Source organism: Saccopteryx leptura, chromosome 6 (assembly GCF_036850995.1).
Source record: "Saccopteryx leptura isolate mSacLep1 chromosome 6, mSacLep1_pri_phased_curated, whole genome shotgun sequence".
Taxonomy (NCBI): Eukaryota; Metazoa; Chordata; class Mammalia; order Chiroptera; family Emballonuridae; genus Saccopteryx; species Saccopteryx leptura.
This window is the reverse complement of record NC_089508.1, coordinates 150,848,054-150,909,001: the sequence shown is the minus strand read 5'-3', so window position 1 is coordinate 150,909,001 and position 60,948 is coordinate 150,848,054. Positions and strand designations below refer to the sequence as shown.

General features: G+C 41.6%; 1 pseudogene; it reads right to left on the bottom strand.

The window, feature by feature from the left end:
• Positions 1–722: 722 nt before the first annotated feature.
• LOC136377193 (importin subunit alpha-8-like) lies at positions 723–32,747 on the bottom strand (annotated as a pseudogene).
• Between the last annotated feature and the right edge of the window lie 28,201 nt (positions 32,748–60,948).

Here is a 60,948-nt window from a genome sequence, read left to right as displayed (position 1 = left end):
ACCTTGGGCTTCAAACCAGCTACTGTGGGGTCATGTCTATGATCCCACACTCAAGCCAGTGACCCCGTGCTCAAGTTGGTGAGCCCGCGCTCAAGCCAAATGAGCCCACACTCAAGCCAGATGAGTCCAGTCCATGCTCAAGCAGGTGACCTTGGGGTTTTGAACTTGGGTCCTCTGTGTCCCAGTCCAATGCTCTATCCACTGCACCACCCCCTGGTCAGGCTCCTTTTTGCCTCCTTTTGATGGCCCACTCTGCTTTCCCTGAAATGTTCTGTATTAGAAGTATAAGCTACGTTGTATATATATATACACACTTTTTTCCATATCTCTGCCATCCCTGACTTTGATAACTGCCAGACCTCTTTTCAGGCCGACTCCTGGGATGATCTGTAGAACCCCATCTAAATTATAATCTGGCTCAAACTGCCCAGGACTGATAGTTCCATTTAGTTGTGCACTCATTGATTGCTTCTTGTATGTGCCCTGATGGGGGATCAAACCCTTGACTTCTGGTGTGCCAGGTTGATGCTTTATTCACTGAGCCACCTGGCTAGGGCAAACCACAGTCTTAAGAGATTAATTCCACATGGCTTTCAGACAAAAGTCGTTTAACTTTGTTTCTGATAGAGGTGAAAGTGTCAAAAATTTTATTAACATTCAGTTTTAAAAGATATAAAAGTGCTGCTTCTTAAAAAAGTTACCCTTTGAGATTGGTCCTTGGTTTAGAAGTTGTGGAGCTTCCTTGGTTTAGAAGTTGTGGAGCATTTTTATGTTAAGTGCTTTAAGAATACATGATCTTGGTCCTGGGATGGTAACATTGTGTCATTTTCTTCTTCCTTCAGGGAAGAGAGACACTATTATACCTCTAGGCTCTCAACACATTATCACTACATATTTGACTCCTTAAAGCCTTCTGTAGATGAGCACTTACTCTAAATTAGCCTCGAGGCTCCCTCAGAGGAGAACTAGAAGGAGGGAAGCATTGAAATATTAGCAAGATGAATCTTAAATGCAGGGTTTTTTTCTTGTGTGTAATAAAACATACACATTATAATATTTAACATCTTTTGTCATTTTTGAGTGGACAGCACCATGGCATTAAGTACATTCACACTGCTATGCAACCACCACCATCCATCTCAGAACTTTTTCATCTTTCCAAACCACAACTCTGTACCCATTAAGCACCCTCCGTTTCGCTCTCCCGCTCAGCCCCTGGAAACCAGCACTTCACTTTCTGTCTCCATGAGTTTGACTACTCTAGGTCTTTCATGTGAGTGGAATTATACAGTATTTGTCCTTTTGTGTCTGGCTTATTTTCAAATGCAGTTTTGATATAGAACAGTAGCCACACTGTGAATAAGGGTACAATGAGTGTAGCTGTTACTTCTAGATCAGAAGTCTTTAACCTTGAGCCCTTAGATGAGTTGTTTGGATCCAAACTCTCTTTAAGGGACAAGTCTTCTAAATTATAAGGTTTTCATAAGGGCTTTAAATTCAAAAGATGCTAATCACTGTTCTCTGCTTTCTCTTGGTCCCAAACCAAGATTTGCTGCCTCTGGTTAGCAACAACCACCATCCTGGTTGATATTTATTGTATGAATTAACTTTGCCACCTACTAGAGTATCACTCACTCTGTAAACCCCTAGTCCCATGTTTATCTGGCCACTTAAGTACTTTGAGCTCACCTTCCTCATATGAAAAACATCTAGCAAAAGTACAAATCAAAACTATGACCACTTCATATACATTAGGATGGCTATAATAAAAAAAAAAAAGCAAGTATTGGTTGAGAAATGGGAACACTTGCACACTGCTGGTGGGAATGTAAAATGATGTATCCACTATGGAGTATATGTATCTACTAATTTAGGTGGCTCATCAAAAATTAAAAATAGAATTACCATATGATCCAGCAATTCCACTTCTGAATTTATACCCAAAAGAATTGAAAGCAGGAACTTGAATAGACATTTGCACACCCATACACATAGCAACAGTATTCTATACAGCCAAAAAGTAAAACAACCCAAATATCCATTGATGGATATAAATTGATAAATGTGGTATATTCATACACTGACATATTCTGTAGCCTTAAAAAGGGAACTCATTCTGACATATACTACAATATGGATGAACCTTAAAGACATTATGCCAAATGAAATAAACAGTCACAAAAGGAAAAGTAATATATGATTTCACTTAAATGAAGTACAGTGTGTCCGTGAAGTCATGGTGCACTTTTGACCGGTCACAGGAAAGCAACAAAAGACTATAGAAATGTGAAATCTGCACCAAATATTGATAAAAGGAAAACCCTCGCAGTTTCTGTAGGATGATGTGGCAGCATGTGCGCATGCGCAGATGATGACGTAACACTGTGTATACAGCGGAGCAGCCCACGGCCATGCCAGTCGAGATGTGGACGGTACAGAGGAAAGTTCAGTGTGTTCTGTGGCTTGCTGAATTTGAATTTGTGACCAAAGTGCAATGTGAATATTGGCACGTTTATACCGAAGCGCCACCACATAGGAATAACATTACTCAGTGGGATAAGCAGTTGAAGGAAACCGGCAGTTTGGTGGAGAAACCCCGTTCTGGTAGGCCATCAGTCAGTGATGAGTCTGTAGAGGCTATACGGGATAGCTACCTAAGGAGCCCTAGAAAATCTGTGCGTGAGCCCACATCGAAATGCACTGAATAGTATGACGCTGGGAGAGTTTTCCTTTTATTTGGTGCAGATTTCACATTTCTATTGTCTTTTGTTGCTTTCCTGTGACCGGTCAAAAGTGCACCATGACTTTACAGACACACTGTACTTAGAGCAGTCAAATTTACAGGGAGAGAAAGTAGAATGGTGGTTACCAGGGCCTGGGGGAAGGGAATGGAGAGTTGGTGTTTAATGGATACAGAGATTTGATTTGGGAAGATGAGAAAGTTCTGAGATGAATGGTGGTGACAGTTGCGCAGCAAAATGAATGTACTTAATGCCACGAAACTGTCACTTAAAAGTTGGTTAGAATGGTCAATTTTGTGTTATGCATATTTTACCACAATAAAAAAACATTTTAAAAAATGTCTAATGTTATCTGATCATTACTACTGGCTCCTGCAGAGAAATTAGAAGCCTTTTGTAGAATTTATCCCCAAGCACCATATTCTAGAAAGAGACCAAGTGCAGTAAACAACAAAACGGTTTTTCAGGAGCTGGGCCTGCCTTAGTTGTCTGTGTTTTTTAATAAAGAGCCGCTGTAGCATCTCATCACCTTCTACACTACTGCCCTCCCCTCAAAAGAGTCAAGGAGGAAAAAAAGAGTAAAATTTGAAGCCAGAAGCAATAGGACAAGCCTCTAAGGCAGTGGTTCTCAAAGTGTGTGCCAGGGCACACTGGTGCACCCTAGAAGATTTCCAGGTGCACCCTATGGTATTCCAGAGAAATATGTGCTTGTTGGGGACCAAAATACCAACAGGGTTTTTGAAGTTTAGATTTTGGGGGACAGAGGTGTGGAGAATTGGCTGGAAACTGATAGTCTGCCCAACCCCCCACCTCACTTGCTGATTAGGTTGCAAAAGGCTGTTAAGCTGTGGTGCTGGATTGTCTACACCACCCCCCATGTTCCCAGAAAGACTGGAGGCAAGTTTCTTCTATCCTTTGTTTGGTGTCAAGTTAAGATGATATGTATGGTGGGGGTTTTCTGCACTCAACACAATTAAGAGTAAAAAGAGAGGAATTCTTCAATGTATTGAAAAGGAAATGAGAGTTTGCCTTTCAAATATATGCCCAAACACTGAAGAAATCGCTAGGACACATCAGGCTCATGTTTCTCATAAGCACAAGAATGAAAAAACTTAAAACATTGGTGTGAGACCTGCCGAATTTACTAAATCTTACTAAGAATGTATCTATATATATAAAAGGATAACTTTTTTGTAGTTTTTTAAATTTTTTAACCCCTCTTTTTTATGAATTCTAAAAAGCATAACAAAAAATGTAACAAAAATATTTTTTAATGTCAGAATAAATTTGATTTTGTCATATTTATTTCATTTAATTATCATAAAAGCATGCTTGACTTTATATTTTTTTCTTTAATATTTGACTTTATTATTATAACATATTTCTCAGAAATCTGTATATAGTGCACCTACAATTATTTGTAGGATTTTAAATGTGCCCTAACTTCGAAAAGTTTGAGAACCACTGCTCTATGGAATTAAAACAGTTTTCAGAAACCAGAAAGCCCTACACTATGGCGAAGAGAGAGACTTGGCGACCGAGAAGAGCCCACCTGGGTGATTACAGCCTCAAAGCAGCAGCAAGGGGCACCTGCCAGGTGGCCCCCTGCTGAGGTGGCCCCCCCAGGAGGTATGAACACTCCTTTATACTTGAAGTCACCTACCTCAGAAAAGTGGTTCTCGAGAATGCTCAGCGCAGTCATCGCAACCTGATGGTTCTCATGCAATTGCAAAGCCTTGATCCTATCCACCCCACCGAGTTCCTCTATCAGCAGACACAGACTCTCTTTCTCAGAAAGCTTCTCCGCTACCTGGGAGTAGTGGAGAGACAGACAGACCCTGGGTAGGAGCCGAGGACAGGAGCTTCGCCAGCGTACAATATCTCTTTTGCTGAATATACTGCCATCCATAAATATATCACAACCACTATTTAGTAGATATCACCCTCCTAATGAATGGAAATTATTTTAATAGCAGTTCACAGAATGTTCAAGTAATGCTACCTTAATGCAGATGTTCTGGCCCTGCGCTCCTGGCAGACCTTGAAAGGTAAGACAGGAGACCCTTCGTCACAAAAGCCACACCATAGCAAATAATGAAGTCTCAGGAAACAAGCAATGTGAGAGGGTCTAATCCGATGCTGACCACCAGATTTATGACCTGGGGCCATTCACTCACTCATACACGTGTACATATGTGCTTGGTGAGGCACACAAAACATACAGATGTGATTTAGAGAAAGAAGGCCTTTCATAACTCACACTGTCAGGGGGGACAAGTGAATAATTGTTACGATATAGAAAGTATTGATATAATATGGTAAATGATCAGAGGTTTAAATTATAGAAGGCTTGGAAAGTAACACCAGTTCTTAATGAACAGTACTGTGCCAAGTCAGTCATCGGGTCAAGACATCCCCAAAAGATAGAATGGCAAAGACAGTGTTCTAAAGGAAAAAGGGCCACGTGTTAGGAGAAAAGGACCTTGTTCAGCTAAACAGCAGATCTGAGGGAAGTGGAGGAAGATGAAATACTTTGCTGTCATATCCTGATGGGCTCTGCTCGCTATTTTGTGAGCAGTAATAAGACTTCCTATGGGTCAAATTAAACATTCTTTGGGCCACAGTATTTACCTGGTGACAGTTTGCCCTGTATGTCTGAACCTCAGTACCCTCTAGTCCAGTGGTCAGCAAACCGCAGCTTGCGAGCCACATGCAGCTCTCAGATTGAGGACATTTTAAGCAAAGGCCAGTTTAGGAGTATCCTAATTAAGTTAATAACCTAATGTACCTACCTATATAGTTTAAGTTTAAAAAATTTGACTCTCAAAGAGATTTCAATCATCGTACTATTGATATTTAGCTCTGTTGACTAATGAGTTTGCTGACCACTGCTCTAGTCCTATGAGTTACTGGATTTGAGTAAAGAAAGCAGGGTAGTAATCAACATGCTAGGTTGGTCTGAGAAGGGACACTGGGCTGTGGGCAGCAGGAGCCTGGGCAAAGGATTCTGAATCTTGACAGCAAATGATTCCCAAGTTACTTCAAAGAACCGCTGCTGCCCATCCGAAGTTTTTCCTGTCTCTTCAGGATCTTTCTAATTTACTATCCTAAGTGCCTCTGTCTGATACAGGGGCTTCACTGGTCCATCTGATGTGATTTACCCAGAGTCTTCCAAGAAAGAATTCCATGTATTAATTTAAATGAAGCAGATGAAGTTAAATTTCTATAGCCTAAATTTGCTTTCCCAAATTTGTTATCTCCAGCATAGTTTACTGGCCACCCAGTCTCTGCTCCCTGTGTGATCTGCTCCAAGTCCCAGTGTCCAGTGGGCTGTGTTTCAAATCTGTTCTTGACTCAGGTCAGTTCTTCCCAGGACACTTGCATGAAATGGTTACTTAAGTGAGTTTTCAGAAGGAGTGCCCTGGTGTTACTCTGAAACTTTTCAAATGGCTTAGTTGTAGATAAAAAGGACCTAAACCAAGATGGCCCCAGGCGATCCCTGCCTCATGGCATTCATGCCCCTGTGTTGGTGTGAGTGTTAAATAGGCTGATCTGTAAAACCAATAGGATGTGGGTGAAATGAACTGCTTCACAGGTCATGAAAGACATAGGGCTCCTACCTTGCTTCCTTAGATTACTTGCTCCAGAGGAAGCCAGCTGCTGTAATGTACACACATTCAAGTGGTCCTCTGGAGAGGTCCATGTGGTGAGAACAACTTGGCAGGCACCTGAGTGAGCCATCTTGGAAGCCGATCCTCCAGCCTCCATCAAACGTTCAGATGAGACTGAAACCCCCAATTGATATCTTGAATCTCATGAGAGATGCTGAGCCAGAACCATCCAGCTAAGCTGTCCCAGACTCCCAACCCCATAATAAACTATGTGAGATAATAGTCTGTTTTAAGTCACCAACGGGTAATTTGTTATGCAGCAATATAGAACTGAGACAAATAGTTTAAAATATTGCCTTAATGTACCTTTCTTTCAGAAATTTTCTAGAATTCTAATTCAAGGCTTTGTAGTCTATTTCCCAAGCCCTACCTTTGAATGAAAAAGGAATTCTAGTCTGGCCTCTTCACATAGATCCCTGCTAACATCTTGCTGCTCCTTCAAGTATATCCTATGTTTTAGCCTTCTAAAAGAGCCAGTGATGTAGCTTACTATTTTTTTTTGTCCATCTCACTCATTTCAAAGTCCTCACAGACTGATGTGACCTGGCCCCTGGGTGCCTATGTCCTATCTCCCACCACCTTGCATCCCTTCATTCTGCTGTGGTCACTCCCCTCCTTGTTCTTCCTAGATTGTTCTTCCCCAGATAGTCACAAGACACTCACTTCTCTGAGGTCTTTGCTCAAATTGTATTCCTCAGAGAAGTTTCTCCGGACTACTGCATGTGAGAGATCACCTTCTCCTCCCAACTTGGAGCCATCAGTGACTACCTCTTTGTCAGATATATTTGCCCATAACTCCCTAACTCCCTACCTGATGTGTCTGTTTCCTTCCCACTATGACTGAGATCTATGAGAGCCAGGACTTTGCTCTGCCATTGAGGAGCCACTGAGCCATTTCACTCACAAGTGTTGTAAAGTACCAAAGGCTACAGAATTAATATTAATATTTTGGGAGGCTTGAGAAACATTTTGTTGATTTGGGTTAAGATATGCAGAGAAATTGTGAGAATAGTCTCTGTACTGTGTGATTGGCATAGTCAGGATGGCCTTTGGCATTGTATTGTAAATGCAAAAGGGAGGAAAACATGGATCCCCAGACATTCCACTACACCTGTGGGGAAAAGGGTGAATGGCTAGCCAGGTGCAGGGAGAGAAAAGCCAAAATAAATCTTTTCTCATAGCAATGAGCCATTTGCGGGCATTTGTCCCCACCGAAACTACCTCTCCTATGTAAATGCATGTGGTTAACACGTGTGACTCAGGACAGAGAGAGATAGCAGATGAGCACTAGATAATATAGGAATGCCTTTTAATATGTAAAGAGACGTCTTTCTACCATTGTGTTGGCTTGTAAACTTTGTTTTCCCCAAAAGGATGTATGGCTTGCAAATTGAACGTGGCCCTATCATTTTAAAGGACATATGACTATAACCAATAGTGGTAAGGGGCTCCTAATTGCAATTTTTGCTTCTGTACTTCCCACTTACAAAACTAAAAAAACTAAGTAGAACAAAGGGCCGGTGCGCGCTTTCCTTCAGAATTCTGTCGGAGTAGCCACCGCTTGGCCAAGCTAGACAATAAAGATTTGATGTGTAACCGACGGACCTTGTTCCTGTCTTCAATGTTTTGGATCCCTCCAAATTAGGCTTAACACCATGTTCTGAGCATTTAAAACAGTGCTGGGCACAGGACACTCATCTGAGAAAATGAAGATGCTGTACCTTCTTTAAAAGGCCTCTTGTTATTGTTATCCAGAAGATGTGTGCACACAGGGAAGAGAGGGGAGTTAGGAAGAAAGAGAATCCTATTTGGGTTTTCAGAACCAAATTAAATGTCTTAAATTTGGAGACTGCTGTTTAGAAACCAATCTGTTAAGAACAGTTTACCTGGAGGAGGAAAGAGATGATGTCAAGGATGACAATGACACATTTGGTGTCTGGGACAGTGAGGATGTTCATCAGTGGCTCCAAGACTCCAGATTGAACAAGTTGCATCAACTGGTTCAAGCTGCTCCCACTTGTGAAGTTAGCCACCACCCAGATAGCCTCTTTCTGGACTTTAAAATCTCCCTGCAGAAAGAGAATGTTTATATTCTTTATAGATCCTGAAGAACTTAAATATAGTGATGTTAACCAGTTCCAAGGTATGCTGGGGAAGCCAGGACTATATGTGCAACTTACACAGGCTATCCTGTGGACTTGCCTCTAGATCTTGAGCAGAAGACATCTTTGAGAAGCCATGGAGGCAGGCAGACTCATGTGGGGTTTTAAAAGGAGGTTCTGGCCCTGGCCGGTTGGCTCAGTGGTAGAGCATCGGCCTGGCGTATAGGAGTCCAAGGTTTGATTCCCGGCTGGGGCACACAGGAGAGGTACCCATCTGCTTCTCCACCCCTCCCCCTCTCCTTCCTCTCTGTCTCTTTCTTCCCCTCCCACAGCCGGGGCTCCATTGGAGCAAGGTTGACCCAGGCGTTGAGGATGGCTCCATGGCCTCTGCCTCAGGCGCTAGAATGGCTCTGGTTGCAGCAGAGTGAAGCCCCAGATAGGCAGAGCATCGCCCCCTGGTGGGCGTGCCGGGTGGATCCTAGTCGGGCTCATGCAAGAGTCTGTCTGACTGCCTCCCCATTTCCAACTTCAGAAAAATTAAAAAAAAAAAAGAAAAAAGGAGGTTCTAAGTTCAAACAGATTCATGTCATTAACTTGGGGGGGGGGGGAGGAGATGAACTAACATAAACCAACCCAGGTAATCAATACAGATTAGGAATTATGCTTGGAAGTTTAGACTACGTTTCTAGTCTTGCTGCCCTATTAAAACTTTGGATAAGAGGCTTCACAGCTACAATGTTAAGCACAAAGATGTGATCTTGGTGGTGGAGACAGCCCAGAGGTTACAGTGGGAGGCGACTGAAATATCACTCGATACATCCCATGCATTTATAAAAAGTACTTGGCCCAGAGATATGGGAGTGATTTATCACGAGGCCTTCTATCCCTGGGCAGAAGGAGTTATTCCTGTTTTGTGGCCAGCAAAAACTGGGACCTCAGTTTAAAACAAAAATAAAAAACCAAATAGCTTATAGCTCCAATCAAGTTCTACTTCAAAAGTCACAGTTTGAAATAAGATTACTTCTCGAGTCCTGACTGGATGTTTCTGATTAGAATATGTTCAGTAGAATGTAGGACAGTACGCGTCTGACAGGCTGGAAGATGCTATGGTTTGGGTTGTACACCTGGCCTAGTTTTTCATACTTAATGAAAACCTGGGAACCCACCATCCAACCACAGAACAGAAACACCTAAGCAGAAAAGCACAGCTCATCCATCAAAGGGGGGTGGGGGTGGGGAATGAAATGCTGATGAAAGGAGCTGTCCTGGGAAGGGAAGTGGAGTCAGGAGACAGAGGAAGCTTTATTGTATTTCAACTTTTATATTTGGATTTTCTGTGTATGTTACTACTTTAATTAATGTGATTTTTATACATTCTTCAGTGTATAATATCAGCATAACCGGTTATGTTTTTCCTTCTAAAACAAAACAAAACCTCTTTCCTCTTTTGGCAAGTAGGGAGTAGAGGGCACATTCTTCTAACACTATCTAACAGCTCAGTATTATGCTGGAGAGTTGAGCTGTGGGGCTACCTTTTCATTAAATGATACTTGTTCAGTCTTCTAAATTTTCTATGAGCCATTCAAAGTGGGGCCCCGTTTATTTGTTTGGGAGAGCCGGGAAACTAATGTTTTACAGTTTTGATGGAGGTCTTAATAATTTGCTTATGAGCCTGCGCCCGGATTCCTGAAGGAGTTTAATAAAGGGCCAGTTAGAAAGTAGCCTTCTGTCATGGACACTGAATGTGCCACTTACATTTTTTAGCAGAGACACCAAGGGGGGCAGAATGTTGCTGGTGATCAGCTGCTGGATGTGTTGGTAGGGCCCAGCAGCCATATTGCTCAGGGCCCAGGCTGCTTCCTTCTGGATGCTGGACTTGTGGTACAGTAGGAGCCCGGGCAGCATGCTCAGGATGCCCGCATCAATGGCCACCTGGGTCTGGCAATCCGTTCCTTCGACGATGTTCCCCATGGTCTGAAGAGACGGGGTCTGGAAGAACAAGGCTAGAAGTGTAACCGAGTATTGCAAATTTATCACAGGGGAAGGTGACAATCACATCAAGATCTGTGCCCTTCCAAACATCAGTTGTGCTATGATGATGGCTCTCTGGAAGCCTGTGAGCAGTGATGATATCCATGCCCCTTATTTTAATTTTAAATTTTAATTTAATTAATTAATTTATTTATTTATTGTATTTTTCTTAAGTTGGAAACAGGGAGGCAGTCAGACTCCCGCATGCACCCGACTGGGATCCACCCAGCATGCCCACCAGGGGGCGATGCTCTGCCCATCTGGGGTGTCACTCTGCCGCAATCAGAGCCATTCTAGTGCCTGAGGCAGAGGCTACAGAGTCATCCTCAGCTCCCGGGCTAACTTTGCTCCAATGGAGCCTCGGCTGCGGGAGGGGAAGAGAGAGACAGAGAAGAAGGAGAGGGGGAGGGGTGGAGAAGCAGATGGGCGCTTCTCCTGTGTGCCCTGGCCGGGAATTGAACCCGGGACTCCCGCACGCCAGGCCAACGCTCTACCACTGAGCCAACCAGCCAGGGCCTATTTTTTTTTTTAATAAATAAATTTTTATTTTAATGGGGTGAAATCAATAAATCAGGGTACATGTATTCAAAGAAAACATGTCTAGGTTATCTTGTCATTCAATTCTGTTGTATACCCATCACCCAAAGTCAGATTGTCCTCCGTCACCTTCTATCTAGTTTTCTTTGTGCCCCTCCCCCACCCCCTCCCCCTCTCCCTCCTTCCCTCCCCCCACCCCCCATAACCACCACACTCTTGTCCATGTCTCTTAGTCTCGTTTTTATGTTCCACCAATGAATGGAATCCTGCAGTTCTTGTTTTTTTCTGATTTACTTATTTCACTCCGTATAATGTTATCAAGATCCCACCATTTTGTTGTAAGTGATCCGATGTCATCATTTCTTATGGCTGAATAGTTTAGCATGGTGTATATGTGCCACACCTTCTTTATCCAGTCTTCTATTTTTTTTTTTTTACAATGATTAAAACCTTTAAGCAAACTCTTGGCCAGTACAGCAAGAATCCATAAAAGAGTAGTCTCCTTAACATGTTCACCAAGTCCAAGTTGGCCCCAACACCATGCCAAATCCCTGAAAAATGCAACCCAACCCCAGTTCAGTCTGTTATGAGCCGTCACTAGGAGCAGGAGTCCAGGACAAGTCCACCTCCAGGAAAAGTCCGCATGGCACTGGAATTGTTGTCACAATTCTATACTTTGCAGCTCACATCCAAGTCCCAATGACTGCTACTTCTAGCTGGTAATGATTCAGGTAGAGTGGAAAAGCCATCTGCAGCATGTGTGGAGATGGAGCTTCTGTTCTCCTCTGCCTGGAGAGATGAGACCAGGTTGTTTTTCCCTGGAGTTCTGCGACTGTGGCTTGGTAAAGAGAACCTTGGGATACACTAAGCTGGGTGGCAAAGGTAGATTCATAATAGAAGCTGGCAAAAGGGGGAAAGAGAGCTCTAAATTAGGAGAAGGTCCCAGCCTGAAATATGAGTGGGACATTGAGGTAGGAGGAATAAAGGAAACATTATATATTAAACAAAGCAGCAGAAAATAGGACTATCAACACCCACAACAGAGATATTTGAGGGAAGAATAAAAAACCTGACTATTCAGGCAAGACATAGTTAAGTGGCCCTTGTGCAAATGAGATCAGTTTACCTGCTTCTTGGAAGAAATACCCTAGGCTCATCCACAGTGTCATAGATGGGGCCAACGGCCCTGGGCATCTTCAGCCTTCAGTGGCAAACCCCAGCATTCTGGGCAAGGTTATGTCATAGGTGGCTGGAGCAGGGCTGGAAGAGACTGAACCCTCCTTTAGAGGGTGTCCCTGTTTCCTTCCAGTGTCCCTGTTTCCTCACAGCAGAGGCATGTAAGTCTGGGAGGCTTTAGCTCAATGACCTCCCTTTCCACTATTGAAGCAGGACCCAGATGGCATCCTATGAAACCCCTTTGGGGCATTGGAGCCTTTAAGGGCGTATCCTAAAAGCTGGTAATTCCCCTGATCTCTATTGGGCTTTTTCTGCCTCTTGGTATCTTAAAGGCCATGCTCAGAAGATCTCACTGAGGGGTTTGAGGATCCCCATCCACCTATATAAATCTTTTCCATATATCTGGAGCTATTTGGAAAAAGACAAAACAGTGTTATTAGCTGGATCAAATAAAGAAGGTACTAGTTTGCAGGAGAAAAAGATTTGGTGTCTCCTGTTCATCAGCATTCAAAAGATATTAAAATTTTTTTTAAGTAAAAAGCATGATATGGTAGACCGTGGGAGTTCCAGGATATGACTCCCCCCTTTTAAATTTTTTTAAATTGACCTTAAAATATTTGCTGGGTACACTTTAATAATACCTTGACTTTAAAGATTGTAAGAATGACAAAATACAGTAAATGCTTTTGCTCCATATGCAGGAGCATTGTCACTTTAACCAGTTTAGGAAATCCAATAATAGAACAGTGCTATAATGGGCTATAACATGCTTAGCAGCCTCTCCTATTCTGACAGAGGTTACTATAAATCCAGAATATGTATCAACTGTAACATGGACATAGGACTGTTTGCCAAATGAAGGTATATGAGTAACATCCATTTGCCAAAGTTGTCCTGGTATGGGTCCTTGAGGGTTAACTCCAAATGAAGGGACAGATTGTAGTATAGGACCCCTTGGACAGGATTTCCCAATCTGTCGTGCTGCTTCCTGAGAAAGTTGAAACTGTTTACACAGGGCTGCAGCATTCTGGTGATGAATAATATTATGAGACTGAATTGCTCGATCTGTCATGGTTGCTCCAAATAACTTTCTTTTGGGTAGCTTGATCAACAAGGGCATTTCTAGATCCTGGCCGGTTGGCTCAGTGGTCAAGCGTCGGCCAGCCAGGGCCTAATTTTTAATTTTTAAATGAGCCAAGTCCTAGCCAATGGCATAAGCATGAGGGAGGGAGTAGAATCTGCTTCCAAATACCTGTTAAATTAAAAAAATTTTTTTGAAGAAAGCAAGGGAGAGAGGGGGGGGGGAGGAGGGAGAGAGGGATATATATATATATAAATCTATCTGTTCCTGTATGTGCCCTGAACTGGGGATCGAACACACAACCTTTGTGCATCAGAACGACACGCTCTAACTAGCAGAGCTATCGGGCCAGGGCCATACCCCTTATTAATTCAGCATATCAATGGCTGTTTATATAGCTTAAAGGTAATTGCCAGCCTCCCAGCAGTAGTGGTTCAAGTGGGGATAGAGGTCAAGAGACACCTTTATCAAGAAATGATGGTCTGCCTTTTATATCCCTACATAGGGAATCTGTTCAAGTGATTGTAGTGTTTATAATGTAATGATGTCTATTAAATTTATATTTGGCACCGGAGTCAAATTTTTGTTGTATATATTATTGGAGCTAAGGAGATCCTGATGGAATCTGTTGGTATATTCACAAATCCCTTCTCAGTGACTCTGATGGCTTCCAGGGTGGGTCTACGATTGAACTCCAGACAACTGTCCTTGGAGGGCTGACTTTGGATTTGTTTTCTCTGCACTTTAGTGAGAGGTAATAGTTCTAGAACTTTTCTAGCCTATTATGCTGGGCATCAGCTACTCAAGTGAGAGGTAGAAGCAGTGCTATGGACCAAATCACAGCCTTGCAAGGCCTGGTAATTTACCTCCAAACCCCCAGGATAAACAACTTCTTATAGATACTGTCTTCATACCCTTTATGCTACCTGCACTATCCCCAAAGTGACCTTGGTATCTGAGGAATACTATACTAATCTCAGAACAGACAATCTCTAAGGCCGCCGGGGGTTGGGGGTGGGGAGAACAGAGCTTGCTAAAGTAAATATGACTCACAACTCTAGTCAGAAGGCCCATACAGAGACAGACAAGACCTGAGACATTTACCAAGACATTGAGTTCTGAGCTGGTCATGAGCTCCACCAGCCTGGGCAGCACCCCCATGTCCACCACTTGGCCAATGTGCTCATTACAGCCCTCGGTGAGGTAGGACAGGGCCCAGCAGGTGTCAGAGAGCACCTCGCTGTCATGGTGGTGGAGGAGGCAGAAGAGGGTGGATAACAGTTGCTTCACTGCTTTCTTGCAGGGGTACGCGTTCTTGTTCCGGCACAGATTGGACAGGGTCCATGTGATGTTGGACCTGTAATGTAAATTAAAGAAATGTAATCTGTAAAAAGAGACTGCTTCTAGGATCAGGTGGTGCAAAGAAGAAAAAATGCAATGGCACTGTGTCCTTGCCATCTTTGATCAATATTATTGACCAGCATGAACCAAAGAAGTTGAGCTACAAACAGGAATTTGTTCTAGGTAGTAATATATATATCTATTGTCAATATCTGTTGTCACACACACACACACACACACACACACACATTAGTGACACAGAGAACACGTTGTTTCCTATTTAAATGTTAGATGAGGTTTCCTTATATTCTTCAAAATGTCCTTCCCCACTCGACTCAGCTGATGACCCAATTTCAATGTTTATCAGCAAAACGAAGGTGAAACAGGAGTTCCTTGTTCTTCCTACCAGTCTATACCCAACACGTTGCAAACACATTTCTGATCTTCTATTTAAGGATAAGTCTTCCTGTCTTGCCTCTGAATTCCATCCCTTTTCACCTTTAAAGATTCTGTCCCCAGGACCACCTCTCTCCCCTGGATCGCCTCTGTCAGGATAGAGGTACAGTCTATGATCACCAACCTTTACCCTGGGCACCTTGGCAGCCATCACCCGCTTCTGTTTTGCAGAACCTGTGTCAAGGAGGCATCTGTGTTCCCCATCCACCTTGTAGCTTCCCCTCTGTGCTTCTACTTTGCCTCGTCTGGTTCCTGACCCTACTTCCTTGCAGGTAATGATGAAATCAGCTCCTTCCAAGTCACTAAGTCCTACAGCTGCTTTCTCTACTGTCCCTTTAAGTTGTGTTTAGCAGCCAGTTGCTCCCTTCTTGGCATCTGTGACATTGAACCTGGTATTTTATTGCTGAATGGGCTGTTACTTAGTCTTCTCGGCAGGCTCTGACTTCTGTGTGTCAGAGCCACTAGGACCTGGTCCTGGACTTTCCTCATGCTCTGGGGAGGGATTGCCAAAATTTTCTGTGAAGGGTCAGACAGTAAACATATTTAGCTTTGTGGGCTCACAGGGTCTCTGTTACAACTAGTCAATGCTGCCCTAGTGACACTACAGAAGCCACAGACAATATGTATGTGAGTGAACAGGCATGGCTGTGTTCTAATAAAACTCTGTTTACTAAAGCAAGCAGCTGGCCAGGTTGGGTTTGCTGACCTCTACTCTAGTTGATCTTGCCCAACTGGATGACTGCATGGGCACAAGTGTCTAGACTTGCATATCCCTCTGCCTGATGTTTCTCTAGGAGGACAACTTCCCCACTTCTCTAGCAGGACAGTCATCTAAAATAGCCACGTGCAGAACCTGGGGCATCCTTGCTTCTCGCTGTCTCACTTCCGTGTCAAGCACAGTGGCTTCCCAGGCCCACCTGCTTCCCCATCTCCCTCTACGGCAACCCTCCAGCAAGCAACCAGAGGGTCTTTCTGAAAGCTTAGATCACTTCACTTCCTGTTTGAACTCCTCCAAAGGCTTCCCTTTGCCACCAGGATGATATCCGTGTTTCTTACTCTACCTGCCACATTACACAGCTTCTCCTTGCAAACTCCCTCGATCACACCAGCCTTCTGGTTCAACCATGGCTGGGTTTCTCCAACCTGGAAGGCTGCATGAATATTTCATTGGCTTTTGGAAGCTAATGTCTCTTCATGTTTGTTTGAGATAAGGCTAGAATCCAAATTTAATTTTTAATCCAGAAAGTCCCCTATTGTCACATCAATCGACTTTGACTAATCTTCAAACCTAAACTTTATTACCGAGGAAAAGAACTGGTAAACCACTCATTCTCTCTGTGCCCCTTGAATGGTCAGGCTTAGTCATCTAATTCTGCAGGAGTGTAAGCTGAGAAAAATCTTAATGGACCTTTTCCAATGCTCTCAAAAGAAAGATCAGCACTACTGCCTGCTGAGGAAAATTTGGATCAATTTCTACCCAAAGGGATATTCAGTCCTAGGCCTTGTTTATAATTGCCATACTAGGGGCCAGGCAGTGACAACTACCTAGCATTGATTTGGAAATATTGCCTCAATGTCCCCAACTTTGGGAACTTTCCACCAGCTAGGTTTTCTAATGCAAAGACACTCACTGGTATGGTTGATGATATCAGGGCCAGCAGATGTGGGATGGCATTGCTTGAGATGACAAAGTCTCTGAATTCTGGGCCATCACCTACAGATAGATAAGGACAGGGCATTCAAACAGGGAATAAAGAGAATCCTGGGATAAGTGACTCATTTTTAAAAATTTCTGCAAGGGGTGAGAGGCCAAAACACATTCCCATGTTGGGTAAGTAAGGAGTGTGGTCATGAACTAGATCCTGAGTCTCCAACACATTGGCTGGGTGGCTAGGGCTGTGTGAGCAGGCACACTCTGCCACAAGCAGGGTTTGCGGACGCATAAGGGGCCAGCCAGCTGGGCCCAGCAGTGCTCTAAATGCTAACAGCATTTTACAGCATGGTTCTCAGGAAGACGAAGGCTATTGCTAACCAGATTGTCTTCCTAGAAGACTGGCACTCAGAACAGTCTGGGAGATGGATAGGTGTTAGTCATCACCATAGGTGTTAGCCTATCTGTGACTTAGGCTACAATTTCATATTTCTAGATCCTAGAAGCCTCAGTTTGTAATTCTTCAATCATCAGGCAAGGCATAAGTTATGCTATACCATCCAGTTTTGCCTGTTCCTTACTGAACCCATCAGAACGAAAGACAATGTTTCTGCAGTAGTGCTTTATTTTTGTAAGCATTCAAAAGCAGACTTGTTTTATATTCTGTGTTTGCTAACCCCAGTATCTAAAGTCCTTGGAGGTCTAATCATATTGTTTGTTTCTGCTGACTCAGTCATGGTGGGTTGTTGATTCTATGAACTTGAAATTGCTAATATTTGGCTGTTTTTACTTTGTCAGAATCCTGAGGGACCCAGCTGAGTTCATTTCCTCCAGAGAGCACTGTATTTGTATTCAGCCAACCCTGCAGCAGCAACCCCCAGCTTGTTCTCTCCTGGACAATGCAGAGAATACAGCAGCAAGTCCCAAATCCACAAGGCCAGTCTTAGCTTTGTGTTTTCAGGGGAGACTTTACCCCAAGCTAAGGAAACACTTTTTTTTTGTATGTTCCCTTGGCAACTTTCTCTGGAGGCAGAACTTTTTGGGTCTGGCTTACATAAAGGTCTGTCAAAACCCTCCACATTGCAGGAGCCAAAGGCTTGTCTTTTGTTCCTGAAACCATTAACACCTAATGGTATAGGTCCTGGTATGCGGCTGTCCCTAGGTAGCCTGTGGCTTCAGGACACACTGCATTATCTTCAGCTTTAGTTTATGGCCTCTGGATGTGGGAAAAGCCTGTTGTACTTTGCCCAGCATTTCCAGGTATTTACACTTAAAGTATTGAGTCCACAGTACTATCCAAAGGACTCCCACTACATGCCACACGCCTGGCTCACTATTATCTTAGCCCTCTGAGGGGAGAGGCTCACCTGCGATATTCCCAAGGGCTCACACTGCCTGTTCGCACACAACCATCTGGGGGGAAGACAGGAGCTCCATCAAGGGCTGGACGGCGCCCCCTTCCACTATAGCTTGAGTCTGCTCCGAAGTCCCAGAAGCAATGTTGGTCAGAGCCCAGGCTGCCTCAAACTGCAAACAGGGGTGGAGTGATGACCTCAGGAACTCCACCAGCTTGGGAATGAGCCCTGCTTCGATAATCAGTTTCAGAGGAGGGTTCTTTTCCCGGGACAGTAGTTTCCTTTGCAATGAAAGAGAAACAAACAAACAAACGAAAAACAAGTCACGTGAAGCAGGTATTAAGAACTTCCTTTATAGATGCGTTCCTGGCATTCCTAAGATCACATGAGACAAACGGCTAGGCCAGAGGTACTTAACATCCTAGAAGGTTGCCCTAAGCACTTTGCAGAGATGAAGCAACATTTTCCCCTTCAGGTATTATCTATTACTTGGATTCCTGTAGAGGCCAATTTAAATTTAGCAATTTATTTCTGACAATACTTGTGTATCTTAAGTTCTCAAGGACAGTGGAGAGGAACTATTTAGTCTCACTTTTGGATGGACTAGCCTTGTCTTATATTATGTGGGCATTGTGCCACTGCCAAGAAACCAAATAGGCCATTGGAACTCATTTTTAATTGTGAACCTGTGAACAGTCACTGTCTGCTGGGTGATACCGGGCTGCCTTGGTGGCCCAGAAACACAGGTCTGGATCCGAAGCATTCACTCCATTGACTATTTCCTGTAGGGTGAGGCTGGCCTGCAAGGAAGGAGACACATATTCAGGTCAGAGTCTTTGCCAAAAGGAACCATGAAGGTCATCGAGTCTAGCCATCTAGATTAGAACAGGCTGGCTTGGACAAGATGTCCCAATCTGCATACTGGTCTACATTAGAAGATTTGCTGGTCTCATGAGGCTCATAGATCTCTGGGGTACTTCTCGTGCTCTGGGGGAGAGGCAATTCCTGTCATCACTTGGATCCCGGAACCTTTTTATAACATGCAGTCAGAGGAATTTGTTTAACTTCACAGCTGCTTTTGGAAGGAGGGGTGCTGAATAAGAGTTGGGGACAAATAACAGACTAAACCAGAAAACTTGAAAGGAAAAGCTGGGGAGTGAGATGTTCATTGCGGCTTTGGGAGCTCTGACACAGTCCCAAAATCTAGAAGGCCACGTGCATACACAGGGCTGTGCACATGCTTATAAAACACCGAGAAGGCCCTGCGCCCTCACCTCTGGCTAACTTCAAGACTCTGTGCAAGCAGGAAATGAAAGTTTAAGTCAAGATTGTCAGCTGTCTGGTTGAGTATTTAAGGCATGCCCCAACATGCACACAGGACCCCTTGGCAAAGATTGGGTGAATTTTTGGTTCCAAGTATTTAAGGAAATCTGTCCAACTGTTAGCTGACCGCTGAGCAGAGAACTCAGTAGCCACATATTAACAGAGAATACAGACTTTAAAAAATTAGTTCAGAAGTCACTGAACAAAAAATAACAACAACAACAACAACATGTAGGCAAAAGGATCTGATATCCAAAGTTGCTACATAATATTAATATTTTGAAAGTGACCAACTGCCAAAAAAATTGAAAGACATGCAAAATATGGCATGTACACATGAAAACAACAACAACAATTAATAGAAATTGTCCCTGAAGAGTCCAAACATTGAATTTAATAGACAAAGACTTTAAATATATTCAAAGGAGTAAGAAAAACCATGTCTAAAGAACTAAAGGAAAATATGGGAATGATGTCTCACTAAATAGAGAATATTGATGAAGAGATAGAAATTACAAATGGGAACCAACTAGAAATTCTGAAATTGAAAAGTATAATAACTGAAATAAAAAATTCACTAAAGGAGCTCAGGGGCAGATTTGAATAAACAATCAGTAAGCTTAAAGATAGGTCAATTGAGATTATCCAGTTTGAGGAAGATAAATAAAAAAGAATAAACATGAAAATAGGCAGATCTGTGTAGATCTGTGAAACACCATCAAGCATACCAATGTATGATTTCATAAAAGGATGGAGAGGAGAGAAAGGGGAAAAAACAAAGAGAGAATCTTGAAATCATCAAAAGATAAGCAACTTATCACACCCAAGGGCTCTGTAAGATTAAGAGCTGATTTATCACCAGGAAATATGAAGACCAGAAAGCAACAGATTGACTTATTTTAAATGCTGAAAGAAAGACTATTAAGCAAGAATTATATATCCAGCAAACTATAATGAAGAGGAAATTAAGACATGCCTAGACTGAAAACAAAGACAAAAATAGAATCCATTGTTAGCAAATCAACTGTACAAAAAGAGTTCTTTAGGTGCTAAAAAGTAGACAATAATTAAAATCACATTTAGAAATCAATAACACCAGTAATGATATATATTGGTAAATATAAAAGACATAAAAATACAAATATATTTTTGATTGTAACTGTTTTTACTGTATTTCCCCATGTATTAGATACACCTTAATTTTGGGGCCCAAGATAAAAGAAATGTATTACATAAAGTTATTGAACTCAAGTTTTATTCATCATAAAATTCATATAACTCCTCATCACTGTCAAAACTCCCAACCTTGTCATCATCTGTGTCTGATGACAGTCACTGTCTTCAACAATGAGCACAAAAACAAGCGCGAAAAAGTGAGAAATGCAAGTAAAAAAACTACAACCACTGTATAACACGCACCCAGTTTTTAGACCTCAAAGTTTTCGAAAAAAGGTGTGTCTTATACACAGGGAAATAAGGTATATGCTGTAAAAGAACTGCATAAAACAATAATTATAAATCTATAGTGAGGGGCATATAATGTATAAAGAGGTAACTGGTGTGACAATAAGAGCAAAAGGAAGTGGGGAGGGAATGAAGCTAATATAGGAGTAAATTTTGTACACTATTAAAATTAGGTTGATATTACTCCAAGCTAGATTATTGTGAGTTAAGATGTTAACTATCAGAGTGATGTCACGGAAATGGCGCCGTGAGCAGTGCGTCCGACAGATCTCCCCAAAATCTCAACAAATTTATCAACTAGAAACAGAAAAATTTATCCTCGGAGCATTCTGGAGTTCCACACACACTGAAAGCGAAAGGACTGTTATCACTTGAATCTGAGAGACGGGTCGGAGCTGAGGGTGTGGAAGAAGCTAACTACCGCACGGACGTTCATTCAAGCCGAGGAGGGAGTACGCCTGTGATGAGTCAACCCACGCGTGCAACTGCCCGCCCACACTCGGGGAGGAGCAGCCGCCGGCGTGCCGTGAGAAACCACGCCCGTGCCCCGTGCCGTGGTCAGGTCTCAGAGCGAGCTCCCTTGCACCGCGAGTGTCCCCAGCGGCCCACGCACTGCGAGTGAGAATCCCCAGCCACCAGCGTGCCCAGAGCACCCCATTTGCTCGTGTGCCCTGAATGTCCCACTTGCCCACACGCCCAGAACACCCCACTTGCCCACACACCCAGAGTGCCCCATTATCCCACACGCCCAGTGCACCCAAGCCGCTGGCAAGGCAAGTGGGAAGGGCGCCAAAGCTATCTTCCCTACTCCGGAGATTCTCTCCATGGGCGGGGCACCTCACCCAGCCATTCAAGCTAACAATCAAGCGTTGGGGGAGGGGCGCGCGGGCAGCTTGAAATACTTTCTGGAGCACAGCTGTGGATCCAATCACTGAAATTAGCTTAACTCATGAAATCTGCGCACCCACAGGGCTCTAATTGATAAGATCTCTCTCAGTTCAGCGATCCAAGACAAGAGGCGTGATATTTTTTAGTGCCTCTCGCTAAAGGGGCGGGGGCAACTTCTGATTGACAGAGCCTTCATATTCAGGGATATACGCTAACAAGAGGGACTTGGCAGATGTTAAGATCTATACAGCAAGCAGCGACTAGTGCCTCTTCTTCCCAGCCAAAACAGGCTACAAAATGTGGAAAGCCTGGGTTGAGTGGTCCAACTGAATGCTAGGCGCTGAACAGTCACCTTGACAACAATTGACTCCCAGCCCTGCCTGATTATGCTGGAGGCTCGGACTGCCAGAGCCTTACCCAGAGCCTTGCACTGAGTGGGGATAGAGTGGGGATTTCCCAGCTCTTTGAGCCTCTTACTCCCCAGGCAGAAGCAATGGCAGCCTCATAGCTGGATCACCAGGCTGCTAATTCAGGAAGGGGAGACTAGAAGAGAGACTCCAGGAAAGCAAACTCTCTCATTGTTGGACCCTGCAAACGCCAACAAGCCTTGACTACCAACGAGACTAAAGCCAATTATATGACATTGCCATAGAATCCCATCAACTGCAAATCCTTACCTAAGCGTGACACAGGGGCAGAGCCTGGGGTACAGAGTCACCGACCAGGAAGAGGGAGAGAAAAGAAAAAGGAAGAAGTTAACCTCTCAAACTCAAGAAAAATCCACAGACTTTATAACTTGTTCCACTATTTTTTCGTTGTTGTTGTTTGTTTCTTCTATCTTATTGCTTTTATTATTATTACTTCTATTTCCTCCACCTCGGTCCTTTTATTCTCTGCCCATCTTATGCTTCCCTTTTCTTGAACTACACTACCCATGAGTGTTACATTTTATTTCTTTTCTTCATCCTTACTCTCCTTTAGGGTTACACTGCAAAACCCTTAACTCTCACTCTCTCCCCTTTTGTTTTTTTTTTTCTTTTCCTTTTTTTCCTCCTTCATTTTTCTCTTTTTCTTATTTTTTCCTTTCTATTCGTTTCTTCTTTTCTCCTTTTACTTTTCCTCCCATTCAATCCTCATTCACGAACAAATTATTTAATTTGGGACTCAAGTTTTTTTTGGGTTTTTTTTTTTTTTGCTATTGTTTTTGGTTTTCTTTTGTTTGTTTGTTTTTGTGACATTTTGGGTACTTTTTACTTTGCTTTTTAACTCATTAGCATTCCTCCCAACCCAAGGTCTCCATTGTATTTAGTGTTTGCTCCACTTAATACAACAGATTTTTACTTATTATTTTTTTTCTTCTTTATTATTTTTTCCTCCTTTTTTCTGTTTCCCTCTTATCCCTCTCATTATATTTCTTAGTCGACCATCACTTACAAGCAAATCATTTTATACTTGTCTAAGATTTTCTCCTTTTGTTTGCATTTAGTAGGTCCCTACTCCCTTTTTTGCCCCTTGAACTCTTCACCCCAAATCAGGCCCTTCGTTATAGGCAGTTTTTGTTCCATTTAGCATAATATAATTCACAGGTCATCACGGTATTTCCCTAAGGAGGGGAGAGGAGGGAAAGAGAAGAAAAAAAAGGGGGGGAAATAATAAATTATTACTGTTTTTTTTTTGTGGGGTGTTTTTCTTTTTTCCTTTTTGTTTTTACTTTTTATTCTTTATTAATCCTAATTAGTGCTATCAACAAGACCACCCTCAGATGCCAATAAGAAAAAGGAAATAGAATATTATGGATACAAAAGATAGAGAGGTAACACAAATAGATATGGAAAAACCTATGGAGAAAAGATTTAACATATTGGAAACCTTGGAGCTAAATGACAGAGAATTTAAAATAGAAATCCTAAAAATACTCAGAGATATACAAGAAAACACAGAAAGGCAATTTAGGGAGCTCAGAAAACAACTCAATGATCACAAAGAATATATATTACCAAGGAAATTGAAACTATAAAAACAAATCAAACAGAAATTAAAAACTCAATTCACAAGCTGAAAAACTAGGTAAGAAGCTTAGCTAATAGAACAGCCCAGATAGAAGATAGGATTAGTGAAATAGAAGACAAGCAACTTGAGGCACAACAGAGAGAAGAAGAAAGAGACTCAAAAATAATAAAAAACGAGAAAGCCCTACAGGAATTGTCTGACTCCATCAGAAAGAATAACATAAGAATAATAGGTATATCAGAGGGAGAAGAGAAAGAAAATGGAATGGAGAATATACTCAAACAAATAATAGACGAGAACATCCCAAGCCTGTGGAAAGAACTAAAGCCTCAAATTCAAGAAGCAAACAGAACACCGAGTTTTCTTAACCCCAACAAACCCACTCCAAGGCACATCATAATGAAGATGACACAAACCAATGACAAAGAAAAAATTCTCAAGGCAGCCAGGGAAAAGAAAAGTACAACATATAAAGGAAGGCCCATTAGATTATCATCAGATTTCTCAGCAGAAACTCTACAAGCTAGAAGAGAGTGGACCCCAATATTTAAAGTTCTGAAAGAGAGGAACTTTCAGCCATGAATACTATACCCATCAAAGCTATTCTTCAAGTACGAAGGAGATATAAAAACATTCACAAATACAGAAAAGGTGAGAGAATTTATCATCAGAAAGCCCCCACTCCAGGAAATACTAAAGGGGGTTTTCCAACCAGATTCAAAGAACAAAACAAAACAAAACCACAAGTAACAGCTCCACCAAGAACACAATAAAACTAAATTTATACTGTGACAACAAAAGAAAAAAAGGGGGGAGAAGATGGAGATTAACAGTAGCAAAGGATGATGAAGCGCAGAAATACTCATAAGATAGGGTACTACAATGAATATGGTAGGTATTCTTTTCATTACTTAATGGTAACCACCCTTGAAAAAACCACCACAAAAACACTTGACTTAAAAAAGGTAGCAACAGAGTAAAGAAGTATGGAATACAAACAAACAAAAACAAATGATAGAAAAACAAAAGAGAAGAATCAAACAAGATACAAAACTAACAGAAAGCAATTTATAAAGTGGCAATAGGGAACCCACAAGTGTCAATAATTACACTAAATGTAAATGGATTAAACTTACCAATAAAAGACATAGAGTAGCAGAATGGATTAAAAAAGAAAATCCAACTGTATGCTGCCTACAAGAAACACATCTAAGCAACAAGGATAAAAACAAATTCAAAGTGAAAGGCTGGAAAACAATACTCCAAGCAAACAACACCCCCAAAAAAGCAGGTGTAGCAATACTCATATCTAATAATGCTGACTACAAGACAGAAAAAGTACTCAGAGACAAAAATGGTCATTTCATAATGATTAAGGGGACACTGAATCAAGAAGACATAACAATCCTTAATATATATGCACCAAACCAAGGAGCACCAAAATATATAAGACAGCTACTTATTGACCTTAAAACAAAAACTGACAAAAATACAATCATACTTGGAGACCTCAATACACCGCTGACGGCTCTAGATCGGTCATCCAAACAGAGAATCAATAAAGATATATTGGCCTTAAACGAAATACTAGAACACCTGGATATGATAGACATCTACAGGACACTTCATCCCAAAGCGACAGAGTATACATTTTTCTCTAGTGTACATGGAACATTCTCAAGAATTGACCATATGTTGGGCCACAAAGACAGTATCAGGAAATTCAGAAAAACCGAAGTTGTACCAAGCATATTTTCTGATCATAAAGCCTTGAAACTAGAATTCAACTGCAGAAAAGAGGGGGAAAAAACCCACAAAAATGTGGAAACTAAACAACATACTTCTAAAAAATGAATGGGTCAAAGAAGAAATAAGCGCAGAGATCAAAAGATATATACAGACAAATGAAAATGACAGTACGACATATCAGAATCTCTGGGATGCAGCAAAAGCAGTAATAAGAGGAAAGTTCATATCACTTCAGGCCTTTATGAACAAACAAGAGAGAGCCGAAGTAAACCACTTAACTTCACACCTTAAGGAACTAGAAAAAGAAGAACAAAGACAACCCAAAACCAGCCGAAGAAAGGAGATAATAAAAATCAGAGCAGAAATAAATGAAATAGAGAACAGAAAAACTATAGAAAAAATCAATAAAACAAGGAGCTGGTTCTTTGAAAAGATCAACAAAATTGACAAACCCTTGGCAAGACTCACCAAGGAAAAAAGGCACAGGACTCAAATAAATAAAATCCAAAATGAAAGAGGAGAAATCACCATGGACATCACAGATATACAAAGAATTATTGTAGAATACTATGAAAAACTATATGCCACCAAGTACAATAATCTAGAAGAAATGGATAAATTCCTAGAACAATACAACCTTCCTAGACTGAGTCATGAAGAAGCAGAAAGCCTAAACAGACCAATCAGCAGGGAGGAAATAGAAAAAACTATTAAAAACCTCCCCAAAAATAAAAGTCGAGGCCCAGACGGTTATACTAGTGAATTCTATCAAACATTCAAAGAAGACTTGGTTTCTATTCTACTGAAAGTCTTCCAAAAAATTGAAGAAGAAGCAATACTTCCAAACACATTTTATGAGGCCAACATAACCCTCATACCGAAACCTGGCAAGGATGGCACAAAGAAAGAAAACTACAGACCAATATCTCTAATGAATACAGATACTAAAATACTAAACAAAATACTGGCAAATCGAATACAACAACATATTAAAAAAATAATACATTATGATCAAGTGGGATTCATCCCAGAATCTCAAGGATGGTTCAACATACGTAAAACGGTTAACGTAATACACCATATCAACAAAACAAAGAACAAAAACCACATGATCTTATCAATAGATGCAGAAAAGGCTTTTGATAAAATACAACACAATTTTATGTTTAAGATTCTCAACAAAATGGGTATAGAAGGAAAATATCTCAACATGATAAAGGCCATATATGATAAACCATCAGCCAACATCATTTTAAACGGCATAAAACTGAGGACTTTCTACCTTAAATCAGGAACAAGACAGGGTTGTCCACTCTCTCCACTCTTATTTAACGTGGTGCTAGAAGTTCTGGCCAGAGCAATCAGACAAGACAAAGAAATAAAAGGCATCCATATCGGAAAAGAAGAAGTAAAGGTATCACTTTTTGCTGATGATATGATCCTATACATCGAAAACCTGAAGGACTCCACAAAAAGATTACTAGAAACAATAAACCAATACAGTAAGGTCACAGGATGCAAAATTAACATACAAAAGTCCATAGCCTTTCTATATGCCAACAATGAAATATTAGAAAACGAACTCAAAAAAATAATCCCCTAGGAATAAACATAACAAAGTATGTAAAGGACCTATATAACGAAAACTACAAGGCATTGTTAAGAGAAATAGAAAAAGACACAATGAGATGGAAAAATATTCCTTGTTCTTGGATAGAAAGAATAAATATAATTAAACTGGCCATATTACCCAAAGCAATATTTAAATTTAATGCAATTCCCATCAAAATTCCTATGACATTTTTTAAAGAAATGGAACAAAAAACCATGAGATTTATATGGAACTATAAAAAACCCCAAATAGCCAAAGCAATCCTAAGGAAAAAGAATGAAGCTGGGGGCATTACAATACCTGACTTTAAACTATATTATTAGGCCACGATAATCAAAACAGCATGATATTGGCAGAAAAATAGACACTCAGACCAATGGAACAGAATAGAAAGCCCAGAATTAAAACCACATATATATGGTCAAATAATCTTTGATAAAGGGGCCAACAACACACAATGGAGAAAAGAAAGCGTCTTCAACAAATGATGTTGGGAAAACTGGAAAGCCATATGCAAAAGAATGAAGCTCGACTACAGCTTGTCCCCGTGTACTAAAATTAATTCAAAATGGATCAAAGACCTAAATATAAGACCTGAAACAATAAAGTACATAGAAGAAGACATAGGTACTAAACTCATTGACCTGGGTTTTAAAGAACATTTTATGAACTTGACTCCAATGGCAAGAGAAGTGAAGGCAAAGATAAATGAATGGGACTACATCAGGATAAAAAGTTTTTGCTCAGCAAGAGAAACTGATATCAAAATAAACAGACAGCCAACTAAATGGGAAATATTATTTTCAAACAACAGCTCAGATAAGGGCCTAATATCCAAAATTTACAAAGAACTCATAAAACTCAACAACAAACAAACAAACAATCCAATAAAAAAATGGGAAGAGGACATGAACAGACACTTCTCCCAGGAAGAAATACAAATGGCCAACAGATATATGAAAAGATGCTCTGATTCATTAGTTATTAGAGAAATGCAAATCAAAACTACAATGAGATACCACCTCACCCCTGTTAGATTAGCTATTATCAACAAGACGGGTAATAGCAAATGTTGGAGAGGCTGCGGAGAAAAGGGAACTCTCATCCACTGTTGTTGGGACTGTAAAGTAGTACAACCATTATGGAGGAAAGTATGGTGGTTCCTCAAAAAAACTGAAAATAGAACTACCTTATGACCCAGCAATCCCTCTACTGGGTATATACCCCAAAACCTCAGAAACATTGATACGTAAAGACACATGTAGCCCCATGTTCATTGCAGCACTGTTCACAGTGGCCAAGACATGGAAACAACCAAAAAGCCCTTCAATAGAAGACTGGATAAAGAAGATGTGGCACATATACACTATGGAATACTACTCAGCCATAAGAAATGATGACATCAGATCATTTACAGCAAAATGGTGGGATGTTGATAACATTATACGGAGTGAAATAAATAAATCAGAAAAAAACAAGAACTACATGATTCCATACATTGGTGGAACATAAAAATGAGACTAAGAGACATGGACAAAAGTGTGGTGGTTACCAGGGATGGGGGGAGGGAGGAAGCAGGAGGGAAAGAGGGAGAGAGTTAGGGGGAGGGGGAGGGGCACAGAGAAAACTAGATAAAAGGTGACAGAGGACAATCTGACTCTGGGTGAGGGGTATGCAACATAATTTAATGACAAGATAACCTAGACATGTTTTCTTTGAATATATGTACCCTGATTTATTAATGTAATCCCATTAACATTAATAAAAATTTATTTAAAAAAAAAAGATGTTAACTATCCCGAGGACAAAAACTAAAATAAAAAAAATTAAATATATAGCAAAAGAAACAACAGGAAAATAAAAATATTAAACTGGAAAATATCTGTTTATCACAAAATAAGACAACAATGAAGAAATAAAGGCACAAGAAAGACAAAAGACAGTAGCAAAGTGGCAGACATGAATCTTGTTTTTATTAGTAATTGCATATGTAAATACATTAAATACTCCCAATAAAAAGCAAGGATTGACAGAAGGAATTTAAATATCGTGATACAACTAAATGGTATTTATAAGAGACAGACTAGATTCAAAGGCACCTACAGGTTGACAATAAAAGGATTGAAAACAATATGCCATGCAAATAGTAACCACAGTTAGCTAAAGTAGGTATAGTAATATTAGACAAAACAAACTTAAAGACAAAAGTTGTTACTAAAGACAATGACATTTTATAATAAAGTCAATTCATCTATCAAAATATATAATAATAATTATAAACATATACATACCTATCAAAGCCCCCAAAATATATGCAGCAAAAACTTACAGAATTAAAGTGAGAAACAGAGAATTCAACAATGACCATTGGAAACATCAAACCCCACACTCAATAATAGATGGAACAATTAGTTATGATATCAACAAGTTAATAGAAGACTTGAACAACACTACAAATCAACCAGACCTAACAGACATCTACTCTAAGGAAGAGCAAAATATACATGCTCTTCAAGGGTACATGGAATGTTCTCCAGGATAGACCATGTGACATAAAACAGGTCAACAAATTTATAAGGTCTGAAACCATGCAAAGTATGTTCTTCTACCACAATAAAGTTAGAAACCAATAATAGAAGAAAAATTAGTAAATTTACAATTTTGTAGAAGTTAAGTGACACACTCAAAGAAGAAATCACAAGGGAAATTAGAAAACACTTGGAGACAAATGAAACAAACACAACATAAAAACTGATGCTACAGCTAAAGCAGGGCTAAGAGGAAAATATATAGCCATATATTAGAAAAGTAGAAAGGTCTCAAATTCATGATATAACTTTATACTTTAAAAAAACCTAGAAAAATAAGAGCAAACTAAACCCAAAACTAGCAGAAGAAAGAAAATATTAAATACTGGAGTGGAAATAAAATAGAGAACAGAAAAGTGGGGGATGGGAACCAATGAAACCAAAAGTGGGTTCAAGAGATAACAAAAATGACAAATCTTTAGCTAGCCTGACCAAGAGAAAAAGAGAAGACTGGAGTTATTGTTGAGAATGAAAGTGGGAACATTACTACACAGAAATAAAAAAGATTAGAGAGTAGATGAACAAAATATGCCAACACATTAGATTATCGAATAAGAGACAAATTCTTAGGAATACACAAACTACCAGAAGTGACTCAAGAAGAAATAGAAAATCTTAATAGACTTGTAACAAATGAACTACAGTATTAATTAAAAAAAAGCCAAGAAAACAAAAACAAAAAAACTTCCACAAAGAGAAGCCTAGGCCCAGACTGGCTTCACTGGTGAGTTTTCCCAAATATTTAAAAAGGAATTAACAGTAATCTTTATAAACTCTTTTTAAAAATAGAAAATGGGGGAACTTTCTAGCTCTTTCTATGAATCTGGCCATACCTTGATACCAGAACAAACAAAGAGATTGCAAGAAAAAGTACAGACCAATATCTCTCATGAATACATATGCAAATATCCTTAACAAATTCTAGGAAACTAAATGCAGCAATATATGAACAGGATTATACATCATGAGCAATTGTGATTTAACTAAAAAATGCAAGGGTAGAGCCTTGGCTGGTGGCTCAGTGGATAAAGCATTGACCTGGTTTATAAACATCCCAGATTCGATTCCAGGTCAGGGCACACAGGAGAAGCATCCATCTACTTCTCTCCCCTTTCCCCTTCTCTTCCTCTTCCCTTCCCACAGCTAGTGGCTTGATTGGTCTGAATATGGCCCCAGGTGCTGAGGATAGCTCAACTGGAGCACATCAGCCTCAGGTGATAAAATAGCTAGACATCAGCCCCTGATGGGGTTATTGGGTGGATCCTGGTCAGGGTATATGCAGGAGTCTATCTCCCCACCTCTCACCTTAAAAAAAAAAAAAAAAAAAGGAATGCAAGGTAAATTAAATTCATAGAATAGAGAGAAAATAAAATCATATGATCACCTCAAATGCAGAAAAAGCATTTTACAAAATCCAGCATGCTTCCATGATTTAAAAAAAAATTCAACAAACTAGGAATAAAAGAGAACTTCCTTAAACTGATTTACAAAACCTACAAAACACTCACAGCTAGCATCATACTTAATGGTAAGAGACTGAAAACTTTCTCCCTAAGATCAGGAACAAGACAAGGCTGTCCACTCTTATTCAACATAGTATTGAAAGTTTAGACAGGCCAATTAGGCAAAATAAATAAATAAATGCCATCCTTATTGGAAAAGAAGAAGTAAAACCATCTCTATTTGTAAATGACATGATCTTGGATGTAGAAAATCCTACATATACAAAAAATTAGAGCTAATAAATAGGGTTCAGCTAGATTGCAGGATTAACATACAAAAACCAATTGTATTTTTATGCACTAGCAATGAACAATCCAAAATTAAAATTAGGAAAACAATATTATTTACAGTAGCATCAAAAAGAATAAAATATTTAAAAATAAATTTAATAAAAGTACATAACACATATGCTGAACGTTGTAAATAAATTTAGTGAGGACCTAAATAAATGAAAAACTATTCCATGTTAATGAATCGAAAGACTTAGCACTCTTAAAATGGCAACACTCCACAAACTAATCTATAGATTCAGTGCAATCCCCACTGAAAGCTGAGCTGAGTTTATTGAAGAAATTGACAAGATAGTTCTAAAATTCATAAGGAATTGCAAGGGATCTAGACTAGCCGAAATAATCTTGAAAAAGAAAAACAAAGTTGGAAGATTCACGCTTTTCAATTTCAAAATCTACAAAGCTATAGTCATCAAGTTGGTATTGGACTAGCATAAGATAAACATGCAGATCAATGGAAGAGAATTCAGAGTCCACAAATAAACCAGCATATTTATTATCAATTGATGTTTCACAATGTGTCAAGACTATTCAATAAGGAATAGTCTTTCAAACAAATGGTGTAGGGACAAATGGATATTCACATTCAAAACAAGGAAATGAGACTCCTACTGATTTAATTAAAAATGGACCAATGACCTACCTATAAGAGCTAAAACCATAAAACTCTTAGAAAAAAAAAAAGGGATAAGTCTTTATGACCTTAGATTAGGCAATAGATTACTAGATATGATACCTAAAGCACATAAAACCAAAGAAAAAAGTAGGCAAATTAGACTGTTTCAAAATTAAAAACTTTTATGCTTCAAAGAGTCTATCAAAAGAGTGAAACGATGATCCACAGAATGGGAAAAAATATTTGAGTCCATAGTGGCTCGACTCCTGAGTCCTTGAGCTTGTCCTTCTCATTCTCAATATTTTATTATGAAAATTTCTAACATGTAGAAAGTTGAAAGACTTCTTTGATGAACATTCATTCACCTAACCACAATAAACAGTTTGCTATATTTGCTTTGTCACACCCTCACCCCCATTCTATTTTTGATGGATTGTAACCATGTGACTTTTTCTGCACTGTCATTGAGAGAGCGAGACTGTTGCCTCATACTCACAGATGCATCTTTGCCTCGATACTTAAATTTCCTCAGCCTCTCTTCTGGAGCTTCTGAAGTCTGCATGTTGACTGGAAGAAGTAAACCACCTGCAGGCAGGACAGTTACAGAGAGATTTTCAGGGTCCAGTGTGTGGGTTACCATGTTAACAATGGAACTGAAGACAGAACAACAGAATATAGTGTCAGCGGCTGCAGATGGAAGGGGAAACTTTTAGGGACAGTGTGGCTTGAACCGGGCCTCTGATGGCTAGGGTAGGTTGGGAATAAAGCACTGACCCCTTCCCTGTGGCTGTGTCCAAGAATTTCTATACAGAGTGTGTGTGCAGGATGGCAAGGAACCTAACCAGGCTCTGAGAGGAAGACGGCCCCCTTCTCCCACACACAGCCCACCAGCCCCCTGGGTCTCAAGTGTGACCTGCTTCTTTGAATTCTTTAGTGCACTGCCTCCACCCTGCCCCAGGCCTCCATCCCCTTTCATCCACACTATGGCAATCGCCTCCCAACTGTCCTTCCTCCTTCTGCCATTGCCTTATTCTAATCTGTTCTCTACACAGAGGCCATGTGATCTTTTAAAGACGAGAATCTGATCATGTAATTTCTCCCACTGAAAACTCTCTACTGGCTGCCCATTGATCTTAAGAGAAAACTCAAACTCCCTGTGATGCCAAGGGAGCTGGCCCAACCCACTCCATCTCCAACACCGCTTTCCCGTCCAAGAATCTAAGTATCTTGCTACTCACTTTTACTTTCTCATAGTTTTTTTTTTTTTAACACCACCCAATATCCTCTTGTTTCTTGTGTATCTTCCTCCCCCTACACCCAATGACATGGGACCATGTGTGTCTTGTGTACAATTCCTTAGGTCCTTCACAATGCATAACATATAGGTAGTAGGTACTCAAATATTTGTTGGATGAGGGTGGTATGTGGTAAGATCACAAAGGGAATTGGCCCTCAATTAGAGGAGGTTATTAAAATCAGGCCAAGTTTGAACTTTCTACAGGCTGTAGAAATAATGTTTCTTAAAAGTATGCAATGAGCCCTGGCCGGTTGGCTCAGTGGTAGAGCGTTAGCCTGGCGTGCGGAAGTCCCGGGTTCGATTCCCGGCCAGGGCACACAGGAGAAGCGCCCATCTGCTTCTCCACCCCTCCCCCTCTCCTTCCTCTCTGTCTCTCTCTTCCCCTCCCGCAGCCAAGGCTCCATTGAAGCAAAGATGGCCCGGGCGCTGGGGATGGCTCCTTGGCCTCTGCCCCAGGCGCTAGAGTGGCTCTGGTCGCAACAGAGCGATGCCCCACAGGGGCAGAGCATCGCCCCCTGGTGGGCAGAGCGTCGCCCCCTGGTGGGCGTGCTGGGTGGATCCCAGTCGGGCGCATGCAGGAGTTTGTCTGTCTCTCCCCGTTTCCAGCTTCAGAAAAATACAAAAAAAAAAAAAAGTATGTAATGAATATTTACATACTTTGTTTCCAAGCATACAGAATGTGCAAGACTATACTATAGGAAAGAGAAAGCTGGATAAAGAAGGCCAGAGTCTATTGACTCCATTCTTGACTGTATAAGAGCTGAAAATAATTTTGGGAGGAAAGGCTAATTTAGACATATCAATTTGGAAAGGATAGCATAGAGCAGCGTTTTTCAACTACTAGTCTGTGGACTAGTTCATCAGAAATTGAGAGCTGGTCTGTGCAACAGTTAACCACCATGATGTATGAAGATTATAGACCCAAAGATCTTAGTAGAATTTACATGATTTCTGCCTTAGTGGTCCCCAACATAATCGTCCTATTTTTACCAATCCCTAAGTGTAAAAAGGTTGAAAACTACTGGTGTAGACAATTTGGAGAGTTCTATAAGTGAGCTGAGAGCTAAGACTGATGCCTTATGCAGAGAGATGAACTCCAGGTGGGAACAGAACAAGAATTGAATCTTGGTGGCACTCATATTAGGGCCCAAGAGAATAAAGAACCAGCAAGAGACCGGGAGAAACAATGGAACTGGAGACAGAACAACAGAATATAGTGTCAGCGGCACGACTGGTAACAGCTGGCTACTAGGCCAGCGACAAGTCACAAGACCAGAGCACCACCAGCCAGCCACAGTAAGATAGGAGAACCTGACAGCTGAGGATTTGTGGTGGTGATTTTGCCAGTTTTAAAGCATTAGTCTCCTTAGGAGTTTGGGCAAGAATAGCCTACAATTTGTCTGCATATCCACAAATGAAAAATGTCAATTACTTCCTGGAGTTGACCAAACCCTCCTGCAACCCCCAGCACAGCTCAGTCTGGAGAAGTGGAGAGTGAAAAGATGCTTCAAAGGAAGTTAAGGAAACTCTCAACCATTCTGTCGACAAGGTCATGTTAGCCACCTCCACATCCCCACCACCTACATAAAGTAGAGGGGTCTTGGTGACATCCATAGTCCTTCAGTAGCTGTATAGTTGCAGGAGAAGCAGTTTACAGAAGTTGCCTTAAAACAATCTCAGCCTTTTGGATTAATTCAGTTAAAATGTCAAGCTGGAGGTAGCTCCAGCAACGCAGCAGAAGCCTGCATGTCAGAAAGAGGAGAGTGTCATATTGCAGGGTAGTCTCAGCCCTGAGAGGTCAGGCCAGAGTGACCATATCCTAGCCTTTCATGGACTTCTAAGTAATTTCAAATTCTGCCTCCTAAGGAAGAGTTGGTTTTCATGACTGAAAGGTAAATCATTGCTATTAATTTTGACACCCTTTCAAATACCATCTTGAAAGAGTTCTCTAGTTGCTGTAATATTCAGTTGCAAGAGGATTATCAGTGGGAATCTGAGATTTGGGTTTAATAAGAAGCTATAGCCTATATCTCCACAAGAGAGAAGACATATAGCCTTTATCAGTCTGGAGTAGGTTAGTATTATGGGCCTATTTCAGGGAGCAATGGTCTAAACACATTGATTACATGCCAGGAGTGTTGGACACTTAGGATTAAGTGAAGCAACATTAATAGTAAGGCAGAGACAGTCCCATTTGGTGGGTGAGGACCCATCTTAGACACCATCTCCCACAGAATCCAGAGTCCCTTCTCTGTCACACACCTGAGCCAGCACTTCAGCCTAGGTCAGTCTGCACCCTGCGCCAACACTTCTGATCACTCAGCTTTGCCACAAAAAATTTGTAAAAAAGGTCTGATTAGGAAAACACCAAGTCACCACCGTGGCACTTAACATTAGGATAGTGTGTTGGAAAACAGGAAAGCACGTGTTTTAGGCAGGCAGTGGAAACTATGGAGACCACCTCATTGCCATGTCACCAATTGTCAGTGACAGACCAGCCCAGTTCATGAGACTGTCTGAATGTGCATAGGTAAGAGGGCCATTTGGTATATATAAGGTGATAAGATGCTTTTGCTTCAGAGGAGGCCCAAGGCAGTTCTTAGCTCTCGTACCATTGCCATGGGAACCATTTGTCCTTCTGCCACATTCCAGAAGGTATGGCCATAAAGGAACTTTGGAAGTGGGTCCAGGGATTCAGATGGCTGCCACATCTCATTGATCACAAATCAGATATTGAGTATGAGATGGCATAAGCAGACAAAGCTCAACTTCAGATCAGATGGGGCTCTCCTCTCCCTGAGGCATGTTTAAAAGTCACAGATTTGGCTAAACCACTTCATTTGGGTACATTCTGCACAGCCAGCTGCAAAGCAAGCCCTTCTGGTTTTCACAACCTCTCGAGTCCCACTCAAATGTGCTTCCTTCCCTTGCAGGCTGTGTGCAGTGTCCAGGACAGCTGCCGACCCTGTCATTCCATACCAACCGCTTCTGGATGTGAGCTCCAGAGAAAGTCAAATGGGTTATTTAGGCAAATGCCAGCACACCTACTCCTCCAGCCTCAGGCCAGCTCTGCTGCTCCCCACACAGAGACCCCTGCACTGGGTGTCAGGTGGCAGAGACCTACACAAGGGACCCTGGCCAGGTCTTGTTAATGGTCCTGAGTCACTTTTTCTGGTTGGGCCATTACAGGACATCTTTTTCCTGTGCATTTTTCAATGTAGCCAAGCTTTGACTGTGAGCATCTTTCATGAACTGAGAACTGTACTAAATTAAGATATATTTCATCATCCAAGGTTGGCTTCTCTAAAGCAGTTTTCTTATTTTAAATTAACACAACCTTCAGAAATGTGTGGAACATTAACTCCCAATAATCCCGCTCCTCCTCCAAGTTAACCTTGAAATTCTCGGACCACCTTCTACATGCCTGAGTACTCCACACGTGCACCGAGTGGCTAACACACAAGGGGAACTGGCCACATGGTTTTGGGACACTTTTTCCTCTTGGCCTGTACTGTGGACATCATTTGATGTCAGTATGCCGAGATCTACATCACTAACAGACACTTTTTTCAAGCAAAGTGGGATTTAAGCTAAAGCTAATGTGGGGCTGTTTTTAAGTAATCTCAAATTCGGCCCCATAAGGAATTAGTCCCCAGGAAGCACTGAGCTGCCTGCCTCTCTGATGTGCACAGGTCAGCAAGCAGATGCCCCAGGGCTGGGGTGGGGCTCCCAGACAGGGGTTGCTGGCCCCAGGAACAGGGCGCCATCTCGGTGTACTTTGGCAACATAGATAGGCTGTCTCCAAACACCGATGTTTGATGCAGGGAGTCCTAACCAGGCCTACCTCCAGGACTTACACTGGCGCAGAGGGGAGGCTGGAGACCAGGCCCTCTTCCTGGTGATCCCACCTCCCAGACTCAAGGATGGCTTTGTGGAAGGGACAAAGCTGGGTGTACAATTACCACAGGTGAAAATCTCCGGAGGCATATTTCAGGGAGTGAGAACACAAGCATAGTCACAAGGCACCCAGACCTATGGCTGCTGTGTGATCATAGATGGCTCTATGTACCCTGCAAGCTCCCCGCTGGGCTCTGCAGAGTATATGGACACCGACAGCTGCCACATCTTCCTCATCCACCCTGGAACCAACCCAAGGGCTCCTGAGCACACGTTCTGTAAACAGAGGCCTAGTTCAACAAGGAGACCTGGCCAAGGCCATCTGGGAGCCGCTGGTTTTGTGGGGGGCAAGACTCTAGCACCTCAACTAATCCTCAGCTTTGTGTCTCATTACCTGAACAAGAGCAAGCTGTCTGGTCAGTACCTGGAAAGAGACTTTGGAGAAGACACAGCCATACTCACGCACAGGAATGGGCCACCACCCACTTGTTTCTCACCTAGCAGAGAGCTACAGCCCACAACACACTGGTTGGTCTTAAATGCCCTCAGCAGGTGGCAGGTGTGGCCTTAAATGCCCTCAGCAGGTGGCAGGTGTTTCTGGGATTTGGCCCTTCCCTACTGGGTAGGTTTCTGACTTAAGCCAATGCTTCTTAGCTCTGGATGCACATTGGAATCATGTGAGTAACTAACTTTGAATATCCTGCCCCTGGCCTTAGGCCAGAGATTGAGTTGGCCTGGTGGGGTTTGGGGTAGGGAGTTGGGGAGGGTTTGGGCAGGCCTGCAGGGTGGAACGCAGGTCTCCAGGTGATTCTCCTCTCCCATTCTGGTGAGGTATAGACAGGAGTCTTAAAGGATCCCTGCACCTTCAGGCTCTGCAGCTGCAGACTTTCAAGAGCCTCAGGTGAAATGTTAAAGGTGAGCATCAGGGCCTCTTCCTCCAGGAAGGCTCGCATTCCCATGTTTGAGACTTCAGGGACAGCTAGATTGAGAGCCCTTCCTAAAATTGAGTATGAGGCTTAAAACTGATGCTGAGCAGTTAACAAATGTTTACTTCAATGGCAGTTATGGATTTGTTTTGTATCAAAATGGAAGTAGGAACAAAATTTCATGCATTTAACAAATATTTATTGAGTCCCCCCTTGCGCCAGACCCAGGGATGCAATAGTGAATAAGATCATTGCCCTCCAATCAGGAACAAAGATGGGTCCTCTCAGCACAATGGAAACAGGACAGCAATTGCGACAACACAGAGCTGGGGAGGTCAGGGAGTACTTCCTGGAGGAGATATTGCTGAAACTAAGTCCTCAGGAAAGCAGGAGTTAGCAGGTGAAAAACAGTGAGAAAGAGGCTCCAGACAGAGGGAACAGCATAGGAAAAGACACTGAAGCAAGAAAAATGTCCATTCAGGACCACCAGAGAAATGATGGGGTCGGGTGCCAGGGCTAAGATAGCTGATGTACCAGGGAGGGTGGTGAGAGAACACCCTGGTTGCACTCTCTGTAGGGCGTTTTAAACCAGTAATAAACCGACTGCAGACTGTTTGCTCATAATCACCCTGAGCCAAAAATTCTGAACTGTGTTGGGGAACTGCGCCCATGTTGTACCTCACCTTCTGACAGTGTTTGGACTTTTCCTGAGGGCAGCAGGAGCCCCAAGGCCTCAGCACAACTGTGCTTCCATTTGCATTGTTTTTATTTTTTTCTGATTGAAAGTTTCAAATCCATAGATTCAGATAGAACAGTACAAACGAATCCTCAGGTACCTGTCACTCAAGTCCAACCAACACTGTTTTCTTTCTTCTTCTCCACCTTCTTCATTTTGTATTTATTGATTTTTTTTTGCTGGAGTATTTTAAATTTAAATGAAATCTCAGACATCATAACATTTCACCCACAAATATTCAGGACAAATTGCACAGATACGACTTTAAAAACTAAAACTAAAACTAAAAGACCCCCCCCCCCCCCCTGCCCATCACGTCTAACAAAATCAACAATCATCTGAATGTGTCATTTTGGAGTATTTAAGCTAGCCTTGGGAAGGTGAGAGGATTCTTTCTGGGGTGGAGCTAAATGGAGTAGAAGCAGCTAGGAGGTGGCTGGGGTAAGAGTAGATAGAGGAGGGTCTGGCCCTAGATGCTCTGGTTTCAGGAAGTGAGGGGGGAGGTAAATGGGGGCTCTGAGAGGGAGAATCTTGGGATTCAGGGTTGTACAGCACCCCCAGGTGCCTAAGGACAGGGAGGTGGGGATGCAGCCAAGCTAGTCAGTCAGAGCTGGGCAGGACTGGGTGACCCGTTGGAGGTGGTGGTAGATGCTACCTGACCCAGAACCAGGAGATGAGGAGAAAGGGAGACATTAAGGAAATAAAAAGGCAGCTGGGGAGACAGCAAAGAAAACTCAAGGTTGATTTTTCCCCGAGGGCTCTCCAGTGAAGTCCGAGCCTGCGTCCCTCCACCCAGTCTGGTCAACTCCTTACAGGTTTTTGCATTCACCCGATTTTCTTAAGAGTTTTCTTTTATGGAGGTGTGGGGGTGGTCTATAGAATTTTCTCCTCATTGAGGTCTCTGAACAGCAGAAGCAGAAATCGCATCCAGAGCCAAGGTCATGTGTACTTCAGGAGCTGGACTGTGGGCAGGGCTTCATCTGGGAGTAGCCATTGGGCTCCCCTTTGTGCTGGCCTCAGAGTGCAGGAGTTAATCAGACAGGGACCCTGTGGCCAGGGAATTTAGTACTCACAGCCGTTATTACTTGAGTGTCTAAGCTCTAATAATCACATGGGGAATTTGTTCACTATTATCACCTCACTGTGTAATAACCTGGTGAGATAGATAGTATTATGCTCCCTGACAAAAAAGTTAGTTAGGTATTCAAAGACATCACTGTTTGTCCAGCATGATGCTGCCTGTCCCTGTGATGGCTCTGTGGGGGACATGCTGTCCTCACAGAGTGCAGGACAGTAGGAGGAGAATAAGACTAGGGTTTGATCCAGCTCAGTCCCTGGCCCCAGGGGGAGTGCCATAAATACAGTGTGTCTGTAAAGTTATGGAGCACTTTTGACCGGTCACAGAAAAGCAACAAAAGACGATAGAAATGTGAAATCTGCATCAAATAAAAGGAAAACTGTCCCAGTTTTATACCTGTTCAGTGCAGTTCGATGTGGGCTCATGCACATATTTTTTAGGGCTCCTTAGGTAGCTATCCCGTATAGCCTCTACAGACTCATCACTGACTGATGGCCTACCAGAACGGGGTTTCTCTACCAAACTGCCGATTTCCTTCAACTGCTTATCCCACCAAGTAATGTTATTCCTATGTGGTGCTGCTTCGTTAAAAATGCGCCAATATTCACGTTGCACTTTGGTCACAGATTTGAATTTAGCGAGCCACAGAACACACTGAACTACCCTCTGTACCATCCACATCTCGACTGGCATGGCCGTGGGCTGCTCCACTGTATACACGGTGTTACATCATCATCTGCGCATGCATACATGCTGCTATATCATGCTACAGAAACTGGGAGGGTTTTCCTTTTATTTGGTGCAGATTTCACATTTCTATCATCTTTTGTTGTTTTCCTGTGACCGGTCAAAATTGCACCATGACTTTATGGACACACTGTATATGCCGAAGAAATGGATTGATGAATGAGTCGATGAATAGATGATGAATAGATGAAAGGATGGGTGGATGATGTGATGAAAAAGTGGATGAACAGATAGATGTGTGAATAATGGATGGATAAATGGATGGATGGGTAGATTAGTGGATGATGTGTGGATGATAATGGATGGATGGATGGATGAATGAATAAGAGATTACCCAGCTGAGTTGGGGTTTGAATCCACCTGAGTTTTTCAGACACTGGGCTTTACTTGATCTTGCAAGATTCACAGAAAGTAAAGAGACTCTTTTATAAAAATAATATTTCTTAATGAAGGGAATGATGCCAGGGGGTATGTTGAAGGGGGAGATGAAAAGTTGAAGAATTTGACGTAAAATGAAAGGGGCACTGTGGTGCCAAATAACATCAGGCTGAGACATAATTTTAAATGTGTATGAAAAAGAACGTCATGCAGCTGGATTAATCGACGTTCCGCAGCCTTGACTGCCATATTCCTGGGATCTTGCAGAATCCATGATTAATTAGAAAATCTCCAGTGGGCTTGGGATCAGAGACTTTTCAAGCTGGGCCGAGTTTGGGAAGCTCTTTGTCCGAGCCCCAGCTTGTCTCTGCCATAGTGCCAGAGCACTCTGCTTAGAGGAACCCGTCCTTGGCCCAGGCTCCATTGCAGAGCCTGTGAGGGAGCTTCCAGCACTGGCCTGAGCAGGCGTCGCCTGCAGAGTCCTGGGCTCTCTGGGACAAGAGGCTCTGTGTCCATGTCTGTTCTTCATGGAGTACACTGTGAACTTCCCTCAGCTCGCCAGGGCTCCATATCACACCCCTCCTGGGCGGGCACCAATCCCCCTTCCTCCAAGGCACCAAACCACAGCTGGAAGAGTTGCTTCTGGAATATGCCAGGAAGGGCCTTCCAACCACTACCCTGGGCAATAACCAAAACCAAACAAAGTCTCTTAAGACATATCAACTGACATTTATTTCCTTTTCTTTCCTAAAAAAAATTTCAGATTTTTAGAATAGCCCTTCTCATCATTAAGAAATCTTTAGGCAACACTGATACATTTAAAGAAGGTAGAACAGCAAATCACCTGAAATGCTGGCTGCAGAAATCGTGGGTGTGGTCCCCTGGCTGAGTGCCCTTGTGAAGCAGCCTCAGTGCATCTGCTCACCAGGGGACTCCAGCTGTTATGCAGTCTTTTTGAAAAAAGACCCAATATTCTGTGGTCCTAGCTTTCTGCTAACAAAAGTGAATTTACATCGTTGAGTTAAAAAATATCCATTTACCATTATTTAACTTTACATTTCACTTTGTTAACTAATATCTGTGGGTGGACGTTTAGGTTGTTTTTGACTTTTCATTCACACACCCAAATAGTGGTTTCCTGAAGAGTTTCCCCTCTGTTCCCTCCTATGGAAAGTCAGCTCCAAGCTGCCTGTAGGAAGAGGAGAGGGAGAGAGGAAGAAAGAACAGCTTTTGGGCTTCTAAAGAGGTTCCCTAAAGAACCGATATGGGAGTATCAGATGGGCACTGCCTGGTGAGGGGCTGCCCCAGGCCCCAGGCGGGTGGCCAGGCCAGAAGCCTCAGGCTGGTCTCTGCAGCTCTCCTCCTAGCCTAGAGGTTTGGGCCCAGCCTGTTCCTGCCCCAGCAGCCTAACAATAACCTCCACATCCAAACTGTGGAAAGTCGAGCTGGGACAGTCAGAGGGGTGGCAATGAGATGCCCCCATGTGGGACTGGGGATCAGGCTGCTGAGCATGACTCTGCAGACACCTTCAGAAACTTGCGAGGAACACAAAGCCCTGATAATCTAGTCTGATTCCATTCTCTCACTTCCCTGAGCCAAGTTATGGGAACTTGTGGCTGCAACTGTTGACCTTGCAGAGAGGAGCCTGCTTGCTCCAGGGAAGTAGCCCAGAGTAAGGGACATTTCCTGGAATCTCCATTCTGAGTCATTCAGAGAATCCTTAACATATAGGATGCATATTACCACTTAAAAGCATTTTCAAGAGAAACCACAGACCAGAAAAAATATTTGCATAGAACATATCCCGCAACAGCCTTATATCTGGAATATATAAAGAACTCTCCAAATTCAATAAGAAAACAAACTTCCTGATGATAATAAATGTGCAAATCACTTCACCAAAGAGAATATGTTAGTGGCAAATAAACATGCGAAAAAGATGCTCAGCATTATTATATGATGAAGATTAGTGAACTTTTTTTTTTTTTTTCATTTTTCTGAAGCTGGAAACAGGGAAAGACAGTCAGACAGACTCCCGCATGCGCCCGACCGGGATCCACCCGGCACGCCCACCATGGGGCGACGCTCTGCCCACCAGGGGGCAATGCTCTGCCCATCCTGGGCGTCGCCATGTTGCGACCAGAGCCACTCTAGCGCCTGAGGCAGAGGCCAAGGAGCCATCCCCAGCGCCCGGGCCATCTTTGCTTCAATGGAGCCTTGGCTGCGGGAGGGGAAGAGAGAGACAGAGAGGAAAGCGCAGCGGAGGGTTGGAGAAGCAAATGGGCGCTTCTCCTGTGTGCCCTGGCAGGGAATCGAACCCGGGTCCTCCGCACGCTAGGCCGATGCTCTACCACTGAGCCAACCGGCCAGGGCATTAGTGAACTTTTTTAAAAAGCATTTTCAAGTCCACAATCCTGCTTTATCATTTCACCAATGCTGTGAGTTTGGCTGTTATGATTCCCATTTTATAGTGAAGAAACAGAGGCTCATAGAGGTTAAGTGACTTTCCCATGGTCAGAATTGAGACTCAAAGCATGAAACTCTTTCGAGTTGGGAGGTTTCTGTATTCTAAGAATGTTTTAGAAGCCAACACTTAGTATCCAATTGGACAAGGCCACTCTTCTCATTCTAAGCAAGAAGAGAAGACTGCATTTCACCCCCATATCCCTACCATTCTGACCACCTCCATAGGCAGTAGGAGCCCACACAGGGTGCCCAGTAAAGTGGGAAGCAGGTGACTGTTGAGTGGTCAGCAGCAGGAGTTCTTGTAGACTGGGAAAGACCCATCCTGTGGACCCACCACAGCCGGTGCTTCGCTTCGTAGAAGGGTGCCTATACCAGGAGCCACTGGTCTCAGCCCAGGGCCTGGCATGCAGCAGGAAATCTGTAGCTTTGGTTTCCTGGCCCTGGGTTTGGACAGGGGCTTGATGTACCTTAACGTACCTTGATTGAGAATGTGGTTTCAGCTGAGGTTCTGGGCCCTAGTCCTGGCACTGGGGCCTTCCAAGGCACAGTGTGTGGGGGTCTGTAGGCTGGTAGAAGGAGAAGAGGACACAGGACCAATCATGGTACTGCTCCTTCACCTTTATATCGTGTGTCCCCTTGGCCCTTCCTAGTCCATTGGCCTCTGTAGCACTCAGCACGGTGCTTCCCTGCCAGAGGCCAAGAGGCAATGCTGCAAACTCCTTGAAGGCAGAGAAAGTGTCTGTTCAGCTGCATATCTTTGCTGGAGTCTAGCAAAGAACTTGTAACAGAGCTCAAGAAACTGGGGAAAAGAAGGAAGAGGGGGCGAGGTGGGAAGAGATTGACATGTAAGGGAGGGCTAGCAGGCCTATTTTCTAAGGCGGCTGTTTGGGGGCAGGGCCTGGCCCTCTGTATATGCCAAGTCCAGGGGTTTCTGCATGTGGACACCAAGAACATGTCCATCTCAACTACCACCTGAACAAAGTGTTGTGCTTGCAGTCATGGTTCCCATCACATTGCTCTGGCTTTCATTCCTTCAACAAATATTGATTGACCATCTAATAGATGTCAGGCACGTTACATATATGAACTCATTTAATTCTCATAACAAATCTATTTGATAAGTACCATGATTATCCCCATTTTGCAGGTAAAAATATTGAAGCATGGAGAGGTCATAGATCTAGTGAGGGGCAAACCCAGAGAATCTGATTTCACAGTTCAAGTTCTTAACCAACACATTCCACTACTTCCCAGTAAAGAGACCAGACCAAGCTCCTGCCCTCATAATGCTTACATTCTGTGGGGAAAAGCCCAGAAACCATGTGGTAGATTATTGTGGGATAGTAATAAGTGCTAGAAAAAAACCACAATGCTGTGCCTCAGATGCTGACTTGCTGTGTAAATGCAATCTGTCTTTGAGCAAATTGCTTCACCTCTCTGAGCCTCTGTTTTCTAATCTGCTAAAAGCAGGACAATTTTTTGCATGTATCGGTCTAATTTTCCCAACATCATTTATTGAATAGACTATCTTTACCCCATTGTATATTTTTGTCTTCTTTGTCTAATATTAATTGACCATAAAGGTGTGCGTTTATTTCTGGGCTTTCTGTTCGGTTCCATTGATCTATGTATGTCTTCTTTTATGCCAGTACCATGCTGCTTTGATTACTATGGTCTTGTAGAATAATTTGGTGTCAGTTAGTGTGATTCCTTCAACTTTGTTTTTCCTTCTCATGTGTACTGTGGCTATTCAGGGTCTTTTGTGGTTCCATATAAACTTTTAGAATATTTGTTCTAGTTCCTTTAAATACACTGTTGATATCTCCATAGGAATTGTGTTGAATCTATAGATTGGTTTGGGTAGTATAAACATTTTAATCATGTTAAGTTTTCCTATCCATGAACATGGTATATACTTCCACTTGTTTGTATCTTCTTCAGTTTCTTTCTTTAAAGTATTATAATTTTCCAAGTATAGGTCTTTTACATCCTTGGTTAAATTTATTCCTAAGAATTTTATTATTTTTTTTGATGCAATTGGAAATGGGATTGTTTTCTCAGTTTCCTTTTCTGATAGTTCATTATTGTTGTACAAAATTTTGACTGATTTCTGGATATTTATTTTCTTTTTTTGTATTTTTCCGAAGTTGGAAATGGGGAGGCAGTCAGACAGACTCCCGCATGTACCCGACCGGGATCCAACCTGCATGCCCACCAGGGAGCGATGCTCTGCCCATCTTGGGGTGTTGCTCTGCCACAATCAGAGCCATTCTAGTACCTGAGGCAGGATCCACAGAGCCATCCTCAGTGCCTGGGCAAACTTTGCTCCAATGGAGCCTTGGCTGTGGGAGGGGAAGAGAGAGACAGAGAGGAAGGAGAGGGGGAGGGGTGGAGAAGCAGATGGGCGCTTCTCCTGTGTGCCCTGGCTGGGAATCGAACCCGGGACTCCTGCACACCAGGCCGACACTCTACCACTGAGCCAATCTATCAGTTCTAGTAGTTTTCTGGTTGATCTTTAGGGTTCTTTATATACAGTATCATGTTATCTGCATAACGATTTTAATGACAGTTTTACTTCTACCTTTCTAATGTGGATGCCTTTTATTTTTTTGATTTCTGAGGCTAGAACTCCCAGTACTATGTTGAATAGGAGTGGTGAAAGCAGACATCCTTGTCTTGTTCCTGATCATAAGAAAATCAGTTATAAGTTTTTGCCCATTGAGTATGATGTTGACTGTTGGTTTGTCATAGATGGTCTCCATTACTTTGAGGTATGTCCCATCTATTCCCAATTTACTGAGAATTTTTTTTATCATAAATGAGTACTGGGTTCTATCAAATGCTTATTCTGCATCAATTGATATGTTCATGTGATTTTTATCCTTCATGTTGTTTATGGGGTGTATCTTGATTATTGATGTGTGGATACTGTACCAACCTTTCATCTCTGGAATGAATTCTACTTGATTATGATGTATAATCTTTTTAATGTATTGCTGGATCCAGTTTGCTAATATATATATATTGTTGAGGATTTTAGCATCTATATTCATCAGGAATATTGGCCTCTAATTTCTTTTAATAATTTTTTAAAATTTATTTTATTATTATTTGTTTTGTATTTTTCTGAAGCTGGAAACAGGGAGGCAGTCAGACAGACTCCCGCATGCGCCTGACCGGGATCCACCCAGCACGCCCACCAGGGGGCGATGCTCTGCCCATCTGGGGTGTTGGTCTGTTGCGACCAGAGCCACTCTAGCACCTGGGGCAGAGGCCACGGAGCCATCCCAAGCACCCAGGCCATCTTTTGCTCCAATGGAGCCTCGGCTGCGGGAGGGGAAGAGAGAGACAGAGAGGAAGGCGAGGAGGAGGGGTGGAGAAACAGATGGGCGCCTCTCCTGTGTGCCCTGGCCGGGAATCGAACCTGAGACTTCTGAACGCCAGGCCGATGCTCTACCACTGAGCCAACTGGCCAGGGCATAATTTTATTTTTTTAATGGGGTGACATCAATAAATCAGAATACATATATTCAAAGATAACATGTCCAGGTTATCTTGTCATTCAATTATGTTGCATACCCATCACCCAAAGTCAGATTGTCCTTGTCACCTTCTATCTAGTTTTCTTTGTGCCCCTCCCCCTCCCCCTTTACCTCTCCCACTCCCCCCTCCACCCGTAACCACCACACTCTTATCAATGTCTCTTAGTCTCACTTTTATGTCCCACCTACATATGGAATAATGCAGTTCCTGGTTTTTTCTGATTTACTTATTTCACTTCGTATAATGTTATCAAGATCCCACCATTTTGCTGTAAATGATCCGATGTCATCATTTCTTATGGCTGAGTAGTATTCCATAGTGTATATGTGCCACATCTTCTTTATCCAGTCATCTATTGACGGGCTTTTTGGTTGTTTCCATGTCCTGGCCACTGTGAACAATGCTGCAATGAACATGGGGCTGCATGTGTCTTTACGTATCAATGTTTCTGAGTTTTGGGGATATATACCCAGTAGAGGGATTGCTGGGTCATAAAGTAGTTCTATTTTCAGTTTTTTGAGGAACCACCATACTTTCTTCCATAATGATTGTACTACTTTACATTCCCACCAACAGTGTATGAGGGTTACTTTTTCTCCACAGTCTCTCCAACATTTGCTATTACCTGTCTTGTTAATAATAGCTAATCTAACAGGTGTGAGGTGGTACTTACTTGCAGTTTTGATTTGCATTTCTCTAATAACTAAAGAAGATGAGCATCTTTTCATATAGCTGTTGGCCATTTGTATTTCTTCCTGGGAGAAGTGTCTGTTCATGTCCTCTTCCCATTTTTTTATTGGATTGTTTGTTTGTTTGTTGTTGAGTTTTATGAGTTCTTTGTATGTATTAGATATTAGGCCCTTATCTAAGCTGTTGTTTGAAAAGATCATTTCCCATTTAGTTGGCTGTCTGTTTATTTTGTTATCAGTTTCTCTTGCTGAGCAAAAACTTCTTAGTCTGATGTAGTCCCATTCATTAATTTTTGCCTTCACTTCTCTTGCCATTGGAGTCAAATTCATAAAATGCTCTTTAAAACCCAGGTCCATGAGTTTAGTACCTATATTTTCTTCTATGTACTTTATTGTTTCAGGTCTTATGTTTAGATCTTTGATCCATTTTAGTTAATTTTAGTACAGGGGGACAAACTGTAGTCCAATTTCATTCTTTTGCATGTGGCTTTCCAGTTTTCCCAGCACCATTTATTGAAGAGGCTTTCTTTTCTCCATTGTGTGTTGTTGGCCCCTTTATCAAAGATTATTTGACCATATATATGTGGTTTTATTTCTGGGCTTTCTATTCTGTTCCATTGGTCTGAGTGTCTATTTTTCTGCCAATACCATGCTGTTTTGATTATCGAGGCCCTATAATATAGTTTGAAGTCAGGTATCGTAATGCCCCTGGCTTCATTCTTTTTCTTTAGGATTGCTTTGGCTATTCGGGGTTTTTTATAGTTCCATATAAATCTGATGATTTTTTGCTCCATTTCTTTAAAAAATGTCATTGGAATTTTGATGGGCATTGCATTAAATTTGTATATTGCTTTGGGTAATATGGCCATCTTGATTATATTTATTCTTCCTAACCAAGAACAAGGAATATTCTTCCATCTCATTATATCTTTTTCGATTTCCCTTAACAATGGTTTATAGTTTTCATTATATAAGTCCTTTACATTCTTTGTTATGTTTATTCCTAGGTATTTTATTTTTTTTGTTGCAATTGTGAAGGGGATTATTCTTTTGAGTTTGTTCTCAAATGTTTCATTGTTGGCATATAGAAAGGCTATTGACGTCTGTATGTTAATTTTGTATCCTGAGACCTTACTGTATTGGCTTATTGTTTCTAGTAGTCTTTTTGTGGATTCTTTGGGGTTTTCGATGTATAGGATCATATCATCTGCAAAAAGTGATACCTTTACCTCTTCTTTTCCGATATGGATGCCTTTTATTTCTTTGTCTTGTCTGATTGCTCTGGCTAGAACCTCTAGTACCACATTAAATAAGAGTGGAGAGAGTGGACAACCCTGTTTTGTTCCTGATTTAAGGGGGAAAGCCTTCAGCTTTGTGCCATTTAATATGATGTTAGCTGATGGTTTATCATATATGGCCTTTATCATGTTGAGATATTTTCCTTCTATACCCATTTTGTTGAGAGTCTTAAACATAAATTTGTGTTGTATTTTATCGAAAGCCTTTTCTGCGTCTATTGATAAGATCATGTGGTTTTTGTTCTTTGTTTTGTTGATATGGTGTATTAAGTCAACCATTTTATGTATGTTGAACCATCCTTGAGATTCTGGGATGAATCCCACTTGATCATGATGTATTGTTTCTTTAATATGCTGTTGTATTCGATTTGCTAGTATTTTGTTTAGTATTTTAGCATCTGTATTCATTAGAGATATTCATCTGTAGTTTTCTTTTTTTGTGCCATCCTTGCCTGGTTTTGGTATGAGGGTTATGTTGGGCTCATAAAATGTGTTTGGAAGTATTGCTTCTTCTTCAATTTTTTGGAAGACTTTCAGTAGAATAGGAACCAAGTCTTCTTTGAATGTTTGATGAAATTCACTGGTATAGCTGTCTGGGCCTGGACTTTTATTTTGGGGGAGGTTTTTTAATGTTTTTTTCTATTTCTTCTCTACTAATAGGTCTGTTTAGGCTTTCTGCTTTTTCTTGACTCAGTCTAGCAAGGTTGTATTGTTCTAGGAATTTATCCATTTCTTCTAGGTTGTTGAATTTAGTGGCATAAAGTTTTTCATAGTATTCTACAATAATTCTTTGTATATCTATGGTGTCCGTGGTGATTTCTCCTCTTTCATTTTGGATTTTGTTTATATGAGTTCTTTCTCTTTTTTCCTTGGTAAGTCTTGCCAAGGTTTTGTTAATTTTGTTGATCTTTTCAAAGTACCAGCTCCTTGTTCTATTAATTTTTTCTATAGTTTTTCTGTTCTCTATTTCATTTATTTCTGCTCTGATTTTTATTATCTCCTTTCTTCGGCTGGTTTTGGGTTGTCTTTGTTCTTCTTTTTCTAGTTCCTTAAGGTGTGAAGTTAAGTGGTTCACTTGGGCTCTCTCTTGTTTGTTCATATATGCCTGAAGTGATATGAACTTCCCTCTTATCACTGCTTTTGCTGCATCCCATAGATTCTGATATGTCTCATTGTCATTTTCATTTGTCTGTATATATCTTTTGATCTCTGCACTTATTTCTTCTTTGACCCATTCATTTTTTAAAAGTATGTTGTTTAGTTTCCACATTTTTGTGGGATTTTTTCCCTCTTTTTTGTAGTTGAATTCTAGTTTCAAGGCTTTATGATCAGAAAATATGCTTGGTACAACTTCGGTTTTTCTGAATTTGCTGATGTTGTTTTTGTGGCCCAACATATGGTCAATTCTTGAGAATGATCCATGTACACTGGAGAAAAATGTATACTCAGTCACTTTGGGATGAAATGTCCTGTAGATGTCTATCATATCCAGGTGCTCTAGTGTTTTGTTTAAGGCCACTATATCTTTGTTGATTCTCTGTTTGGATGACCGATCTAGAGCTGTCAGTGGTGTATTGAGGTCTCCAAGTATAATTGTATTTTTGTCAGTTTTTGTTTTAAGGTCAAAAAGTAGCTGTCTTATATATTTTGGTGCTCCTTGGTTTGGTGTATATATATTAAGAATTGTTAGGTCTTCTTGATTCAGTGTCCCCTTAGCCATTATGAAATGACCATTTTTGTCTCTGAGTACTTTTTCTGTCTTGTAGTCAGCATTATCAGATATGAGTATTGTTACACCTGCTTTTTTTGGATGTTATTTGCTTGGAGTATTGTTTTCCAGCCTTTTACTTTGAATTTGTTTTTCTTCTTGTTACTTAGATGAGTTTCTTGTAGGCAGCATACAGTTGGATTTTCTTTTTTAATCCATTCTGCTACTCTGTGTCTTTTTATTGGTGAGTTTAATCCATTTACATTTAGTATAATTATTTACACTTTGAGCTCCCTATTGGCATTTTATAGATTTCTTTCTGTTAGTTTTGTGTCTTGTTTGATCCTTCTCTTTCATTTTTCTATCTTTTGTTTTTATTTGGTTGTATTCCATACATCTTTCCTCTGTTGCTATCTTTTTTAAATCATGTGCTTCTGTGGTGGTTTTTTCAATGGTGGTTACCTTTAAGTAATGAAAAGGGTTCCTACCCTGTTCATTGTAGTGCACTATTTTGTGAGTACTTTTGCACTCCATCATCCTTTGCTGCTGTTAATCTCCATCCTCTCCCCTCCCCTTTCTTTTTGTTGTTGTCACAGTTTAAATTTGGTTTTATTGTGTTCTTCTTGGAGCTTTTACTTGTGGCTTTTTTTTTTTTGTTCTTTGTATCTGATTGGAGAACCCCCTTTAGTAATTCCTGGAGTGGGGGTTTTTGATGATAAATTCCCTCATCTTTTCTGTATCTGTGAATGTTTTTATTTCTCCTTTATATTTGAAGGATAGCTTTGATGGGTATAGTATTCGTGGCTGAAAGTTCCTCTCTTTCAGGACTTTAAATATTGGGGTCCACTCTCTTCTAGCTTGTAGAGTTTCTGTTGAGAAATCTGATGATAATCTAATGGGCCTTCCATTATATGTTGTATTCTTCTTTTCCCTGGCTGCCTTGAGAATTTTTTCTTTGCTGTTGGTTTGTGCCAATTTCATTATGATGTGCCTTGGAATAGGTTTGTTGGGGTTAAGAAAACTCGGAGTTCTGTTTGCTTCTTGAATTTGAGGCTTTATTTCTTTCCACAGGCTTGGGAAGTTCTCATCTATTATTTGTTTGAGTATGTTCTCCATTCCATTTTCTCTCTCTTCTCCCTCTGATATACCTATTATTGTTATGTTATTCTTTTTGATGGAGTCAGATAATTCCTGTAGGGTTTTCTCATTTTTTTAAATTTTTGAGTCTCTTTCTTCTTCTCTCTGTTGTGCCTCAAGTTGCTTGTCTTCTATTTCACTAATCCTACCTTCTATCTGGCCTGTTCTATTAGCTAAGCTTGTTACCTCATTTTTCAGCTCGTGAATTGAGTTTTTCATCTCTGTTTGATTTGTTTTTATAGTTTCAATTTCCTTGGAAATATATTCTTTTTTTTCACTGAGTTGTTTTCTGAGCTCCCTAAATTGCCTTTCTGTGTTTTCTTGTATATATCTGAGTATTTTTAGAATTTCTATTTTAAATTCTCTGTCGCTTAACTCCAAGGTTTCCAATATATTAAATTTTTTCTCCATAGATTTTTCCTCATCTATCTGTGTTACTTCTCTTTCTTTTGCATCCATGATATTTGATTTTCTCTTCCTTAATGGCATCTGAGGGTGGTTTTGTTGATAGTATTAATGAGATTTAATAAAAAATAAAAGTTAAAAAAATAAAAAATTGAAAAGAGTTTTTTTTAAAAAAAATTAATAATTAAATAAAGAAAAATAAAATAAAATAAAAAGTAATAAAAGGAAATTATTCCCCCCCTCCTTTTTTCTTCTCCTCTCCTCTCCTCTCCCCTCTTTCTTGAGAAAATCTTCTGGTGAACTGCAAATTATATTGTACTAAATAGAACAAACAATGCCTGTAATGGAGGGCCTGAATTGGGGAGAAGTAATAAAGGGGCAAAAAAAAAAAAAAAAAAAAAAGGGGGGGCGGGTATGGACCCACAAAAAACAAATAAGGAAAAGATTTGAGTCAAGAGTAAAATGATTTGCTTTTAGGTGTTGTTTGTCTAAGAGTTATGATGAAATGAATAAGAGGGAAACAGGAAAATGGGGGGAGAAATTAAAAATTACTATTATATTTAGTGGAACAAGAACTAGATAAAATGGAGAGCCAGGGATGGGAGCACTGCTAGTGAGTTAAAAAGGTGAAGTAAAAACCCCCAAAATGCCAAAAACATAAATTTGAGTCCCAGATAAGAGAATTTGTTCGTTATTGAGGTTTGAATGAGAGGAGACGTAAAGGAGAAAGGAAGAAACTAATATAGAAGGAGAAAAGAAAGAGAGAGAGAGAAAAAAAGAGGGAACCACTAAAAGAAGAAAAAAGAAAAAAGAGGAGAGAGAGAGAGAGTTAAGGGTTTTGGAGTGCAACCCTCATAGAGAGAAAGGAAGAGGAAAGAAAAGATAATGGGAGATGTAACACTTATGGGTAGTGTAGTTCAAGGAGAGGAGAGAGTAAGACCAGCAGAGAGTTAAATGACCAAATTGGAGGAGGAAAAAAAAATCAAGAATGAAGATAAGAGAAACAAATGAACAAATACAATAAAATGGGATCGGTTATACAGTCTGTGGATTATTCTTGATTTTGAGAGGTTATCTTCTTGCTTTTTCTTTTCTCTCCCTCTTCCTGGTCGGTGACTCTGTACCCTGAGTTCTGCCCCTTTGGCACGCTCAGGTAGAGGTTTGCAGTTGATAAGTCTCTATGGCGATGTCATGTATTGTGCTTCAGTCTCGTTGGCAGTCGAGGCTCATTAGCATTTATAGGCTCCGACAGTGAGATAGTCCATGTTCCTGGAGCCTCTCTCCTAGTCTTTCCTTCCTCAATTAGTAGCCTGATAATCCAGCTATGGGGTTGCTGCTGCCTCTGCCTGGATAGTAAGAGGCTCAAATAGCTGGCAACTCCCTACTCTATTCCCACTCAGCACAGGGCTCTGGGTAAGGCTCAGTCAGTCAGAGCTGCTAGCATAATCAGGCGGGGTTTCCACCCACTCAAAGACTTCTGGCTCTGCCACTCTGTCCAGTAACACGGGCAGGCACCCACTCCCGGGGTGCTTGGAGGAAACTCTCGCTCACTATCTGTGCGCAGACCAGGATATCAGGCCGGCCGTCTCACCCTCTGAGTGAAACCCCCGCCCGCACGGAAAAGTTTCAGCATTGGAATTGGCTCTCACTCCCTCCCCGTGCGCGCCTTTTTCAGGGTGCTTGGGCGGCATGAGATTCCGCTTCTGGCCCACACAGAGGCCTCTTACTCTGCCCCTCTGTGGGATAATACGGGCGCCCACTCCCGGGACTTTTGAAGGAATCTCTCGCCCACTATCTGTGCGCGCTGACCAGGAGATCGGGAAAATGGCTGCCCCACTTGTCTTTCTTTATCTGGGTTTGACATGACTGTTAGCTTGTATTGACTGGGTTGCCACAAGCACAGTTTTTCCTCCTTGGCTTTTATCTCTATGCCACAGCCTGGTTCGGCCGTTTGTGCAGCAGCCTGGATCTATTCACCCCCTTTGCCCGCCTTAATTTCTATACTCTCAGTTCCCAGTGAAAGCAGCCCTATTTAGGTTAGTGAGGAAGGCGGAGCATTTCTTACTCCCTATTTCCTTCGGGGTTTGATTATATATTTAGCCAATTTTTCGCTCGACCATACCTTCGGGTGTATTGCGAAATATCTGGAGGCTCCAAGGATAGGTTTTTCTGTTTCTGGTTGAAGATCTTGTTGAGTTTTGGGGGAGATTTATCAGTATCGCTTCCTACCGTGCCATTACTCTGACATCATCTCGACCTCTAATTTCTTTTCTTTGTAGTGTCTTTATTTTATTTTAGAATTAGAATAATGCTGGCCTCATAAAATGAGATTGGGAACATTTTCTTCTGTTGAATTTTTTGGCATAGTTTGAGAGAATAAATATTATTTCTTCTTTGAATCCTTGGTAAAATTCACCTGTGAAGCCATTTGGTGGTCCAGGACTTTTGTTTGTTGGGAGTTTTTGATTACTACTCTAATTTCATTAGTTGGAATTGGTCTATTCTTATACCATACACAAGAATAAACTCAAAATGAATTAAAGGATTAAAGGTAAGACTCAAAGTCATAAAAAATCTAGAAGAAAACATAGGCAGTGAAATCTCTGATATTTCTTGTAGCAATATATTATCTGATATGTCTATCAGACAAGAGAAATAATAGAAAAAATAAACAAATGGAACTACATGAAACTAAGAAGTTTTTGCCCAGCAAAGGAAACTATCAACAAAATGAAAAGACAACCTACTGAATGGGATAACACATTTGTCAGTGACACATCTGATAAAGGGTTAATACCAATGGTGGGATTCAGCCAATTTGCACTGGTTCGGCAGAACCGATACCTACTTTTTGTTGAGTTTGGCAAACTGATTCTTAAAATGGCACTTGTAATCAGGGTTCTCTTTATGGTGGGCACCTGGGCAGCTGCCCAATGTGGAAATCACAAATTTACATTCTGTACTCTTTTTTAACATTCATCTGTGCAGTAGCGTATTCTAAGCACCTATAGTAATGTTCATTCTGTCTATAGATGAAAAAAAATTGCGAGTGAGGATGCCAGTCAAGAAGCAATATGGAAATATCTTAAATAACAGTTTTATTGTTTTTTTGTCAGGTATTATTGATTATTTTTTTATTAATATTTTAAAACTTTTTTATAACAATCTTGTTTTGTGTACCTCTTTTATTGTTCTTATTTAAGTATTAAATAATAAACTAACTTTTGGTATGTAATTTTTTATATTTAAAATGGTCATTAGGGTAGAGAGCCAGTTGTTAAAATTATTTGAATCCCACCACTGGTTAATATCCAAAATTTATAAAGAACTTATACAGTTCAACACCAAAACAACAGCAATAACAAAACAAAAAAAGTACCAATCTAATTAAAAAAATGAGCCAAGGACCTGAATAGATACTTCTCCAAGGAGGACATAAAGATGGTCACTAGGCATATGAAAAGATGTTCAAAGTCACTAGTCATCAGAGAAATGTAAATTAAAACCACAATGACATATCACTGCATACCTGTCAGAATGGCCATCATCAATAAATTAACAAACAACAAGTGTTGGTGAGGATGTGAAGAAAAGAGAACCATTGTGCACTATTGGTGGGAAGGCAGATTGGTGCAGCCACTGCGGAAAGCAGTATAGAGTTTCATTATAAATGGGACTGCCTTATGACCCAGCAAGTCCACTTCTGGGAATATATCCAAAGAAACCTGAAACACTAATTTGAGAGAATATATGTATCCCTATGTTCATTGCATCATTATTTACAATAGATTTAGAGCAGCCCAAGTGCCCATCAATAGATGAGTGGATATAAATCTGTTGTACATCTACACAATGCAATACTACTTGGCTATAAAAAAGAAGGAAATCTTACCTTTTGTGACAGCATGGATGGACCTGGAGACTATTATGTTAAGAGAAATAAGCCAGTCAGAAAAAGCCAAATACCATATGATTTCACTTATATGTGAAATTTAATAGACAAAATAAACAAACAAGATAGAAACATACTCATCAATACAGAAAACAGACGGACAACTGTTAGAAGGGAGAGGCTTTGGGGGCTCAGTGATTAAACAAAGGTGTAGGGATTAAACAAACAAAGAAAGCTCCTAGACACAGACAATACTTTGGTGATTACCACAGTGAAAGGGGGTTATGGGGAGGTAGAAGAAAGTAAAGAGACAATAAATGGCGATGGAGGAAGACTTGACTTACGGTGGTGAACACACAGTACAATATACAGATGATGTATTATAAAATTGTACACCTGAAACCTATAATTTTATTAACCAATGTTACTCCAATAAATCAATAAAAATAATAAAAAAGCAGGTTCTTACTCATCTGCCCTACCCTTTGTTTTTATTTTTTGTACCAACACCAAACCACAATGAGATACCACTTCACACCCATTAGCATGGCCATACTAAAAAATAATGAAAAATAAGTGTTGGTAAGAATATGGGGAAGTTGGCACCCCTGTGAATTGTTGATGGGAAGGTAAAATGGTTCAGCTGCTGTAAGAAAAAGGTTGGTGATTCCTCAAAAACCTAAACGTAGGATTACCAAATGACCTAGCAATTCCATTCTTAGGTATATATCCAAAAAATAAAAAATGGGTGCTCAAACAAGTACATGTACACCTGTGTTCTTGGCAGCAGTATTCAAATAGCTGAAAGGTGGAACCAACCCAAATGTCCATCAATAAATGAATGGGTAAAGAAACTGTGGTATATACACACAGTGGAATGTTATTCAGCCATAGAAAGGAATGAAATGCTGATATAGGCTACACATGGATGAACCTTGAAAACATTATGCTAAATAAAAGGAGCCAAACACAAGTCATGATTGATTCTGTTCATATGAAATGCCTAGAATAGGCAAAACCATAGAGATAGAAAGCAGACTGGTAGTTCCTAGGGGCTGGGGGAGAAAGTAATGGGTATTAGGTTTCCTTTTGGCTGATGACAATGTTTTAAGAATGGATAGAGATGGTAGTTGCACAACATTGTGAATATACTAAATGCTGTTGAGTTATTCACTTAAAATGGGTAATTTTATGTTATATTAATATTTTTTCTCACAGAAAGTGAATTAAGGATGGGGGGGTGATGCCAGGAACAGGGTTCCCCAGGAAATCTTCTCTCCAGAGCCAGAGGTCATCTCTAAGCTCAAGAAGGGCACAAAGGACTCTTAGAGTCTATCCATCCCATTTTACAGATGGGAAAGATAAGCCCAGAGAAGGCAGGGACTTGCTCAATGCCTCGAAATGCATGGGGAGTAACATAGGAGTTAGAGGTAGTACTTTACAACTTGAAGCCAGCACTGCGTCATGATGCTACATGGCCTTTGCTGGCCATGGTAGGCTAGAGGGAGCCCATGGGACAAATGAAGTTTAAACTCACACTGGCCTTTTGAATTGAGCATGTGAAAGGGACAAAATCATCAACTGAATGGCTATCCAGACTCGCTTAAGCCAAAGGCTTTGATGAGTCAACCTGGGTCCTCCTCCCTGATATTCAGTCTCCTCCATAAGTGCAGTTACAGCCGAAGAGGAAAACTCATTACCAGCTGTTCTGTTTCTGCACCCCTTGACTGAGGTAATCAGTTTCTCCACAAGGGTCATGGGAGGAAGGCAAATGTCCTAGAATTAGGGCATTCATTGATAACCTCTGATAGACTAGTGATCAGTCAGGGCCTGGAGGGTGAGGCCAACTGAGCCTCTGGAGTCCTGAGGGGTCCTTTCATTTTTTAAGGTTTTGCTGGCTCAGACCTGTTGGGCAGGTATAAATGGGAATGGCCACCCTCTGCTGGGCACCAGGCTCTCTCAGCATGGTCTCAGGTGGATGCTGGCAGAGATGGAGACAGAGTGAGGGGTGCCATGAAGGAGCCACCTGAGGAAGGTAGATGTGATGATGAGCGATGAACAAGAGGGAGCTGTGGAGGGGGCATCTCTTACAATATTCCGAGGGACCTGGACCTACAGGCAAGGAAAGAGCTGCCGCAACTCGTGCTGCATTCCACAGTGAGGCTGGAGAGGCTGGATTTGAAGCTGGATCAGCCCCACTTCATGAAGTCAGCTGTCTCGCACAGGGGATGGTGGGTGCTGGAGTCACTCAAAGCTCGCTCCTGGTTTGCCTTGCCTGCACTCTGTAATGCGTCTCTTCTCCTGAGGATTCATGTGGTTTTTGCATTCATTGAGCTGGGTATTTTTCTGTTTTGTGGTTTGTGATTTTAAAAAATGAGTCTTGGTAATAAACAAGCCTGGAAAGGGGACAGGAGAGGTTTGGATTTAGGGAGGACTGGGAGTCGGGGTTACAACTGAGTAGGAAAATGGTGGCCACTGTGAGGGGTTGAAACTGGTATCAGAGGCCTGCACAGCCCTCCAGGCAGTGCCTGGTCCCAGGGGCCTGTGCCCCAGGCCACCAGGCCAGAACAATGGTAATGACATCTTACCTTTTGGTTCATGGCAAACCCACCATTGAAAAAAGTACAAGCAGTCATATTGAAATAAACAAAGGAGAATTTCTGGCCCTTCCTCTTCCATTAGAACATTTAAAATGGAACCCAGCCCTCAGACATAGCACTTGTTTGGGTTTAATGACAAGTCTAATGCATTTTTTCTGACTGGCTGATACTTGCATTTTCTTTTCATGTGAATTTTGGTCTCATCTCCCTGGTGACTTCCATCTATGTTAAACAGAACTAGCAAAATGAGACAGCAAAAAGACAATGCAAGTGTGTGTCAGGGACAACAAATGACCCCCCAGAAGTGTTTCTATTGAGCAATTATACCATCCAGAAGGGCTGTGTGGGTGGCACAGTCACTGAGCTGCCCGAGGAGACTTGTGGAGAGCTGAGTGACAACTGAAGTCTCCCAGATGCTGGATGAAGACTGGTTGAAGCGATCAGCAGGAGCCAAGACCTCCCCACCCAGTGTTCCTCAGGGACGGGACTCAGGAAAGAGGGGGCCGGGTTCTTGTCCTGGACTGGGCATCTTCAGTAGGAAAACAATCCTATCCTGATTTTCACTGCGCCTTTAACTAAAATACACCATTTCCTTTTCTTTTTAACACAGGCAACAAATCATGGTCATATTAGCAGTACCTATGATTTTGTTAGCCATGCAAAATTAGCTATATTTTCATATCATATTGCAATTATTGTAGAATCTAAAGATTGTTAATTCACATTGTTGTTTTGAAACTGTAAGGTATTTTCCCTGCCAAGGAAGAAAGAAAGACTTAGCCACCAAATGTGAAACAGCAAAAGCTTTATTTAGTAGAGTGCATCCCGGACGAGGTTCTCTGGCCCGCGAGACGGGGGGGCCAGAGAAGTCACGCCGCCTTCCCTGTTTGGGGGTAATTTATAGCATCGTTAGAGTGGTTGGGTTGATATGATGTGGCGAAATTTCATTGGCTGACAGATGGTTGTTCTTTTTCAAAGGGCTCCTGGGAAGTTTCTTTTGGCACACATGGGTGTGGGTGGTTCTAGCCAAAATTTCCGGGCCTGGTTCCTCACGTGACCTTCCCCCATTGCCAAGTGACCTCACATTCTGACCTTTTATGTTAGATAGGGGTGCCGCTATTCGTCTGGCTACTTCCTGCTGGTTAGGGGCATCGTGGGGAAGGGAGGTCAGAAGGTGGTGGCTCTGAGGGTAGTCGCGTATATGGTGTAGAAACATCTGTTTGACCATGACTTGAGAAACCTTGCACATGCAGCCTCTGGTGGCAGGTTTCTGGTGGGAGGCATATAAGCAACAGGAGGATCTATAGGTCCCAACCTTTTGGTGAGCCGGAGACGGATTAGGGCCCAGTGGTTCCGACTGCCAGCAGTCCTGCATGGGGGCAAGCTTGAGGCGAGAGACATGGTTAGAAATGAAGATAGTATTGATTATGGGAGAGACCTTGGTAGTGAGGAAGATGCTGTCAGCTGGATAGTGGCTTCGAGACTTCGTAGACTATCCTGACCCAGAAGGGGTATAGGGCATGAGGGCATAACTAAGAACGAGTGCGAAAAGGGGATTCCGTCCAAACTGCATGTCAGGGGTGGCGTGTGAAGGGAATAAAAGGAGTTCCATCTACTCCCATAACCGAGACCTGTGAGGGAACTAGAGGTCCAGAATGTGATGGCAAAACAGAGAAGGTAGCCCCCGTGTCCACAAGAAATGAGATGGATATATCCGCTACCTGCAACATTACTCTGGGTTCAATGAGGGTGATGGGGGTCTCCGAGTCTGGTCCATGTTAGTTGTCCATGAGGGTCTAGGAGTTCGAGTGGTGGGCCCGCCTGGCTGGCTTGGCCTCCCATTTGGGTGGCTTGTCCTCCACGTAGAGGCGCCAAGGAAGAAGAGCCTGTTACCTGAAGGGGGCAATCGCTCCATCAGTGACCGGGCTGCTTGCAGTTAGGGCAGGGCTTAGTGGGCAGCCTCGGG